This window comes from Podarcis bocagei, assembly GCF_964188305.1.
Source record: "Podarcis bocagei genome assembly, chromosome: 2".
NCBI lineage: Eukaryota > Metazoa > Chordata > Lepidosauria > Squamata > Lacertidae > Podarcis > Podarcis bocagei.
This window is the reverse complement of record NC_138126.1, coordinates 71,277,613-71,349,216: the sequence shown is the minus strand read 5'-3', so window position 1 is coordinate 71,349,216 and position 71,604 is coordinate 71,277,613. Positions and strand designations below refer to the sequence as shown.

At 44.4% G+C, this 71,604-nt stretch overlaps 2 protein-coding genes across 4 annotated transcripts; both read left to right on the top strand.

Annotated features, from left to right (window-relative positions):
* Positions 1-13,360: 13,360 nt before the first annotated feature.
* Positions 13,361-46,697, top strand: LOC308582482 (epididymal secretory protein 4-like). 3 transcript variants are annotated; one of them, XM_081185697.1, is made up of 7 exons: positions 13,361-13,447; positions 16,514-16,743; positions 35,078-35,214; positions 35,859-35,929; positions 38,335-38,424; positions 39,701-39,802; positions 46,441-46,697. In XM_081185697.1, exons 2-7 carry the CDS (start codon positions 16,645-16,647, stop codon positions 46,464-46,466), a joined length of 525 nt encoding a protein of 174 aa, XP_081041823.1. In that variant the 5' UTR covers positions 13,361-13,447; positions 16,514-16,644; the 3' UTR covers positions 46,467-46,697. The 3 variants fall into 3 exon arrangements, with proteins under 3 accessions (XP_081041823.1, XP_081041821.1, XP_081041822.1); XM_081185695.1 differs by lacking the exons at positions 13,361-13,447; positions 35,078-35,214; positions 35,859-35,929; ... (1 more) ...; positions 39,701-39,802; positions 46,441-46,697 and adding exons at positions 16,980-17,116; positions 18,219-18,289; positions 20,458-20,547; positions 21,853-21,954; positions 23,918-24,180 and having other exon boundaries at positions 16,551-16,743; XM_081185696.1 differs by lacking the exons at positions 13,361-13,447; positions 16,514-16,743 and adding an exon at positions 34,611-34,800.
* A 6,027-nt stretch (positions 46,698-52,724) lies between these two features.
* LOC308582483 (epididymal secretory protein 4-like) lies at positions 52,725-60,570 on the top strand. Its single transcript, XM_081185698.1, has 6 exons — positions 52,725-52,901; positions 53,179-53,315; positions 53,906-53,976; positions 56,372-56,461; positions 57,753-57,854; positions 60,313-60,570. The coding sequence occupies exons 1-6, from the start codon at positions 52,803-52,805 to the stop codon at positions 60,336-60,338; spliced, it is 525 nt and encodes a 174-aa protein (XP_081041824.1). The 5' UTR covers positions 52,725-52,802; the 3' UTR covers positions 60,339-60,570.
* Positions 60,571-71,604: the final 11,034 nt, after the last annotated feature.

Genomic DNA, 71,604 nt, shown 5'->3' with positions numbered 1-71,604 from the left:
CCTGGCTTCTTCACACTGCGATCCTTTAGCATTGCTGTGACATTGCTTTTCCATCAGTTGGGAATGGAATTAAGATGTCCAGCCACATGACACAGTATAGATCTTTATTTACATCAGTGCTCATCCCCAAAGGCCGGAATCCTTCTATAATATTTCCTGAGAAGTAAGTTGCATTCCTCAAAAGACTCCTCCAACTCTAATGGTGGTACCACTCACTGGGCACAGCCTTTCATGTTGCTCGGGATATCTTAAACTTATTTGCATTCATGGCACATAGCATATTTTCAAATGTTGACTTGTATAACAGGTGTGTCCACATTACATGCTGATCTTCTTTGAGTATACCAAAGTCTCCTACACAGTTTTAAAGTTGGGTGAATATTAGCAATGCAGCAATCCAAAAAACCAAGTCCTGAAAAATCATTTGGCTGAAGAATGTGATTCGTTCTTTCACATTATCTGAGCCTGGAAAATGAAGGTGGTGGGGGGGTGGAATTAAAGTCTAAAGCTAGCACATAAATGCTTTGAAGTGATTGTCAGAGGCTTATCTATCTATTCTGGGTCCAGTTAAGAATCAAAGCCACTAGTTTCAGAAGGAACTATGGACTATAATTGATTATCTAACCTGACAGATTCAAGAGGCATTCCAACAGTAAAATAAGGGAGCAAATACTGCTCTCTCACCTACTGCTGTAACAGCAAGTAGCTGCCAAACACAGGAGCATTGCCAGGCACAGCCTCAGTTGTTAGCTTTCTTCTAATGAAAAAAGATTAGGTGTTCTCATCTCATCAGACGTGATGATACAGGGAACCCTGCAGCCCTAGGCTTACCATGATGCAGACTTGGCAGAAACTGGACCAGGTGTCTGTCTTTCTTTTTTTTAAAGCCTCCTTCTGTACTCCTGATTACTGCAGAAAACAATCTCCATTTTGTTTGATTGTGCCAAAATGAACGCAAGCTTAAAGCAGATGCCACTAGGCATTCTGACAAGCTACACCTTCATATAAGAACATTAACTGTTGTGTGCAGCGTCTGATACAGTGAGTGCTACTGAGCTCAAATAAGACATGCCCAGTAGACCTTCTACAATCCCATCATCCTTTGTCATGCTGCATCTTGGAAAATTTCCTAGAATATAAATTAACAGAGAGCACCAGATTAGTGGCCGATGGCTGATAAAATATTAGCTGTGAACAGGGCTTTGTTTCAGCCGGAACTCACTGGAAATTAGTTCTGGCACCTCTCAGGTGGGCGCCATTGCCATTATAAGAGAGCAAGGGAGGTGTTCAAGGTGAGATTTGGCACCTCTTTTTTCTAGAAACATAGCAGTGATTGTGAGGGTATGTGACTGTATTACATGTTTTTAGATATTCTTCATTTCTAGGGTTTAAAAAAATGTTTTTAATTTTGGTATGGTTTTATCATTTTGGTATTTGCCACCCTGGACTCCTTTGGGAGGAAGGGCAAGATATAAATTTAATAAATTAATAGTAGTAGTAGTAGTAGTAGTAATGCTGAAATTTGATTTTCCTTAGCTGTGACTTTAACATTTCTTCCCTCCACCCCAGGATGCTACACAATTGAGTTTCCCGACAATTCTCTTAATAATGTCCAGCAAGTTCTTTGTGGCTTCAAGGCTTCTCTGTGTTGGGACTATGTAAAAAATGTAACTCAGGGATAAAATGAAGCCGCCTTTAAACATACTCACACCATAGCTTCCCTACACTTCTTCCCTGTGTAGGGAACAGCTTCCCTGTTTCTGCTCTTTCAATCAGTGTTAGGCTGGCATCTTGTTCAGTTCAAATGCTACAATAAATAGCCAATCCATCAAGAAATTAAATGATATGCCCTTTGTTAAAGTTAATTATGTGAGGATGGACATGTTCTGACTAAGCAGGACCTACTATATTTAAAAAAAAAATCTTTATGCCATTTCGCACCAAATGTTTTGGCAGCTTAATTACAGGCAGGTGGTGTAGCTGCTGTAATTACACAGAAGGCCTCCTATTTTGTCATCACACTTAATTAGAGCTGTCTGGCTATTGCTCCGGCCTGAAAAGGATGTTTCTTGGATCAGTTTCCATGTTTCTTTAAAAAGATGAAAATGTTAACAAGCTGAGTGAGTTGCCTGTTGAATCAAGCACCAATGCAGGTTTCCTGGAATTTGCTTCTCCTTCAACAGAGGAAAAATCATGACATTCATAGGACTGGACTTTGGCCTCTCTTTAGGAAGGCAAAACAAAGGCTGGGATCTCAGTCATGTTTAACTGCCTTAATGAAAAGGAATTGCACAACTAGAACTGAGATAAGTATCTAGAACACAAAATTGAAAGGCGCTACTGTAATCTTAAGGGACGCAGGTGGCGCTGTGGGTTAAAACCATAGAGCCTAGGGCTTGCTGATCAGAAGGTCGGCAGTTCGAATCCCCACGACAGGGTGAGCTCACATTGCTCGGTCCCTGCTCCTGCCAACCTAGCAGTTCGAAAGCACGTCAAAGTGTAAGTAGATAAATAGGTACCGCTCCGGCGGGAAGGCAAACGGCATTTCCGTTCACTGCTCTGGTGTGCCAAAAGCAGCTTAGTCATGCTGGCCACATGACCCGAAAGCTGTACACTGGCTCCCTCGGCCAATAAAGCGAGATGAGCACCGCAACCCCAAAGTCATCCGCAACTGGACCTGATGGTCAGGTGTCCCTTTACTTTACTGTAATCTTAGGCTCTAGAGTAAGGTTACCAGACGTCCCCGTTTCCTGGGGACAGTCCCCGGATTTACAAATCAGTCCCCTGACAAATTCCATCTATTTAGTAGGAAGTTGAAAAGTGTCACCGGGGTTTTGCCGTCTGGATGAAGTACAAGGACTTATTAGAAAGTAAGACCCCGAGGTGGTTATCACCTGTGGAAGCCAAGATTTCTAAAAAAAAGCCCAATATGGAGGCCTACTGGCCAAAATATTGGGAACTGATTGAAAGAGTTGGAGATAATTGGAAGCTCCAAAGCCAGGACAAATTAAAAGGTAAAGTGCGAGATTGGTTACATTATGCTCAAATTCAAGAGGTATTTAAAATGGACAAAAAAGTGGGTTTCCAGTTGGAGAAATCGAAACTGGAGACGGAGTTACTAGAACCAAAGACTAAGGTACTTTCAAGGATGTATGACTTGCTGCTTAAATGGAACACACAGGATGAGACAGTTAAATCTGCTATGATAAAATGGGCACAGGATGTAGGACACAACATTATGTCTGAGGACTGGGAAAGGTTATGGAACACCGGTATGAAATTCACGGCATGTAGTGCCTTGAAAGAGAACATTATGAAAATGGTATACCGGTGGTACATGACCCCAGTCAAGTTGGCTAAAATATATCATCTTTCTGATAATAAGTGTTGGAAATGTAAGGAGGCAGAAGGGACATTCTTTCTTTTTTTTTTTTTTTTAATAAATTTTTATTGGTTTTACAGCATTTTTTAAAAAGAACAAACAAACACAAAACAAAACAAACATACAAAATACTTTCAAAGATATTTTCATAAACCTTTTTTCTTGGACTTCCCCATACCCCCCCTCTCTGCATCCCAGTGTCCATATTTGAACTAGCAACTCCCAGTTGTTACTTTCTAATCTCTGTCATCTTAGTCCTCCTTTATTATCTAACCTTGTATCCCTGTACCCTGTTACTTCTAGCAACCACAACATTTTAACATTCGTTGAGTTTGTAGTAGTCCTTAAGATAGCTCTTAAATTTTTTCCATTCTTCTTCCACCATCTCTTTACGTTGGTCACGGATTCTGCCTGTCATCTCAGCCAGTGTCATATAGTCCATCACTTTCATCTGCCATTCTTCCAGAGTAGGTAAATCTTGTGTCTTCCAATACTTTGCGATGAGTATTCTTGCTGCTGTTGTGGCATACATAAAGAAATTTCTATCTTTCTTTGTCACCAATTGGCCGACAATGCCCAAGAGAAAGGCCTCTGGTTTTTTGGAAAATGTACATTTAAGTACCTTTTTCATTTCATTATAGATCATTTCCCAGAAGGCCTTTATCTTCGGGCATGTCCACCAAAGGTGGTAAAAAGTACCTTCAGTCTCTTTACATTTCCAACATTTATTATCGGGCAAATGATAGATTTTTGCCAGCTTGACTGGGGTCATGTACCACCTGTATACCATTTTCATAATGTTTTCCTTTAAGGCATTACATGCCGTAAATTTGATACCGGTGTTCCATAACCATTCCCAGTCATCTGACATAATGTTGTGTCCAACATCCTGCGCCCACTTAATCATAGCAGATTTAACTGTTTCATCCTGTGTGTTCCATTTCAACAGCAAGTTATACATTCTAGATAAATTCTTAGTATTGGGTTCTAGCAATTCGGTCTCTAGTTTTGATTTCTCCACTTGGAAACCGATTTTCCTATCCTGTTTAAAAATTTCCATTATTTGGCGATATTGAAACCAATTTTCTACTTTGTGCTTCAATTTCTCCTGACTTTGTAGTTTAACCTTGTCTCCATCCTGTTCTAAAATTTCCCAATACTTCGGCCATCCGACCTCCATATTGAGTTTCTTCACTGCTTTAGCCTCCACTGGTGACACCCATCTAGGGGTTTTATTTTCCAATAAGTCTTTGTATCTTATCCAGACATTAAATAATGCTTTTCTAACAATGTGATTTTTAAAGGTACTGTTAACCTTGTCATACCAAAGATATGCATGCCAACCAAAAGCATTATTGAAGCCTTCCAGATCCAAGATGTCTGTATTCTCGAGGAGCATCCATTCTTTCAGCCAGCAAAACACTGCTGCCTCATAGTACAATTTTAGGTCCGGCAGGGCAAAACCCCCTCTTTCTTTAGCGTCAGTCAGTATTTTGAATTTAATTCGGGGCTTTTTGCCCTGCCAGACAAATTTCGAAATGTCTTTGTGCCACCTCTTAAAACATTCCATCTTATCAAGAATCTGCAAGGTCTGAAACAAAAATAACATTCTAGGCAATACATTCATTTTAATTACTGCAATTCGGCCTAACATTGACAGTTTCAGATTTGACCATATTTCTAGATCTTTTAAAAAAAAAAAAAAAAAAAAAAAAGAAGGGACATTCTTTCACCTCTGGTGGACCTGTCCGAAAGTAAAGGCCTTTTGGGAAATGATACATAATGAGCTGAAAAAGGTATTCAGATATACCTTTTCTAAGAAACCAGAGGCCTTTCTTCTGGGCATGGTGGACCGGAAGGTGCCAAAGAAGGACAGAACCTTGTTTATGTATGCAACCACAGCAGCTAGGATTCTTATCGCAAAGTTCTGGAAGACACCAGATTTACCCACACTGGAGGACTGGCAGACGCAGCTGATGGACTACATGGAGTTGGCAGAAATGACCGGCAGAATTCGAGATCTGAGCGAAGAAACAATGGAGGAGGACTGGAAAAAATTTAAGGACTATTTGCAAAAACATTATAAGTTGTTTGAGTGTTAAGATTGTGCACGATTAAGAAACGTTATGCTTCTGCAATTTATTTTAAGTAAATGATAAAGTAAGTATTGATGGAAAAAAATGAGACAAACTAGAAACAAAATATTATGTTTATTAAGAGTGCTAAAATTAAATTACAAATTTTTGAAATTGGTAACATAATAAATACAAAGGTATAATAAGTTGGGAAATAAGATAATAAATTGCTGAACTGGTTGGAATGATGAATGCAATGCCGAGAGGATGTGAGGAGGTCCAAAAGATGTCGAAAAAATTCTATAATGACTTTTTCTTTTCTCTCTGTTTTTCTTTATATAAATATAGAAAATGTTTCTTGTGTGTTGCTGTTCAAACAATTCTGTTCACCTATGAAAAGAAACGCAATAAAAATTTTTTTTAAAAAAAAAAAAAGAAAAGTGTCACCAGGGTAAAAAAAAATATGGATGTACCGTGCTATATTAGAAGCAAAAAATTTGTTTTGATGAATTGGAAGAGCCCCAAAAAGATTCCATTGAGCACATGGATTGAGAATATGGACAGATTAGCTACATACGAACGAATTGCATGTCAATGCAAAATAAGAATGGATAAATATCAAGAAATCTGGAATTAATATTTAAGCGATAAGGTGGATAGTGGTGGGAAGTAAGGGGAGGAGAGAGAGGTGGGAAAATATTGTTAAAAAGGGGGTAGTCATTGAATACACATCAGTGTATTCAAATCTGAATTGTCAAATTGTGTTATTATTGTTATTATGGTTTTTGTTGTATGTGTCTTTTGCGGTTGATGTTTGTATCGAAAAAATGATTAAATAAATTTATTTTGAAAAGTGTCCCCGTATTTATTGAAAAAAAATCTGGCAACCTTTCTCTAGAGGGCACTGAGTTGAACTCCTGCTTTGTTGTTTTCCTGGGAGATCTGCTTCATCTTTATTTTATGCCTGTGTCTTAATTTACCCAAGAGAGAAGAAGTATTTTTGTCAGAGGGGTTGGTCTTTCAATTTAAAATGCATAAAGTGATGTCCTTCCTTAAACTGAGAATTCTCTGGCTTACCTATAGTGAATCTGAATAATGATGCTAATGGCTTTGAAGGCTTAACATAGGGCAAAAGGCCCTTTCCAGATTGAAGATAAGTCAACGAACAGATGAAGGAAAATGCATTAGAGGACAATCCTATACATGCCTATTCAGAAGTGAGCCCCACCTGACTTCAACAAATCTCTCTCCCAAGCAAATGCGTACAGGATTGCAGTCTTGGTGAAGTGGCAAATTGCAGGCCTTTAAGAGAGACTGAGAAATCTCCACTAGTGATTTGAAGCACAAAAGAAACACTGCTCCTGTTCCTGACAAATTTGAATGGGATTTCGTGCTTACATCAGAAATGTCTGGTTGTTGCTAGGGTGATCAGATGTACTATTTATCGAGGAAGGTCCTCTGTTTGAGGGGCTGTCAGACGGCAGAGCCCCCAAAGATGTTCATCAACAGCAAATTAGCACTTGGCAGACCGAGCAGGTGAATAGATTACCTAGTCATAGCCTTTCCTGCTGTGGTGAGAAGTATTGTACTTCTATTTAAATAAAGTGATTATTTCTAAATGTGCAGCTATACGTTAGTAGCATGGGCAAATATAGGGTTGCCATATTTCAAAGAGTGGAAATCCGGATACAGCTTTATGCCCAACATTGTTGAGCTTTTTTTTTTTTGCAAAATCACAAAAACATGGCAGTTTTGATCTATTTTTAAGGGAAATCGGCAAAAACTACACCAGCTACATGGATTGCCATATGGCCAGATTTTCCCAGACATTTTGCCAATTTCCACCCAGACACTGCTTCTGACTACAGAATTCTGGGTATGTCTGGGAAATTCCAGACGTATGGCAACCCTCTATGCAAATCTGTATCCTCTTTTGTCCAGTCGTTGTTGTTGTTGTTGTTGCTGCTGCTGCTGTTGTTCTCCTCCTTCTCCTTCTCCTGGTGATGGGTAAACAGCTACTCTCATTCCAGCATTAATAATATGTTGCTTGGGCATGAACCGGATGCTTCCAGGATCCATTCTGATGCTGCTATTAGGTTCAGCATGGCTTATCACAGGGCTGGGGAACCTATGGCTCTCCAGATGTTGTTGGACTCCAGCTTCCATCAACCCCAGCCAGAAATGATGGGAGCAGCATCCAGAGAGCCACAGCTTCCTTCCTCCATGTTGTGGTGGCCGGCAGCAGGGACTCCTCTTCCGTCTCCTACTCACAGCCAGCAAGGCAGCCACACCTGAGCCCCAGCCCCCACTAGGATGCCTCACTAGCTGGCTGCGGAGGATGGAGCTGAACTGCTTGTCTCTCAGAGGCAGCACTGATGCTGCCTGCTGCCTTTTTTCATTGACTTTGTGGGTGTCAGGCCCCCACAATTACCGTATATTATTGTGGGTGCCCAAGCACCCACAACCCCCCTGAGTTGGCTCCTATGCCCACATTACCTTTCCCGCCCTGACCTAGCCACAGTGATCCTCCATAATAATAATAATAATAATTTATTATTTATACCCCGCCCATCTGGCTGGGCCTCCCCAGCCACTCTGGGCGGCTTCCATAAAAACCAAAAATACAGTAAAATATCACACGTTAAAAACTTCCCTGAACAGGGCTGCCTTCAGATGTCTTCTGAATGTCAGGTAGTTGTTTATCGCTTTGACATCTGCTGGAAGGGCGTTCCACAGGGCGGGCGCCACTACCGAGAAGGCCCTCTGCCTGGTTCCCTGTAGCTTTGCTTCTCGCAATGAGGGAACCGCCAGAAGGCCCTCGGAGCTGGACCTCAGCGTCCGGGCAGAATGATGGGGGTGGAGACGCTCCTTCAGGTATACTGGACCGAGGCCGTTTAGGGCTTTAAAGGTCAGCACCAACACTTTGAATTGTGCTCGGAAACGTACTGGGAGCCAATGTAGGTCTTTCAAGACCGGTGTTATATGGTCTCGGCGGCCGCCCCCAGTCACCAGTCTAGCTGCCGCATTCTGGATTAGTTGTAGTTTCCGAGTCACCTTCAAAGGTAGCCCCACGTAGAGTGCATTGCAGTAGTCCAAGCGGGAGATAACCAGAGCATGCGCCACTCTGGCGAGACAGTCCGCAGGCAGATAGGGTCTCAGCCTACGTACCAGATGGAGCTGGTAAACAGCTGCCCTTGACACAGATTTGACCTGTGCCTCCATGGACAGCTGTGAGTCCAAAATGACTCCCAGGCTGCGCACCTGGTCCTTCAGGGGCACAGTTACCCCATTCAAGACCAGGGAATCCTCCACACCTGCCTGCCTCCTGTCCCCCAAAAACAGTACTTCTGTCTTGTCAGGATTCAACCTCAATCTGTTAGCCGCCATCCATCCTCCAACCGCCTCCAGACACTCACGCAGGACCTTCACCGTCTTCACTGGTTCTGATTTAAAAGAGAGGTAGAGCTGGGTATCATCATGACCATGCGACGGTCACCTCCAGGCTTGACTACTGTAATTCGCTCTACGCGGGGCTGCCCTTGAAGCTGTCCCAGAAACTCTAGCGGGTGAAGAATACTGCAGCGAGGCTCTGCACGGGGTCTCTGCCATGGGAGCATATTCACCCAGTGCTTTTCAAGCTGCACTGGCTCCCAGTGGAGTACAGGGTCAGATTTAAGGTGCTGCTTTTGATCTTTAAAGCCCTTCACGGCCTAGGACCCTCGTACCTACGGGACCCCACAGAGAGCCTCAAGGTCCATAAATAGCAACACCCTAGTGGTCCCGGGCCCTAAGGAAGTTAGATTGGCTTCAACCAGAGCCAGGGCCTTTTCAACACTGGCTCCGGCCTGGTGGAACTCTCTGCCTCATGAGACCAGGGCCCTGCAGGATCTGATTTCTTTCCGCAGGGCCTGTAAGACAGAGTTGTTCCGCCTGGCCTTTGGCTTGGAGCCAATTTGATTCCCTCCCTCTCTTTCTTTTTTCTTTTCCTTCTCCTCCTGCGATGAGGCTACATTTTAATATTTTAATGTTTCAATATTGTAATGTTGTATTTTAATTTTGTATTTAAGTTGTAATCATTCAACTTGTTTTTATTATTGCTTGTAAGCCGCTCTGAGCCCGGCCTTGGCTGGGGAGGGCGGGGTATAAATAAATTATTATTATTATTATTATTATTATTATTATTATTATTATTATTATTAAAGGTTAAATGCCAGGTGGTGTTATTTGACAACTTCTTAAAGCCCTGTCACCATCAAACTCTGCAAGAGAGTACAAATCATGTCCTAGCACAGCTGTTAACAACCCCTCCCCTCCCCTGCCTCCAATATGGAGTGTTCTGAGAAAGCAAATAGTTGCCAACTGGAAAACCTCCACTCCTGGTATGATTACTCTATGCCTGGTATGAAATATCTGCCTTATCATTTGCATGTGCCATTTTATCCTGGACAGTTTCCTTGTTGTGTTAAGTGAGTCAATACTCTGAATGGATAACATTGTCTCAGCTCTGAGGGGAGGAGATAAAAGCACACACACATTTCCAGTATGGACTGGTGCAAGTATATCCCTGCTTCTGGAGAAAAGTTATTTGTCCTGTGGAGGGAGGGTAATATAGGCAGTAATAAAACAGGCTCTCATGGCTGCATTTCTTTCAGAAATAAAATATTGGGAAATCCAAATACTGGGAAATCCAGTGGACCTTATCCAGACTGGCTGGATGAAGCCCATTGGAGTGCCTTCCCCTGCTGCCCTAAGGACAGCACTAGAATATTATTTCATTACTATGTTTTATTGTTCTACAGCAGTGTGAATACAGTGGTACCTCAGGTTAGGTACTTAATTAGTTCCAAAGGTCCGTTCTTAACCTGAAACTGTTCTTAACCTGAAGCACCACTTTAGCTAATGGGGCCTCCCGCTGCCGCCGCTGCACAATTTCTGTGCTCATCCTGAAGCAAAGTTCTTAACCCGAGATAATATTTCTGGGTTAGCAGAGTCTGTAACCTGAAGCGTATGTAACCTGAAGCGTATGTAACCCGAGGTACCACTGTACATACATTTAGTTCTGCCCCACCCCAGGATAGACATGAGAACTGCCCATAGACATCCACAGGGGAAACCCTGGATTTTAAGATACCTGCCTATCTCCCACCTCACTCAGCAGACCGCTCTTGGCAGAAGTCTGCACTGTTTGTGTGTAGAGGGCTTTTGAAAATGGGCCATGGGCTGCATAAAGTTTGTGGAAGGCCATAGAGTTGGAACTTGGGCCAAAAGTTGCCGACTACTGACCTAAGCAATGTGTATCACCCTCCCTGTGCACACGTGAAACTTGCAAAGGAAACTTGGAACCCTGTCTTACTGGGCACTTGCTTCTCCCTGTCTGTCCCCTGAACACAAGATAAAAATGGATAGTCTGACCATGTCTTCATCTTTGTTTTGCTGAAGGAAGTGCTGCTTATCTAGTTCGAAAACAAAAACCCCAGAGAAGGATGCTATGCTTTCTTGTGTAAGTTACTGAAAATAGTTTTGGGATCAATAGTGTATATAAGGGTACTAGTTAGAAAATTATCTGGACGGATCACATTATATCCCACACAGACAAGAAGGGCACTGCCAATGGGAGCTAGGCTGAAGCACACAGACTCGAAAAACAACTGTTCTTGCTTACTCAGCAACCCCTGCGTCTCAGAAATTCTCTTTTGAAATAACTACTCACTATGCGGGTGGCGCTGTGGGTAAAACCTCAGTGCCTAGGACGTGCCGATCGCATGGTCGGTGGTTCGAATCCCCGTGGCGGGGTGCGCTCCCGTCGTTCGGTCCCAGCGCCTGCCAACCTAGCAGTTCAAAAGCACCTCCAGGTGCAAGTAGATAAATAGGGACTGCTTACCAGCGGGAAGGTAAACGGCGTTCCGTGTGCTGCGCTGGCTCGCCAGATGCAGCTTGTCACGCTGGCCACGTGACCCGGAAGTGTCTGCGGACAGCGCTGGCTCCCGGCCTATAGAGTGAGATGAGCGCACAACCCTAGAGTCTGGCAAGACTGGCCCGTATGGGCAGGGGTACCTTTACCTTTACCTTTTACTCATTATCATGCCACATCTCTCTTGTCCTCTGCAGGCAACATGCCACCCACGCAACATCCAGCTTCAAGCCATACAGACTACATGTGAGGTCTAAAGTGGGATCTAAAGTCTTCCAACTACTAACCACTTGGAAGCCAGCTGCTCCTTTCTGGGCGTTGCCATTTTGATGCTCCGGGAGGGTTCCATTGCCTTTGCAGAGTGCATGACCGACAGGCCCAGAACAACTTGGGATGTGTAAATATGCCATGGTCTGTGGTTTGACAGTGGTTTCTGTCACCTTCTCATTTTTCTAGTCTTTAGTTTAGTTCTCCACATTTTCACATCAGGTTTGGAGGGTTTTTAAAAACAACAACAACACAAGAAATTGTGAAGCTGGCACTCATGAAGAACCTAGGTATGCAGGAATGCACCTAAGTCAAGGGTGCATCTTTCCTGCTGAGCAATTCAAGATTGGTCAATTGGCAAAGAAAAGAGAGAGAGAGAGAGAGAGAGAGAGAGAGAGAGAGAGAGAGAGAGAGAGTTATAGAGGAATCAGGCGTATCTATGCAAACCATTCCTAACGTTGCTGCCCTCCAGATGTTTTGGACTACAACTCCCATCAACCCCAAGCAGCATGGCCATGCTGCCTGGGAGTCTTGCACCCTAAAACATCTGGAGGGCGCCAGGTTTGGGGAGGCTCTTCTATGACTATTTCCAGCACTATGGAATATATTGGCTCATTATTTAGTATGCAACTATATCCATATTGTGATCTTCCCCCATTGAAATATTGTTTGGGATCTTCCAGTGTTGAAAATCAGAAACAAATTATGCTATGCTCTGAGTATCCCAGTTTTATTCACTGGCTGCCTGTTTGAAGGTTTAAAGGTGATAAAATTAATTACTCCTCTGGTTCATCTTGAGGCAGTAAACCCAATTAGTATGTGGCTAAACTTGGAAGACCAAAGGGAATTGGATTAGTACTGAGAAAGACAAAGAAGCAATTAAAGCACCGCTATTACGAGAGACACATTTAATTAACATGCACTGTTTTTATTTTCTTTCATGTTTGAAAAGCTAGGGAACTGACCTCCATTTTGTGTCTGGAGACTGCAAGAACCCACTCATTGTGCTGACTATGAACAAGACAGATGGAAAAGGCCTTCAACAGAACTAGGCATGAGGACTCTCTGAAAACAACAGCACTCCTTTCGGGTGATTTTGGCTAAAGGCTCATGAAAGGATTTGCATTAAGGGATGATAAAGAATATTGCAATGTCTCTTTGTGGCAAAATCTGGACCCATAAACTCCATTACGCTTCAAGAGTAATGCATGCTCCTTCCTAAGCACCCCAGAATTTCTCAATTAAAACCTGTCTGGAGGAAGATTGATAAATCCTAATGATTAACATCAATGTAGCCATAATGTGTCAGCCATCCCAGCCCCACTTTCCCTACAGGTATTTACAGACTGCCTGACAAATGTGACCTGGCATATAATTGGCTAGAAGGTGCCAGCTACCACTAAAATGCTTTTAAAAAGGACTAGGAAAATGGTCCTTTTCATCAGAAAACCCTGCAACTGGCCAGCTATGCTGTGTTACTCATGAGGAGACCAGAAGCCTGTTTGTCAGTAACTTGTTCAGACCATTCTTAGTTGGTGGAGCAATTTGTCTTGTTCAGGATAAGATAGAGTTAGAGAGTTCCTTTTGCTTTCAGTATTTTGCTTTCTCCCTTTGTTCTCTCCCTTGCCTTTTTCATTCCTAAGAAACATTATGTAATTTGACAAGTTGGGTCTTGAGTTCACAGCTGCCAACTCACAGGCTTGGTAGAAAAAACCCCGTGTGCCTAAGGCACCTTGTTCATGCTACAGAGCTATAGGAACTGGGGCTGACAGAGAAAAGCAGGCTGCTCTGTTCACTGGGACAGGCAGAGAGGTGGGCACCAGCTCTGCTTGCCTTGTAAATGGAGAGGAATCTTGGTGGTGGTGGTGAAACAATTTTATTTTACCTCAGGGAGTGTCAAGTAAACTGGATGCTTTCTCTAAGAGTTTCTGGAAAGTCCCAGAATTCCCTCTCATTTGGGGCCTGGAGGAGAGTGATTACCAGGCAGCTTGGCACATGCCTGGCCTACTTCACAAGGCAATTGTGTATGGAAGGGCATAATTAGGCTTTCCTAGTCCCCCTTCCCTTCCCTTTACAATCTTGGCATCATGAACCCAGCCAGATCTATGGTGATTTGACTGAGACCAAACTCTTCCCAGTACACTCACGCTGAATAAAAGATGAAAAGGGAGGATATGTTGGCCTGTTATTGTATAAATTGGGCCCATGCTCGGTGCCTTGCCCACCATACATTCATTACCTGCTGGCAAAGTGTAGACCCAGTTCCCTACAGTAGTTTAATACACTCTTTGTAACCCCACCCCCCATCCCTGTGGGATTGCTAGCTGGGAATGGGTAATATAAATATGTCATGTCAGTGCTTCATCATCTTCATTGGTTTTCTGTCCACTGGCCTTGGGTCTAATTCTAAATGCTGGTCTTGACCTTCACTGCATAGGGCCAGGGAACCTGATGGACCACCTCTTCCAATATACCTTGCCTAGACCCATTTGGAGTGCCTTTGTTAGCTGCCCCATCAAATGAAAAACACAGGTGGCTATTAGTGAAAAGGACTTCTCAGTGGTGGCATTTCAGTTCTGAGACACCCTCTGCAGCAGAGCTAGCCTAGTGTCACCAGTTTTCCCTTTTCGGCATCAAACAAAGCCTCCCCCCCTCCCCGGGGCCTCTTAATACTTTCTGTATAGATTGTAACACTGTTCTAGATTTCTTGAGTCATCCCTTGTGCCATGAGATTTAGGCTGCATTATTTTTGTATTGTTCACTTTCATTTTGCTATCAATGAATTTTAATTTGCTTTATTCTGTGGTTGGAAAGCTGCCGGGAAAACAGCCTGTTATGGGGAAACTTATAATTATACATAATGAAATATCAAAGTGCTTCATTTTGGGCTAGATGATGTTTGTGAAGTGTAAACCCCCCCCCCCAATTACTCGTTTGCAAAACTATCATGAAAGAAAATAATGAGTTTACAAAGTGTTCTGAATAGTCCAGGGAACAAAAGGAACAGTGCTGAGGCAAAAACATCCCCCTCACCTTCGATTTCCCCATACAATGGTGATAAGCTCCTGTTATGAGAATCTGGCTAAAGCAATGCCTAGGAAATGAAACTGACAGCGCAATCCTACATGTTTCTACTCAAAATAATAGCCTGCAGGTCTAGAGATCTGTGGGGTTTCCAGTCATTGAGGATGGAGCAGGCTAGGAATGGGGATTTAGGGGCAGAGACAAGACCAGCACACACAGCCTACTCCTGTTGTGATTTCCAATTCAGATATAGCACCAAAACATGGCTCTTTTGAGCTTACTTGAAGGAAAGATGCTTCTGAATACAAGTTTTTGGAAACTGCAAGAGAGGAGAGTGCCATTGCACAGGTTATGCCTGTGTGCATCTCACAGGTATCAGGTTGGCCACTGTGAGAACAGGATGTGGGGTAGTTGAACTCACCCATTGCTACAACGCCTTCTGTTCTGGATTCTTCCTTGATTTCATACTTCAGCTCAAAATATACCTGAGTGTTTTGATCAGGGGGGACAATAGCACATCCCCGGTACTGAATTACTGTATAATTCTGTGGAGAAGTTTGCCCTTTTGGGGATTTCTAGCTTGCTGGACTCAGTGTTGTCTTTGATACACAGAGTGGCAGAATCTCTGGTACATCCCACTCTTTCCTACAGAGTTTATATCCAGAAATAACTCTGTCCCACAGGTTCTCTGTGTTCCACCAGATTTCTGTTATGCTAACTATATCAATGCTGTCTCCACCCAGAGTGCTACTTAACAGGCCTATTTTTTTAAAAGGGAATTGGTTTATTTGTGGGGTGGGTGGAACAAGGTACATTGCAGCCCATTCCCTGAGCAACTAAGAGGAGTGACCTTCAATGGCAGCCTATAGAGGAATAACATCACTACTTTTGATTTTCTTCCTTCCCACCTCTCACATACAAAGATGTGGCTGGAGATTCGTCTTGCCCAAGTGGCCATTTGGCATTTGATCGAAGCCTGTGGAGACTCCTTTGTGCTTCAGAAGAAGGGAACAAACATGCTTGTTCTCTTGGGATGTTGAGGGGGATGTTTCTGAAGACTGGCACATTCCATTCCCGGGTGGGGGCAAAGATAACATGATCTCTGAGGCATTGCCTTCCTCCCCTCACCCAAGTTTGCCCAGAGCTTAAAGACTTACATCTGCCACCATCCCTTGCCCCACAAAAGAGGTAGAAGCCTTTTCACAGAATTAACTGCTTAGGGTGGATTTTTCCCACAATACTAGATGGCCATCTCCCCATCGCTCATCAGATCTATTTGGGGAGCAGGGTGGGTGGCAAGGGATGATCTATATTTCCATTTTGGCACTGGGCTGGGTGTACTAGTTTCAACCCATGGTTAGGATAATTGTTCCGCACCTGCTGGTCTTCTGCACATTCCCCTACCTGTGGCAGTGCTGCCACCAGGGAAAGTTTGGTGGGCCTGATCAGGTCCTTGAGGTGGCAGTTCCCACCACCAGCCCCTGGGATGTGTGGTCCAGTGATCTAATATCCTGGATAAGCTTAAGTATTTCATTCTGTGATAGGTCTTCTACTCCTTTTGCTGAAAAGACCACAAGTCATTAAGGGCTAGGCCAGCTTGTGGAGATGGGGTGGGGCGGGGGGAGGAGATGCCATGGAGCACCTGTGACCTCTGTACTTGCCCAGGAAGGGAATGTGCCAGCCTTGAACACCCCCCTCAAGAACATCCCCCTCAACAACCCAAGAGAACAAGCATGTTTGTTCCCTTCTTCTGAAGCACAAAGGAGAATCCACCTTGTTCCACACCACAAATAAAACTAATTCCCTTCAAAAATAACCCTGTTGCTCCCACTCTGTTCTTCCCTTTTGCATAAGTTGCTGAGTGGGATGTGCTTTGAAGACATTTGGAGGCAGATATTTAAACTGGGCTGCTGCAACCCTGGACCATCATTCTCTCCCCCTGCACACGGTGTTCACGGTAAGAGCAGGAGAGAACCAGCTCCAGGATGATTGCTGTGCTGCTGCTGGTGTTTGGACTGACCCCTGCCTGCATATTTCCTGTCAGTGCTGACATCCCTGTGTACCCAAACTTTGACCCCCAAAAGGTAAGACGTTTACAGATGGGACTTTCAGACACATTAACAGGATGGGGAAGCCTTACCTAGATAGGATACCAATAGAGCAGCTTTGCTCTCCCCCAGACCCACAAGCTTGGTGATCAGCAAGCTGCCTGATTTTGATACATGCTCTTAGCTCTGGTAGGAAAATGCTAGAGATGAGTTGGGTTGCTTGTCAACTTTCTCTGCCCTATAAAATGTCAATCAAAATTCTTCTATTTTAGACTGTCGGGAAGTGGCACCCCATCGGGATAGCTTCCAAGGTGCCTGGGTTGACTGAGTATGATCAGAAAATATCACCGATGGACCACACGGTGGAGGTTTCGGATGGCGATATGACACTCACCGCTAATTATATGTCGTTAGTACCTTACAACTGATACCTCTCCTCCCATCATGCATAGGCTGGGGATTGAACCGGGGTCCTTGTGCATGCAAAGCAGGTGCTCTGCCACTGAGCCACAGCCCTGATTTCCCCTGAAATTGTTTTGAGATGCTTTGGAAAGGGCATAAAGTTTCTGGCACTGCCAGTCAGTGTAGACAATATTGAGCTGGATGCAGCAATGTCCAGATTTTGTATAGAGCTGCTGCTTAGGGAAGACCACATGTTTCCCATCCCACATTATCTCTCTCTCTCTCTCTCTCTCTTTTGGTCTTGTTTTATCTTAATATATCATAACGAGCCACTTAGGTTGGGCATAGTGATATAAATAAAACATATCTGGAATGCCAATGGAGACACTGAGTAATCCTGTGGAAACCATTTGATAATGTAGAGGCCTCCAAAAAGGCCTGTTCATTTGAAGGCATTGATAGCAACAGGGTGCCATTCCTCTTGACACTCTGGCTATCCTTCCCTCTGGTAAAGTCTAAGGCAGTGTTTCCCAACCACTGTTCCGCGGCACACTAGTGTGCCGCGAGATGTTGCCTGGAGGGAGGCGGGCGAGTCGGGCGGCGAGAGGCGGGGCGGCGGCGGCGAGGAGGAGAGGCCGCCCAGCGCGGGGCTCTCGCCATCTGCCTGCCTGGCTGGCTGCGAGCTCGGCGGGCAGCGCCTCCGTCCGCAGCGCCCGCCTCACGGCTCTCATTCCCTGCTCACCCAGCCAAGCCGCGCTCTCCTTCCTGCCTCGCTTTGCTGACTCCTCCCCCCCACCCCCAAAGCTTGGAGGTTCCCCGGCAAGGGGGAGGGAAAAAAATTGAAACTTACACTTTTGTGCGTCCCTCCCGGCGTGACGCTGCGCGCTGACGTCACGGGGCTGTAATGGTGGTGTGCCTCGAGATTTTTTCATCAAATAAGTGTGCCTTTGCCCAAAAAAGGTTGGGAAACACTGGTCTAAGGCATCTTACTGGTAATGTATTCTTCCATCAGTGGCTCTGACACCCTAAAAAATACACATGGGGGAAGCAAGGCAGAAGCAGGCTGGGTATCTGGTTTTGAAGTGCTTTCACTTAGCTCTCTTTTCCAGGGATGGTGTCTGCAAACAATCAGCTCTTGTGTTAAAGCACACTGACAAACCTGGTGTATTCGAATTTCCTGGTAAATATGACTACCATGAGCCACCCTATTACCTGATGAAAAAGTATGTTTTGTGATCGGAAGATCCAGATGCTGTGATTTGGGCAAATGTTCAAACATCTGTTCTTTTCCCCATTTACTTTTCCCATTTCTTTTGAGTGCAAAATCGAGTTATGAGGGGGAGAGCAGTGCAATCACTCACCCACCAATAAGGTTGTTTATTTTAGGAAATACATAACTTGCCTAGAAAAAGTGCTTTTTTCTGGGGGGGCACAGGGGTACACATACCCTTAAACATTTTGTCAATCTAAGTTTGGCCTCACTGAGGGGGCAGTATTTCAATATGAGTAGGAATATGAGAGGACCCCTAAACCTTTTTTTTTTGAAAGAAAGCACTGGGTCTTGCTAAACCTCGGTAGCCTAGAGAAAACAAAGGCAGCCATGCTTGCTCCAGAGTTCTTTTGGAAGATCGTTCCAAGCTGACCTCTCATCTTGAGATTCAAGAGAGAAGTGAGAGGAGGAGGAGGAGGTTGTAAAGAGGATGCAGCATAAGACTATCAGTCTAAATAACAAAGAGATAGGAAGGGCAAATGAGGAGTTAAAGGTACGTAACAGTCTGGTTATGTGGAAGTCCTTTACCTCGTGCAAACCCTTCTTTTGCAAGCTGATTTTCCCTCAGTTCAAACAAAACATATAAATATTTTTAAATCTCCTCCTGCGTTTTGTGATCTGAGAGCAAAAGAGCAGTATATGAAGGTTGGTAAAAGAGACATCATAATACAGTGGTGCCTTGGGTTAAGAACTTAATTCGTTCGAGAGGTCTGTTCTTAACCTGAAACTGTTCTTAACCTGAGGTACCACCTTAGCTAATGGGGTCTCCTGCTCCCGTTGCACCGCTGCCACGTGATTTCTGTTCTCATCCTGAAGCAAAGTTCTTGACCCGGTGTACTATTTCCACTTAGGAGGATATGATTTGCCTTGTTGCCATCCAAAATTAATCTTGGGCTTTTCACAATGGAAGAATCCTGCTTTCTGCTTTGATCTCTCCTCTGCTTAACCAGGAGGAACTTGAGTGTTTCACTCAAGGCTGCACAAGGGAGTTCTGGTTACAGCTGGGATCTATGTTCTCAGACCTGGGGAGCAGTCTTTGCTTCTTTATCACAGAATCCCTGGCAGCCAGACAACTGATGTTCATAGTACTGGGAAGAGACTCTGTCACCCTACAATCTTTATCTTGCAGCTGATCCTTTAAACTGATCCTTAAACAACAATTTTGTTACTTATATCCCATCCATCTGACCGTGTTACCCCAGCCACTGTGGGCGGCTCTCAACAAAGTTAAGGAGGAGCAGAAGGGGTGGTGAGTTCTCACTGTCTGGAGCCTCTCTGCCACCTGCTTGCTCTTCTAGTCTCCAAACAGGGTCTCAGGTCCCCCCTCCTCCCTGCCACTTACAGTGGTAACTCTAGTTGTGGACACAATATGTTCTGGGGTGCCGTTTGCACCCCTAAAAGTCCGCAACTAGAGTGCTGCTTCTGTGCAAGCCTGGAGTGCACACGGCCATTCTGCGCATGTGCGAAGCGTGCAGAATGCATCTGCAACATGAAGCGAACGCAACATGAAGTGAACGCAACTAGAGGTATGACTGTATTGAGAAAGAGGCAGGGGGGTGTCCTTCCTCAAAGCAAGGCCTTCTGGGGCAGGGGTTGAGAGAGTGTCCACATAATCATACATTTCCTATGTAACTAGTCAACATTTACATTTAACTTTATATTTTCAGCATAGTACTTGCAGCCTTGGCCACACAAACACCTTCCTTTTAGGAAGGACGCCCTTTTCTCTGACTGAAGAGCTGGAGGAGTCTGCCATGCCTAACACCATGGCTAAAAGAGGGGGAAAGTAAGACAGGCAGCAAGATGAAATGTGTGGGGGTGAAGGAATGCTGGTCCCCACTGCCTGCTTTAGGGAGGGCAATCTGTGGCAGTGGACCTGGGCAGGACACTTATTAAGTCCTGGAGATTCACCTCCCTTGAAACTCTGAAGACATATTAATGAGGAGGTGGGAGAAAGAATGATTAATTAAGGTGACTAAGAGTGGCTGATCCCCATTTTCCTGCCCCCCCTCCACTAACAGCCAAGAAATGAGGAACCCGCTTCCTTCAGTTGATATCTTGTGTTGCTTCCTGTATAGATGGTATTGCCCACATGATGGATATTGATTATGAAAAGTATATCATTATGGACAAGAAGAAATTAGAACATGAAACTATGTATCTGTCTGGTATGTGTTATGGCAATGAATTTTATTTTTATTTATTAAATACAGCTTTTCACCCATAGATCTCAGAGCAGTTCGCAACATAAAAGAAACAAACCAATACCCCTCACCCCTGTGGCATATCTGTGGTTCAGCAAAATGGACGCTTATTAGTTAGTTAGTGTTGCTCTTTTCCAACTCACTCTTCAGCCACAAAGAAGTTACAAATCTCTCTCTCTCTCTCTCTCTCTCTCTCTCTCTCTCTCACACACACACACACACACACACACACACACACACACACAGCCTAAAAGTCACAAAAGGAGAATGGGTTGGGAGGAGAGGAAAGAAGCAAACTCAGTTTCAAGTTCTGAGTTTCAAGTTTTTCTGTGGACCAGCCAGAGCAGGAAAAGTTCAAAGGAAGGAGACGGAGCCAGTGCTGCTCCTCACTCTGCTGTGCTGAAGGAGTTGGCCCTGCCCTGCCTTTTCCATCTGTAGTATAGTTTGGTGGCTGGTGGAAGGTTTTGCCTAAAACATCTGGACGGATACCCTAAGTTTATGGGAGGATACCCTAAGTTCTGTTCAATCCAATTACGGCTCTAGTTAACATACAAAAATAGAATACAAAATTATTGAATATCTTTATCTATACTTATCTGGCTAATATACACCCCCCTCTTTTTTGCTGTCACAGTCACCTATACTGTACAGAGTTAAAAAGAAGGAGGAAAACCTATTTAAAATCTTGACTACAATAATCTTCTAGAATAAAAAGTGGAGAATGGAATAATCAGCCCTTCCCGGGATGAAGGAATATCTTTTTTGGAAAAGGGGGTTGAACCCAAAAGAATGGCCACTTTAGCACTTCACATGAAGATAACAGGTGTCCCCAAAATAAAAGGAAACAGGGGGCTGCAATATTAACAATGATCCAGCAGAAAGAGCAGCTACCATAAAGCCTCCCACTAGCAAATAGGCACAGTCAGCACCTGTGTAGGCTTTCAGTTCCTTTAAGATCAGGCATGGACAAACTTGGCCCTCCAGATGTTTTGGGACTACAACTCCCATCATCCCTAGCTAGCAGGACCAGTGGTCATGGATGATGGGAATTGTAGCCCCAAAACCTCTAGAGGGCCAAGTTTGGCCAAGCCTGCTTAGATCCTCTTCTCTGGTTTCATGAAATGTGTGGGGGTTCTGTTCCTGACTGTCTAATGGACAATCCAGAGAAGATGGCAGGAAGAAGAGACTTTGGGTGCTCTATAGACATAAAACAGTTATTTCAGCCTTTCTGGGAACAACAATTTACTCAACCTTTGCTTGTGTTTAAAGCTAGGGGATCGGAAGTGGGAGATGACATCAAAGAAAAATTCAAGAAATTAGCCTTGGAGCAAAACTATCCTGAGGCACACATCAAATACTTTGGGAACGTTGGTAAGGGAACCTGATCTCAATATTTTTTTATTGTAGGTGTGTATAAATGTCTCTGTGTGAAACAGAATCTGAGGAGCTATATTTAGTCTCAGAGAGATTCACAAATCTGGATCACCACTACAGTTTGAGTACAGTGGTACCTCATTTGCTGAATGCTTCAGAAGTTGAACATTTTGGTTTTTGCCGAAAACCTGGAAATAAATGCTTCTGATTTGAATGCACCTCGGAAGTCGAACGGCTACTGAAGCTCATTTCTCAATTGTCTCAAATGAATTTGCTGACTGCCCATTGTGCCTTGGTTGTCGAGCGCTTCAGAAGTCGAATAGTCTTCTGGAACAGATTATGTTTGACAACCGAGGTACCACTGTAGTTAAATCACTGAAATTAACTGAGGTCTGATTTCCATGCTTAATCATAATTAAAGCACCTGAAGCTATCAGGAATTGAGTGGGGGGTTGATTTGCTAAGGGCAGCAGACAATTTGGACCTAGCTGTGGGAATGGATAGGAAGGAGTTTGTTCTACATCCCTCAGCTGGGGTGGTGTGTGTGGTGGGACTCCAGCAATTCTGGCTCCTGGGTAGGGTCTGTCTAGAGACCAGCTGAGGGACGTGGGTGGCGCTGTGGTCTAAACTGCTGAGCCTCTTGGGCTTGCCAATCAGAACGCTGGCAGTTGGAATCCCTGCAACTGGGTGAGCTCCTGTTGTTCTGTCCAAGCTCCTGCCAATCTAGCATTTCGAAAGCACGCCAGTTCAAATAGATAAATAGGAACCGCTGCGGTGGGAATGTGAATGGCATTTCCATGATCTCTGCCTTCATCATTGTGTTCCGTTGCAGCAAAAGCTGAAGGCAGCCCTGTTTAGGGAAGGTTTTAATGTTTAATAGACTATTGTATTTTAATATTCTGTTGGAAGCCGCCCAGAGTGGCTGGGAAAACCCAGCCAGATGGGTGAGGTATAAATAATAAATTATGATTAATATTATTATTATTATGTCATGCTGGCCACATGACCCGGAAAGCTGTCTGTGGACAAATGCCGGCTCCCTCGGCCTGAAACAAGATGAGCACCCCAACCCCACAGTCACCATTGACTGGATTTAACTGTCCAGGGGTCCTTTACCCTTACCTTTCTACCTAGTTCCCAGCTCTAGATGATGGCCTGGTTAGGACTAGCAACTCTGTCTTCGGCTGCCTTATGGAACTCAGATTCCAGTTAATTAGAATTAAAGTAGCTTCAGTCCAAGCTGCAAGGAAGCAGCTTCCACTTGGCTGGAGACTGGGGAAAAATCCCAGCCCAAAAGTTACGCATGGGATGCTGGCCTAGGTGGCTATCGTATTTGAAGGTTCATATTCCCCCCAAGACCTTAATGAGGACTCGTCCTTCCTGGCCACATATCAAAACCTTTTCTTGCTGCTGTCAGTATACTTGGCTGCTTCTGCTCTTTGTTTTTTACACCTCTGTATTGTCTATTTTATCTGCTCTTCTTTCATTGGCATAAATTTTAATAGGCTCTGTTTCACACCCCCAAAATTTCTGCATTTATTAACTGTGTTGAGTGGCTCAGTTTTGAACTAGAATGGTGAGATACACATGTTCCTCACAGTGGCTGACCCATTAAGGCAAATAGGACACGCTCCCACCAGCCTTAGTCTGCCCCTAGGGAGTCTTCACATGCCCACCTTCTTACTGACCACCAGCCAAGGAGTGGAACTCCTTGAGAGCTTCCTCCTTCATCTCAGTGTTGCCCCTGCAGAACTCAGTAGGCGGGGGCCTCTCATTGGCTGTAGTTGCAGCTGTCATTTGCTCTGGCTCCATCTGCTGTTGGCCTCCCTGCCTCCCATGCCACCAATCCCAATGGGCATTATCTGCCACTGATTCCAAATAAAGAAATACATATGAGTTGCTCACATTTTCTTCCTCCTTACCACTTTCCCTGACACTCTTTTCTTCCTTTATCCCACAGAACAATGCACTCCAAAAGCTGCTTAATAACCAGATACAGCATTTCTCCATATATATTTGCAGCATTGGTTAATAATCAGAAACACCCAATAATCATTGCTCTTTCTGGATGGTGGAGATGATGATGACTACGGATCAATGCCTCTGTCCACTCACCACATTTCTGGCTTGTAGAAATTGATGCAAGTAGAACAACAACGTCTTTGGGTTCCTCTCTCTCCTGAAACTATTTTTAAAATAAATACATTGCTTAGATCTTGCAAACTTTGTCAGAAGCATTATTGGAAGGCAAAATGGTAGAAGATAAACATATATGAATCTATCAAGCAGCCAAAGCACCTGCTCAGTGAGTGCTCAGCTGTAGAGGTCGCCAATATGGTTCTCCAACTTTGGCCATCCATGCCCATTGGCCAGGCTGACTGGGACTGATAGCACTGATGGATGGGGTTCAACAACCTATGAAGCTCACCATGTTGGCCACCCCTTGTCTACTCTGCATTGGGAGTAGCTCTCCAGAATCTTGGAATGAGAAAGGCTTTGCCCATGACATGCTCTTCCTTTAATTGGAGGTGCCAGAGAGAGGCACCTCCTGCATGTGAGCCAGTGCTCCACCCATTCCGAAAAGCCTTGGAATGAGAACTGTGTAAAGGGAAATGGGTACAGAAGGGCGAGAGAATATAAGTGAGTGGCTGGTTGTAATTCAAAAAAGAAAGACTGATGGAGAAAGGTGAGAAGAGAAACTGAGAGGGACAAAATAGCAGGGCAGAGAAGAAAAAGGGGAAGAGGAAATAGAATAATAACAGAATAATGTAATGCTCAACTGCCTAAGGCCTGGACAAATATAGATGTTTCAACCCCAATTCCTCGAGAGAGAAGGTTTTGGCAAATGACATAGCCAATTGCCTGTGTTGTAACCCTCCATACCTGACTGGCTGCAGAAGCATTACAATTAAATAATTTAAAGTGGATTGGTTACATCTTACTATGAATGCCAATTTCACCATTCCTTTCATTTGGTGCAGGGATTTTATTTTAAGTAGAAACAGGAGTCGGCTTTTGCACCTACACATAAAAACACACCACTTTTATTTGTTCTCCAAAACATGGAGGGGAGGAAGAAGGAAAAGTGAGACATTCTGCGATAAAATCAGAAATGGCTCCTGTAATTCCAGGACTGTCCCTGGAAAATTGGGACATGTTGAAAGTATGCCATAATGGGCAGTTTTTACTTTGAGTAAAGATTTATGCCCCTTCATGGATCTCTGCCTTGTCATGGTGAAGGGGCTTGAATAACTCAAAGAAGCTATGAGCTTTGCCATGTAGGGCCACCCAAGACAGATAGGTCATAGGGGAAAGTTTTGACTAAACGTGATCCACCTGGAGCAGGAACTGGCAAGCCACTCCAGTATCCCTGCAAAAAAAACCTCCATGGGCAATAACAACACGCATATAAAAGTTATGATGCTGGAAGACGAGCCCTTCAGGTCAGAAGGCGTCCAACATGCTACTGAGGAAGAGCGGAGGACAAGTACAAGTAGATTCAGAGCTGATGAAGCTGCTGGGTCAAAGCCAAAATGTCGCTCAGTTGCGGATATGCCTGGAAGTGAAAGGAAAGTCCAATGCTGTAAAGAAAAATATTGTATAGGAACCTGGAATGTAAGATCCATGAATCATGGTAAGCTGGATGTGGTCAAGCCTGAGATGGCAAGAAAAAATATTGTCATCTTGGGCATCAGTGAACTAAAATGGAAGGGAATGGGCAAATTCAGTTCAGATGATCATCATATCTACTACTGTGGGCAAAAATCCTGTAGAAGAAATGGAGTAGCCCTCGTAGTCAACAAAAGAGTGGCAAAAGCTGTACTGGGACACAATCTAAAAAATGATAGCATGACCTCGATAAAAATCCAAGGCAGACCTTGTAACATCACAGTAATACATGTTTATGCACCAACTACCAATGCTGAAGAAAATAGATCAGTTCTATGAACACTTAGAACACCTCCTAGAACTAACACCAAAGAAAGACGTTCTTCTCATTATAGGGGATTGGAATGCTAAAGTAGGGAATCAAGAGATGAAAGGAACAACTGGCCAGTTTGGCCTTGGAGTTCAAAACGAAGCAGGGCAAAGACCAATAGAGTTCTGTCAAGAGAACAAGCTGGTCATCACAAACACTCTTTTCCAACAACGCAAGAGACAACTCTACACATGGACATCACCAGATGGGCAGCATCGAAATCAGATTGATTATATTCTCTGCAGCCAAAGAATGAGAAGCTCTATACAGTCAGCAAAAACTATATCTGGAGCTGACTGTGGCTCAGATCATCAGTTTCTTATAGCAAAATTCAAGCTTAAACTGAAGAAAGTAAGGAAAACCACTGGGCTAGTAAGATACAATCTAAATCAAATCCCTTATGAATACACAGTGGAAGTGAGGAACAGATTTAAGGATTTATATTTGGTGGACAGAGTGCCTGAAGAACTATGGATGGAAGCTCGTAATATCATATAGGAGGCAGCAATGAAAACCATCCCAATGAAAAGGAAATGCAAGAAAGCAAAGTAGCTGTCCTGTGAGGCCTTACAAATCGCAGCGGAGGGAAGGCAAGCAAAATACAAGGGAGATCGTGAAGAATACAGGAAATTGAATGCAGACTTCCAAAGAATAGCAGGGAGAGACAAGAGGGCTTTCTTAAATGAGCAGTGCAAAGAAATAGCGAGAAACAATAGAATGGGAAAAACCAGAGATCTGTTCAAGAAATTGGAGATATGAAAGGAACATCTCATGCAAAGATTACCATAATAAAGGACAAAAGTGGTAAGGACCTAACAGAAGCAGAAGACATCAAGAAGAGGTGGCAAGAATACACAGAGGAATTATACCAGAAAGATATGGATGTCTCGTACACCCCAGGTAGTATGGTTGCTGACCTTGAGGCAGACATCCTGGAGAGTGAAGTCAAATGGGCCTTAGAAAGCACTGCTAATAACAAGGCCAGTGGAAGTGATGGTATTCCAGCTGAACTATTTAAAATCTTAAAAGATGCTGCTGTTAAGGTGCTACACTCAGTATGCCAGCAAGTTTGGAAAACTCAGCAGTGGCCAGAGGACTGGAGAAGACCAGTCTACATCCGAATCCCAAAGAAGGGCAGTGCCAAAGAATGCTCCAACCACCACACAATTGCACTCCTTTCACACGCTAGAAAAGTTATGCTTAAAATTCTACAAGGCAGGCTTAAGCAGTATGTGGACCAAGAACTCCCAGAAGTGCAAGCTGGATTTTGAAGGGGCAGAGGAACCAGAGATCAAATTGCAAACATGCGCTGGTTTATGGGGAAAGCTAGAGAGTTCCAGAAAGACATCTACTTCTGCTTCATTGACTATACAAAAGTCTTTGACTGTGTCGACCATTGCAAACTATGGCAAGTTCTGAAAGAAATGGGAGTGCCTTGGCATTCTTTATTTTGCGCTTAACAAGATCAGTTTCTATTCTCATATACTGTGATACCTTCTGTCTCTTTTGTAAAACTAAATACTGCTTGAGCTCATTCACGAATATTGTTGCACGCCACCCCAGTCTCCGAGCGGTGTGAGATGCCAGGAGTTCCACGTGCTCATCCAGGGTTCAAATTTCCTTGGAATGAGATACAGAGGAGACTGTGGTGTCTTTAGGATGTATGGTTTATTTATACATATATACAACCTGAGCCTACGATCGAGGGGCTCACCGCATTATCACCCCAAGAGGGTTTTGCTTCACCCATAGCCACAAGTCTTGGATTCAAGCAAACTTCAAGGATGTTTCTCCCTCACAGGCTTCAGCCCACTTCTTCCTCCAGCTTCTAGCTTGCACACACCAAAAAAACCCAACACCCTCACCTCTGTCCCTTTTCTAAGTATTAGCGAGTTGAGGGATGGCCCCCCACTCATTTGTCACCTGGCACACAACCACTTCCTTTGTCACCTTAACAACCCATATTTAGAGTGCCAATATCAAGAAACTGATGTGGCTATTCCAACAATTTGAATCCTTCCTTAGATTATTGCTGGATCTAGAAATTAGAAGGGTCTTGGCATGCAGCCCCCTCCCTCCAATAATAATAATATATTTAAATGTAGCATTCTGCTACAGTATTTAGCTCAATCCAAATAAAACAGAGACACTGCTGTGTTCTTCATCCAAACATGTGGGCAACATGTCTGGATCAAGTCACAATGAGACATCAATTTGGCAGCGTACGGGTATTTCTGAATCGATCATTGCTGCTGGAGATACAAATAGTCTCCATGACATGGAGTGCTTTCCACCAGCTTTGGCTGGTGGCTCACCTGCTGACCCTACTTAGATAGGAACAGCTATGCTTTGTTAGCTGCCTCATCAAATGAAAAACACAGGTGGCTATTAGTGAAAAGGAGTTGTCAGTGGTGGCATTTCAGTTCTGGGACACCCTCTGCAGCAGAGCTAGCCTAGTGCTTGCAGTTTTCACTTTTGGCCTGAAGCAAAGCCAGGTCTCTTAGAACTTTCTGTATAGATTGTAACACTGTTCTAGATTTCTTGAGTCATACCTTGTGCCATAATAATAATAATAATAATAATAATAATAATAATAATAATAATAATAATAATTTATTATTTATACCCCACCCATCTGGCTGGGCTTCCCCAGCCACTCTGGGCGGCTTCCAAAAAAATATTAAAATACTGTGACACATCAAACATTAAAAGCTTCCCTAAACAGGGCTGCCTTCAGATGTCTCCTAAAAGTGTGGTAGTTGTTGTTCTCTTTGACATCTGATAGGAGGGCGTTCCACAGGGAGGGCGCCACTACCGAGAAGGCCCTCTGCTAGTTCCCTGTAACGTGGCTTCTCGCAGTGAGGGAACTGCCAGAAGGCCCTCGGTGCTGGACCTCAGTGTCCAGGTAGAACAATGGGGGTGGAGACGCTCCTTCAGATATAGTGGACCGAGGCCATTTAGGACTTTAAAGGCCAGCATCAACACTTTGAATTGTGCTTGGAAACGTACTGGGAGCCAATGTAGGTCTTTCAAGACCGGTGTTATATTGTCTCAGCGGCCACTCCCAGTCACCAGTCTAGCTGCCGCATTCTGGATTAGTTGATGTTTCTGGGTCACCTTCAAAGGTAGCCCCACGTAGAGCGCATTGCAATAGTCCAAGCGGGAGATAACCAGAGCATGCACCACTCTTGCGAGGCAGTCCGCAGGCAGATAGGGTGTCAGCCTGCGTACCAGATGGAGCTGGTAAACAGCTGCCCTGGACACCGATTTGACCTGTGCCTCCATGGACAGCTGTGAGTCCAAAATGACTCCCAGGCTGCGCACCTGGTCCTTCAGGGGCACAGTTACCCCATTCAGGACCAGGGAATCCTCCACACCTGCCCGCCTCCTGTCCCCCCAAAACAGCACTTCTGTCTTGTCAGGATTCAACCTCAATCTGTTAGCCGCCATCCATCCTCCAACCGCCTCCAGACACTCACACAGGACCTTCACCGCCTTCACTGGTTCTGATTTAAAAGAGAGGTAGAGCTGGGTATCATCCGCATACTGATGGACACCCAGGCCAAACCCCCTGATGATCTCTCCCAGCAGCTGCATATAGATGTTTAAAAGCATGGGGGAGAGGACAGAACCTTGAGGCACCCCAGAAGTGAGAGCCCAGGGGTCTGAACACTCATTCCCCCCACCACTTTCTAAACAGGGCCCAGGATGAAGGAGCGGAACCACTGTATAACCGTGCCCCCAGCTCCCAGCCCCTCAAGACGGTCCAGAAGGATGCTATGGTCGATGGTATCAAACGCCGCTGAGAGATCCAGCAGAACTAGGAAACAGCTCTCACCTTTGTCCCTAGCCCGCCGGAGATCATCAACCAGTGCGACCAAGGCAGTTTCAGTCCCATGATGAGGCCTGAATCCTGACTGGAAGGGACCCAAATGGCCTGCTTCTTCCAGGCGTGCCTGGAGTTGTTCAGCAACCACTCGCTCAATCACCTTGCCCAAGAATGGAAGATTTGAGACTGGCCGATAGTTGGCCATCGTGGCCGCATCTAAGATGGTTTTTTAAGAAGTGGTTTAATAACCGCCTCTTTCAGCGGGTCTGGGAAGGCTCCCTCATGGAGGGAAGTATTCACCACCCCACAAAGCCCATCACCCAGCCCTTCCCGGCTAGCTTTTATAAGCCAGGATGGGCAAGGATCAAGGAGACAGGTGGTTGGTTTCACTGTCCACATCCTCAGAGGTAACAGATTGGAACTGATCCCACGCAACTTGACTAGACAGGACTCTAGCACTCTCCCGCCCTCGCCCTGCTCCCACGGTGGAGTCTACCTCTTTCCGAATCTGAGCGACTTTATGTGCAAAAAAACTTTGCAAAATGATTGCATGAGTTTTAGGCTGTATTATTTTTGTATTGTTCACTTTTATTTTGCCATCAATGAATTTTAATTTGCTTTATTCTGTGGTTGGAAAGCTGCCTGGAAAACATCCTGTTATGGGGCAACTTATAAATATTATAAATAATGAAATATCAATGTGCTTCATTTTGGACTGGACAATGTTTGTGAAGTGTAAAGCCCCTGCCCCCGCCACCCACTACTTGTTTGCAAAACTATCATGAAAGAAAATAGCGAGGGTAGTTGAACTCATCCATTGCTACAATGCCTTCTATTTAGGATTCTTCCCTTTCACCCATTCCCACAACCCTTCTGAGTAATACCCTTCCCCACCCTCTCACTATATATAAAGGTCTGGTGACTTCTTTTTCAGTGTATCTGAAGAAGCGTGCATGCACACAAAAGCTCATACCAAGAACAAATTTAGTTGGTCTCTAAGGTGCTACTGGACTATATCTATCTATCTATCTATCTGTCTATCTATCTATCTATCTATCTATCTATCTATCTATCTATCTATCATCTATATCTATCTATCTATCATCTATCTATCTATCTATCTATCTATCTATCTATCTATCTATCTATCTATCATCTATCTATCTATCTATCTATCTATCTATCTATCTATCTATCTCTATCCTCTATCTATCTATCATCTATCTAATCTATCTATCTATCTATCTATCTATCATCTATCTATCTATCTATCATCTATCTATCTATCTATCATCTATCTATCTATCTATCTATCATCTATCTATCTATCTATCTATCTATCATCTATCTATCTATCTATATCTATCATCTATCTATCTATCATCTATCATCTATCTATCTATCTATCATCTATCTATCTATCATCTATCTATCTATCTATCTATCTATCTATCTATCTATCTATCTATCATCTATCTATCTATCTATCATCTATCATCTATCATCTATCTATCTATCTATCTATCATCTATCTATCTATCTATCTATCTATCTATCTATCTATCATCTATCTATCTATCTATCTATCTATCTATCATCTATCTATCATCTGTCTATCTATCATCTATCTATCTATCTATCTATCTATCTATCTATCTATCTATCTATCTATCATCTATCTATCTATCTATCTATCATCTATCTATCTATCTATCTATCTATCTATCTATCTATCTATATCTATCATCTGTCTATCTATCTATCATCTATCTATCTATCTATCTATCTATCTATCTATCTATCTATCATCTGTCAGGGGTTCAGGGACAGAGGCACAGGTGAGGGGGGAGACGGAGAGCGATGGGGAAGAAACCCAAGACAGTGAGGAAGAGGATGACAATGACTTGAGGTCTTCCATGAGTCTCTCAAGTGAATCGGAGGATTCCCAGAAGGGGGCGCCCCTGGTCAAGCCAAGGGGGGGTCACAGGGGGGACCGGCCAGGAGCAGGGAAGCAGCAGGGAGACCCCGAGTGGGAGTGGGAGATCGGGGTCGGCTTCCCAGGAGGAACGGAGTGAGAAGGGTGGAGTTCCCAGTGTGACAGACGGAGCAGAGCAGGAAGGAGACAGGGGAAGGAGATCGGGGCAGGACGTCCTGCCGGAAGGGGCGGAGAGTAGTACAGGGAGTAGTGTAGCTGTCAAAAGGAAGGTCAGGGGTAGCGAACGCCCGCCAAGTTCAAATGTGGAGGCGCGCGGAAATGCAGAGAGCCCGGAGGAGGAGCATGGCCCCAAAGCACGAAGGAGGGGGGAGCAGGCATCTGAGGGATCCGCGTCAGGGGAAAGCAGGAGGGAAGGAACCCAGGGGGGCAGGAAGACCCTGCGGAAAAGAAAGGACAGGAAGAGGTGGTCTAGCACAAGCCTCTTAAGCTGGTGTAGAGGCGGGACCGACTCAGAGGGGACTTCAAATGTCTAGGCTAAAAGACGCGGGGCTGCACGCCTCGGTTGTGGAACCAATAATGAACTGCAATAAACATCCTTGTATATAAGAAGAGCTTGGCGTTGGTCTTTTGTGAGCTGAGACCTGAGGCAGCCCCTGACACTATCTATCATCTATCTATCTATCTATCTATCTATCATCTATCTATCTATCTATCTATCTATCTATCTATCTATCATCTATCATCTATCTATCTATCTATCTATCTATCTATCTATCTATCTATCTATCTATATCTATCCATCTATTTCTACTGCATCAGACCAACACGGCTACCTACCTGAATCTGTGTCACACAGGTTCTCTGTGTTCCACCAGATTTCTGTTATGCCAACTATATCAATGCTGTCTCCACACAGATGCTACTTAACAGGCCTATCTTTTTAAAGAGAATGGGTTTATTTGTGGGGTGGGTGGAACAAGGTACATTGCAGCAACTAAGAGGAGTGACCTTCAATGGCAGCCTATAGAGGAATAACATCACTACTTTTGATTTCCTTCCTTCCCACCTCTCACGTACAAAGATGTGGCTGGAGATTCGTCTTGCCCAAGTGGCCATTTGGCATCTGATCGAAGCCTGTGCAGACTCCTTTGTGCTTCAGAAGAAGGGAACAAACATGCTTGTTCTCTTGGGATGTTGAGGGGATGTTTCTGAAGACTGGCACATTCCATTCCCGGGTGGGTGCAGAGATAACATGATCTCTGAGGCATTGCCTTCCTCCTGTCACCGAAGTTTGCCCAGAGCTTAAAGACTTACATCCGCCACCGTCCCTTGCCCCACAAAAGAGGTAGAAGTCTTTTCACAGAGTGAACTGCTTAGGGTGGATTTCTCCCACAATACTAGATGACCACCTCCCCATTGCTCATCAGATCTATTTTGGGAGCAGGGTGGGTGGCAAGGGATGATCTATATTTCCATTTTGGCACTGGGCTGGGTGTACTAGTTTCAACCCACGGTTAGGATAATTGTTCCGCACCTGCTGGTCTTCTGCACATTCCCCTACCTGTGGCAGTGCTGCCACCAGGGAAAGTTTGGTGGGCCTGATCAGGTCCTTGAGGTGGCAGTTCCCACCACCAGCCCCTGGGATGTGTGGTCGAGTGATCTAATATCCTGGATAAGCTTAAGTATTTCATTCTGTGATAGGTCTTCTACTCCTTTTGCTGAAAAGACCACAAGTCATTAAGGGCTGGGCCAGCTTGTGGAGATGGGGTGGGGCGGGAGGAGGAGATGCCATGGAGCACTTGTGATCTCTGTACTTGCCCAGGAAGGGAATGTGCCAGCCTTGAACACCCCCCTCAAGAACATCCCCCTCAACAACCCAAGAGAACAAGCATGTTTGTTCCCTTCTTCTGAAGCACAAAGGAGACTCCACCTTGTTCCACACCACAAATAATGACCGCTCCCCGCTTAAAATGGGGGGCGCCCTTTGCGTGGACGCGTACAGCCCCTAGATCTGGAGCGGCTCCAACAGCATAGGCTTGGCTTTGCCTTCCCTCAGGTGGGATACCTGGAGGTCTCCACCTACCTCAGTCAGTTGTCCAATCCCACCTGGGGGAAGCGTTGCCAAGGAGACCACGCCAGGTAGGGGAGGGATTACCTGCCCACACAATAGAGGGAGGATCTTACCTAGGAATCCTCACTTGGCTCCAGAGCTTCTCCCACCCTACCCACCCTCAGTTAAGGTCTTATTTTGCAGGTTAACTTTTCTTCACAGGTTTTGCAGGTTAACTTTTCTTCACAGGTATGCGGGCGCTGCTACGTTAAGGTCGCTGTTAAAGGGCCTGAAAGGAATTTCCCTGAATTGGCAGGTTTCGCCTTTCCCGTAGCAAAACGTCACAACTTTGGCGGTATCAGGCCTTGGGCGGAATCCTTTTGTCCATCTTCCTCTTGCGGCGGCGATACCAGGGTTCCCTGTTAAAGGGGTTTTCTGAAGGGAGGCTTTGGCCGTACACCGAAAGGTCATCATTGCTCCCTCCTGCGGCGGCGGCGTTACGGGGGCGGCCATCTCTGCTTGAACATATGTTCTCCAGAGCCGGCCCATCCCCCCACACACACTGGATAACCCTGATGCTCCCTAGGTCCCCGGCTGGGGACCGGGGAGGGAGAACGCCCAATGCCTGAGCCAAGGTCTACCCACATTTGAAATTTAATAAAGTTGTGGCCAATTTAATCCCATAGCACGTTGTCTTGAGTCGTTATTCACATGACGGGGGGACCGTGCAGGATCTGGGGACTCTGCCTGTCCACGCAAAACTAATTCCCTTCAAAAATAACCCTGTTGCTCCCACTCTGTTCTTCCCTTTTGCATAAGTTGCTGAGTGGGATGTGCTTTGAATACATTTGGAGGCAGATATTTAAACTGGGCTGCTGCAACCCTGGACCATCATTCTCTCCCCCTGCACACGGTGTTCACGGTAAGAGCAGGAGAGAACCAGCTCCAGGATGATTGCTGTGCTGCTGCTGGTGTTTGGACTGACCCCTGCCTGCATATTTTCTGTCAGTGCTGACATCCCTGTGTACCCAAACTTTGACCCCCAAAAGGTAAGACGTTTACAGATGGGACTTTCAGCCACATTAACAGGATGGGGAAGCCTTACCTAGATAGGATACCAATAGAGCAGCTTTGCTCTTGAGTAAAGGCCCTGTTGCTTTTGTGTCCCCCTTCTCCTCTCCCCCAGACCCACAAGCTTGGTGATCAGCAAGCTGCCTGATTTTGATACATGCTCCTAGCTCTGGTAGGAAAATTCTAGAGATGAAGTGGGTTGCTTGTCAACTTTCTCTGCCCTATAAAATGTCAATCAAAATTCTTCTATTTTAGACTGTCGGGAAGTGGCACCCCATCGGGATGGCTTCCAAGTTGCCTGAGTTGACTGAGTATCAGCAGAAAATATCACCAATGGACCACATGGTGGAGGTTTCGGATGGCGATATGACACTCACCGCTAATTATATGTCGTTAGTACCTTACAACTGATACCTCTCCTCCCATCATGCATAGGCTGGGAATTGAACCGGGGTCCTTATGCATGCAAAGCAGGTGCTCTGCCACTGAGCCACAGCCCTGATTTCCCCTGAAATCGTTTTGAGATGCTTTGGAAAGGGCATAAAGTTTCTGGAATTGCCAGACAATATTGAGCTGGATGGAGCAATGTCCATATTTTTTATAGAGCTGCTGCTTAGGGAAGACCACATGTTTCCCATCCCCTATTGTCTTTTTTGGGCGGTCTTGTTTTATCTTAATATATCATAAAGAGCCACTTAGGTTGGGCATAGCGATATAAATAAAAGATTGCTGGAATGCTAATGGAGATATTGAGTAATCCTGCGGAAACCTTTCCTGTAGCTATTGAAAGGGCCACTTAATAATATTGAGGCCTCCAAAAAGGACTGTTCATTTTGAAGGCATTGACAGCAACAGGGTGCTATTCCTCTTGACACTCTGGCTATCCTTCCCTCTGGTAAACACTAAGGCATCTTACTGGTACTGTATTCTTCCATCAGTGGCTCTGACACCCTAAAAAATACAAGAAGAGGAGGCAAGGCAGGAAGCAGGCTGGGTATCTGGTTTTGAAGTGCTTTCATTTAGCTCTCTTTTCCAGGGATGGTGTCTGCAAACAATCAGCTATTATGTTAAATCACACTGACAAACCTGGTGTATTCAAAATTCCCAGTAAGTACGAGTGCCATGAGCCACCCTATTACCTGATGACAAAGTATGTTTTGTGATCGGAAGATCCAGATGCTGTGATTTGGGCAAATGTTCAAACATCTGTTCTTTTTCCCATTTACTTTTCCCATTTCTTTTGAGTGCAAAATCGAGTTATGAGGGGGAGAGCAGTGCAATCACTCACCCACCAATAAGGTTGTTTATTTTAGGAAATACATAACTTGCCTAGAAAAAGGTTACTAGGTCTACCCAGTGCTTTTTTTCTGGGGGGACACAGGGGTACACATACCCTTAAACATTTTGTCAATCTAAGTTTGGCCTCACTGAGGGGGCAGTATTTCAATATGAGTAGGAATATGAGAGGACCCCTAAACTTTTTTTTTGAAAGAAAGCACTGGGTCTCACTAAACATAAGTAGCCTAGAGAAAACAAAGGCAGCTATGCTTGCTCCAGAGGTCTTTCGGAAGATCGTTCCAAGCTGACCTCTCATCTTGAGATTCAAGAGAGAAGTGAGAGGAGGAGGAGGCGGTTGTAAAGAAGATGCAGCATAAGACTATCAGTCTAAATAACAAAGAGATAGGAAGGGCAAATGAGGAGTTAAAGGTACGTAACAGTCTGGTTATGTGGAAGTCCTTTGCCCATCTTTACCTCATGCAAGCCCTTCTTTTGCAAGCTGATTTTCCCTCAGTTCAAACAAAACATATAAATATTTTTAAATCTCCACCTGCGTTTTGTGATCTGAGAGCAAAAGAGCAGTATATGAAGGTTGGTAAAAGAGACATCACAGCACAGTGGTACCTCGGGTTAAGAACTTACCGGTAATTCGTTCGGGAGGTCTGTTCTTAACCTGAAACTGTTCTTAACCTGAGGTACCACCTTAGCTAATGGGGTCTCCTGCTCCCGTCGCATCGCTGCCACGTGATTTCTGTTCTCATCCTGAAGCAAAGTTCTTGACCCGATGTACTATTTCTGTGTTAGTGGAGTCTGTAACCTGAAGCATCTGTAACCTGAGGTACCGCTGTAACAGGAAACTGCCAAAAACTATTTGTCCGTTTGCCTGAGTTTGACCCACTCAGACTGACGGTGGCGCTTTCCATCCCAGTGTCAGAAGTCTCTTTCCATCCCAGTGACAGGATCCTTTTAAGTTGTACAACATCAGGAATTGAACCAGGGACATTCCACATGCAAAGGAAGTGATTTACCCCCTGAGTTATGGTTCATGGCAGATGGTTAAACCAATGCCTCCACTTCCCTACTTAGGAGGATATGATTTGCCTTGTTGCCATCCAAAATTAATCTTGGGCTTTTCAAAATGGAGGACTCCTGCTTTCTCTTTTGATCTCCCCTCTGTTTAACCAGGAGGAACTTGAGTGTTTCACTCAAGGCTGCACAAGGGAGTTCTGGGTTACAGCTGGGATCTATGTTCTCAGACCTGGGGAGCAGTCTTTGCTTCTTTATCACAGAATCCCCGGCAGCCAGACAACTGATCTGTATAGTACTGGGAAGGGACTCTGTCACCCTACAATCTTTATCTTGCAACTGATCCTTTAAGCTGCCCTCATATATATCATCATATATATCATGCCCTCATATATATCATCCCAGTCTGATTGGTTTTTTTGGTGGGTGGGTGAATTAATCATTATTTTGGTAATATTGTGCTCGATAAAGAGTGCTGGAGAGCTTAAAAGTTGGCCAGTCTTTCCTGACACTAGGATTGGCTGAAATAAATGTAATGCTCACCTAGAGGGTTTTATTATTTTTGAAATGGACCAACACAGCTAGTTTTTGCTTTTCTAGTGAGGTTCTCCAAAGCCCTTGGGATGCCGCAGGAAAAGTTCTAGTTTAACAGAGCCAGGCAAACAACAACAACAATTTTGTTACTTATATCCCATCCATCTGACCGGGTTACCCCAGCCACTGTGGGCGGCTCTCAACAAAGTTAAGGAGGAGCAGAAGGGGTGGTGAGTTCTCACTGTCTAGAGCCTCTCTGCAACCTGCTTGCTCTGCTAGTCTCCAAACAAGACTTCTGTAGGGTCTAAGGTCCCCCCTCCTCGCTGCCACATACAGTGGTATCTCTAGTTGTGGACACAATATGTTCCGGGGTGCCATTTGCACCCCGAAAAGTCCGCAACTAGAGCGCTGCTTCTGCGCAAGCCTGGAGTGCACACGGCCATTCTGCGCATGTGCGAAGCGTGCAGAATGCATCTGCAACATGAAGCAAATGCAACATGAGGCGAACGCAACTAGAGGTATGACGCAACTAGAGGTATAATTAACGCAACTAGAGGTATAATTAAGGTGACTAAGAGTGGCTGATCCCCATTTGCCTGCCCCCCCTCCACTAACAGCCAAGAAATGAGGAACCCGCTTCCTTCAGTTGATATCTTGTGTTGTTTCCTGTATAGATGGTATTGCCCACATGATGGATATTGATTATCAAAAGTATGTCATTATGCACGTGAAGAAATTAGAACATGAAGCTATGTTTCTGTCTGGTATGTGTTATGCCAATGGATTTTATTTTTATTTATTAAATACAGCTCTTCACCCTTAGATCTCAGAGCAGTTCACAACATAAAACAAACAAACCAATACCCCTCACTCCACCCTGTGGCATATCTGTGGTTCAGCGAAAAGGATGCTAGTTAGTTAGTTAGTTAGTTAGTGTTGCTCTTTTTCAACTCGCTCCTCAGCCACAAAGAAGTTACAAATCTCTCTCTCCCTCTCTCTCTCTCTCTCTCTCTCTCTCTCTCTCTCTCTCTCTCTCTCACACACACACACACACACACACACACGGCCTAAAAGTCACAAAAGGAAAATGGGTTGGGAGGAGAGGAAAGAAGCAAGCTCAGTTTCAAGTTCTGAGCTGCAAGTTTTTCTGTGGACCAGCCAGAGCAGGAAAAGTTCAAAGGAAGGAGACGGAGCCAGTGCTGCTCCTCACTCTGCAGTGCTGAAGGAGTTGGCCCTGCCCTGCCTTTTCCATCTGTAGTATAGTTTGGTGGCTGGTGGAAGGTTTTGCCTAAAACATCTGGACGGATACCCTAAGTTTATGGAAGGATACCCTAAGTTCTGTTCAATCCAATTATGGCTCTAGTTAACATACAAAAATATAATATAAAATCATTGAATATCTTTATCTATACTTATTTGGCTAATATACACCCCCCTTTTTTCTTTTTTGCTGTCAACAGTTATCTGTACTGTACAGAGTTAAAAAGAAGGAGGAAAACCTATTTAAAATCTTGACTACAATAATCTTCTAGAATAAAAAGTGGCTAATGGAATAATCAGCCCTTCCCATGGTGAAAGAATATCTTTTTTGGAAAAGGGAGCTGAACCCTAAATAATGGCCACTTTAGCACTTCACAATGATGCAGCAGAAAGAGTAGCTACCATAAAGCCTCCCACTAGCAAATAGGCACAGTCAGCACCTGTGTAGGCTTTCAGTTCCTTTAAGATCAGGCATGGACAAACTCGGCCCTCCAGATGTTTTGGGACTACAACTCCCATCATCCCTAGCTAGCAGGACCAGTGGTCATGGATGATGGGAATTGTAGCCCCAAAACCTCTAGAGGGCCAAGTTTGGCCAAGCCTGCTTAGATCCTCTTCCCTGGTTTCATGAAATGTGTGGGGGTTCTGTCCCTGAAAGTCTAATGGACAATCCAGAGAAGATGGCAGGAAGAAGAGACTTTGGGTGCTCTATAGACATAAAACAGATATTTCAGCCTTTCTGGGAACAACAATTTACTCAACCTTTGCTTGTGTTTAAAGCTAGGGGATCGGAAGTGGGAGATGACATCAAAGAAAAATTCAAGAAATTAGCCTTGGAGCAAAACTTTCCTGCGGCACACATCAAATACTTTGAGAACGTTGGTAAGGCAACCTGATCTCAATATTTTTTTATTGTAGGTGTGTATGAATGTCCCTGTGTGAAACAGAATCTGAGGAGCTATATTTAGTCTCAGAGAGATTCACAAATCTGGATCACAACTACAGTTTGAGTACAGTGGTACCTCGTTTGCTGAATGCTTCAGTTGAACATTTTGGTTTTCACCGAAAACCTGGAAATAAATGCTTCCGATTTGAATGCACCTCGGAAGTCGAACGGCCACTGAAGCTCATTTCTCAATTGTCTCAGTTGAATTTGCTGACTGCCCATTGCGCCTTGGTTGTCGAACGTTTCAGAAGTCGAATGGTCTTCTGGAACAGATTATGTTCGAAAACCAAGGTACCACTGTAGTTAAATCACTGAAATTAACTGAGGTCTGATTTCCATGCTTAATCATAATTAAAGCACCTGAAGCTATCAGGAATTGAGTGGGGGGTTGATTTGCTAAGGGCAGCAGACAATTTGGACCTAGCTGTGGGGATGGATAGGAAGGAGTTTGTTCTACATCCCTCAGCTGGGGTGGTGTGTGTGGTGGGACTCCGGCAATTCTGGCTCCTGGGCAGGGTCTGTCTAGAGACCAGCTGAGGGACGTGGGTGGCGCTGTGGTCTAAACTGCTGAGCCTCTTGGGCTTGCCAATCAGAATGCTGGCAGTTGGAATCCCTGCAACTGGGTGAGCTCCTGTTGTTCTGTCCAAGCTCCTGCCAATCTAGCATTTCGAAAGCACGCCAGTTCAATTAGATAAATAGGTACTGCTGCGGTGGGAAAGTGAATGGCATTTCCATGTGCTCTGCCTTCATCATTGTTTTCCATTGCAGCAGAAGCTGAAGGCAGCCCTGTTTAGGGAAGCTTTTAATGTTTAATAGACTATTGCATTTTGATATTCTGTTGGAAGCCACCCAGAGTGGCTGGGGAAACCCAGCCAGATGGGTGAGGTATAAATAATAAATTATGACTAATATTATTATTATTTAGTCATGCTGGCCACATGACCTGGAAAGCTGTCTGTGGGTAAATACCGGCTCCCTCAGCCTGAAGCAAGATGAGCACCACAACCCCACAGTCACCTTTTACTGGATTTAACTGCCCAGGGGTCCTTTACCTACCTTTTTACCTAGTTCCCAGCTCTAGATAATGGCCTAGTTGGGTCTATCAACTCTGTCTTCGGCTGCCTTATGGGGCTCAGATTCCAATTAATTAGAATTAAAGTAGCTTCAGTCCCAGCTGCAAGGAGGCAGCTTCCACTTGGCTGGAGACTGGGGGGAAACCCAGCCCAAAAGTTATGCATATCTTAAAGGAAGATATAGACTTCAGGATTGTCTCGGCATATAGACTGGGAAGATTGGTAAGGAAAGACAGATCCAGAGACTGTTTGATAATTTTAAGATCAAAGGAAGAGAGAGACAAGATCCTAGGTCTTCACTTCAAAAAAGCAATTGAAATACAAGACAAAAGGGTGGAAATTTATAGAGATATTCCGAGACAGTTGCTGGACCTCAGAGCCACCTATACAGAACTAGCAAAATTGCTGAGACACAACGCAATTCCCTATAGGTGGGAGTTCCCACAAGGATTATCCTTCACCTACAAAGAAAGGAAGGTTAAAATCAGAACACCTGAAGATAACCAAAAGTTCCTTCACGACCACGGAGAAGATCTCCAAAAAGGAGTAGATTGGCTTCCAGTCTTACCAGCACCAATACTGCCTGGAAGCGGGCCAACGCCTGCACCCTCGGGATCTGAGCAAAAGGAAGGCACCTCATCCTAAGAACATCTTAAATAGAACAGGATGTCTCTGCAGCTACTTAGTTGGAATATAAATGGCGGGAATTCTCCGGAAAAAAGAAGGAGGATATTTCATATCCTAAAAAAAGAACAATTGGATGTAATATGCCTTCAAGAAACACATGTGACTAGGCTCCACAGGAAAGTATTAATCAATAAAAGACTTGGCCAAGAATTTATCTCATCAGACAAAGTTAAAAAAAGAGGCGTTGTAATTTATGCAAAGGAGAACCTGTCACCAAAATTTCTATTCAAAGATGATCATGGAAGAATTCTCGCAATTGAAATTCAAACACAAGGGGAAAAGATTTTGATATTAGGAGTTTATGCGCCAAATGATGGAAAATCAGAATTCTATAAGAAGCTGCATGAGACAATGATGGACTATTTGGACTATTCTAACATTATTGTGATGGGAGATATGAATGGGGTGGTGTCAACAAATATGGACAAATCCCAAAATCAAAACTTAACAACAGACGGCAGACTCCCTAAAACCTTTTTTGAAATGACAGACAATATGGACTTGATTGATATCTGGAGGACAAGGAACCCCTTGGGTAAAGAAGGAACCTTCTTCTCTGAGGCCCACTTGTCATGGACACGAATTGACCAAATTTGGATCTCTAGAGGGCTGGCCCCAAAAACAAGAAAAGTGGAAATCTGCCCAAAAACCTGCTCCGACCATAATGCCTTAAAAATGGAATTGAGACTTTTCCCAACTGGATCCTTCAGATGGAGGATGAATGACACCTTGTTAAGAGATCAAGAGATTGTTAAGAAGGCCCAAAAAACGCTAAAGGACTATTTTGAAATAAACTTGAACACTACGGTGGAGAAAAGAACAATCTGGGATGCAAGTAAAGCTGTAATGAGAGGGTTTCTGATACAACAGAATACAATAAAGAGAAAATTTTGGAATGGAAAAAAGGAAAAATTTTTAGAGAAAATAAGTGAAGGAGAGAAAAAGTTGAGAACCAAACCGAAGTCAAAAGAGGTGCTAAGAGAGATCAAATTCCATCAAGCACAATATTCGAAATTGATCAATCAAGAGATTGAGTGGAAAATTAAACAAATGAAGCAGAGATCGTTTGAATCAGCAAATAAATGTGGAAAGTTGTTAGCTTGGCAGTTGAAAAAAAGACAAAAGTTAAATACGGTCACAAACTTGGAGATTCAAGGAAAAATAGTTCAGAAACCAGAAGAAATAAGAAAGTGCTTTCACAGATACTTCAAAGAGCTTTACGCACAGGGGCCTCAGAAAGAATCGGAAATAGATCAATTTTTGAGGACAAATGGATTATCTAAAATAAGTCAAGATAAAAGATCAATTCTTAACAGCAAAATAACTCAACAGGAAATTGAAGGTGCAATCCAAAATATGCAGCTGGGCAAATCTCCAGGCCCGGATGGACTCACCTCCAAATATTATAAGACTTTGAAGGACTTCTTGATACAACCGTTGTTGGAGGTTTGTAACCAGATCATGGAGGGGAGGAAGGCACCGGAAACGTGGAAAGAAGCATTCATCACATTGATTCCCAAGTCAGAAAGGGAAAAGACCCAGCTTAAGAACTACCGTCCCATCTCACTCCTGAATGTGGATTACAAAATATTTGCAGACATTTTAGCAAATAGACTTAAAAATGTACTAAATGAAGTAATTCACAAGGACCAAGCAGGCTTTCTCCCTGGTAGACACATGTCTGACAACACCAGGAACATTATCGATATATTGGAGCTGTTGCGAATTAGAAACACAAGGGCTGCTTTAATCTTTATTGATGCGGAGAAAGCATTTGACAACATTTCTTGGATGTTTATGAAGAAAAACTTGAAAGGGATGGGAGTGGGACGGGGGTTTGAAAATGGATTAGAAGCAATCTATTCAGAACAAAAAGCTAAACTGATAGTGAACAATGTGGTATCGGAGGAACTCCAAATTGAAAAAGGGACACGACAGGGGTGCCCTCTATCCCCTCTGTTATTTATTTCTGTTCTGGAGGTATTGCTGAATATGATCAGGGAGGACCAGTTGGTGCAGGGTATAGTGGTCGGAGCGAAACAATACAAACTGAAAGCTTTTGCAGATGACCTAGTCTTGACAGTACAGGAGCCAGAATCTAGCACAAAAAGAGTTCTTGAACTTATCTTGGAGTTTGGTCGGGTGGCGGGATTCAAGCTAAACAAACAGAAAACTAAGGTTTTGGCCAAAAATTTGACGCCTACAGAGATAGAGGGGTACCAGAAAGAGACAGAGCTAAGTGTGGTTAAAAAAGTGAAATACCTGGGGGTATCTTTGTCCACCAAAAACTTAAATCTATTTAAAGATAATTATGAAAAATGTTGGCTGGAAATTAAAAAAGACTTGGATATTTGGTCAAGATTGAAACTTACCTTGTCAGGCCGAATCGCAGCTATAAAGATGTGTGTTTTGCCAAAAATGTTATTTTTATTTCAAACCCTCCAGGTCGTGGACAGAATGGAATGTTTTGGAAAATGGCAGAAGGATATTTCTAAGTTTGTCTGGCAGGGCAAAAAGCCCCGAATTAAATTCAAAATACTAACTGACTCAAAAGAAAGAGGGGGGTTTGCCCTGCCGGATTTAAGGTTATACTACGAAGCTGCAGCCTTCTGCTGGCTGAAGGATTGGTTTCTGTTGGAAAACACCGATGTCCTAGATCTGGAAGGGTTTGACAATGTTTATGGTTGGCATGCATACTTGTGGTATGACAAGGCGAAGGTTCATAAACTGTTTAAAAACCATATTGTCAGAAAATCAATTTTTGCCGTCTGGATGAAGTATAAGGACTTACTAGAAAGTAAGACCCCGAGGTGGTTATCACCAGTGGAAGCCAAGATTTCTAAAAAAAGGCCCAATATGGAGGCCTACTGGCCAAAATATTGGGAATTAATTGAAAGAGTCGGAGACAACTGGAAGCTCCAAAGCCAGGACAAATTAAAAAGTAAGGTGCGAGATTGGTTACATTACGCTCAAATTCAAGAGGTATTTAAAATGGATAAAAAAGTGGGTTTCCAGACGGAGAAATCGAAACTGGAGACGGAGTTATTAGAACCAAAGACTAAGGTACTTTCGAGAATGTATGACTTGCTGCTTAAATGGAACACACAGGATGAGACAGTTAAATCTGCTATGATAAAATGGGCACAGGATGTAGGACACAATATTATGTCTGAGGACTGGGAAAGGTTATGGAACACCGGTATGAAATTCACGGCATGTAGTGCCTTGAAAGAGAACATTATGAAAATGGTATACCGGTGGTACATGACCCCAGTCAAGTTGGCTAAAATATATCATCTGTCTGATAATAAGTGTTGGAAATGCAAGGAGGCAGAAGGGACATTCTTTCACCTCTGGTGGACCTGCCCGAAAGTAAAGGCCTTCTGGGAAATGATATATAATGAGTTGAAAAAGGTATTTAAATATACCTTTTCTAAGAAACCAGAGGCCTTTCTCCGGGGCATGGTGGACCGGAAGGTGCCAAAGAAGGACAGAACCTTGTTTATGTATGCAACCACAGCAGCTAGGATTCTTATTGCAAAGTTCTGGAAGACACCAGATTTACCCACACTGGAGGACTGGCAGACGCAGCTGATGGACTATATGGAGTTGGCAGAAATGACTGGCAGAATTCGAGATCTGAGCGAAGAAACAATGGAGGAGGACTGGAAAAAATTTAAGGACTATTTGCAAAAATATTATAAGTTGTTTGAATGTTAAGATTGTGCACGATTAAGAAACGTTATGCTTCTGCAATTTATCTAAGTAAATGATAAAGTAAGTATTGATGAAAAAAACGAGACAAATTAGAAACAAAATATTATGTTTATTAAGAGTGTTAAAACTAAATTACAAATTTCCGAAATTGGTAACATAATAAATTCAAAGGTATAATAAGATGGGAAACAAGATAACAAATTGCTGAACTGGCTAGAATAATGAATGCAATGCTGAGAGGATGTGAGGAGGTCCAAAAAGAAAGCGAACTGTTGAAGGACGTTGTGAAAGTTACTTAACTTTTTCTTCTTTTTCTTATTTTTCTTCATATATAAAAAATGTTTCTTGCATGTTGCTATGTAAACAAATCTGTTAACCTATGGAAAGAAACGCAATAAAATTTTTTATAAAAAAACAAAAAAAAAACACAAAAGTTATGCATGGAATGCTGGCCTAGGTGGCTATCGTATTTGAAGGTTCATATTCCCCCAAAGACCTTAGTGAGGACCCGTCCTTCCTGGCCACATATCAAAACCTTTTCTTGCTGCTGTCAATATACTTGGCTGCTTCAGCTCTTTGGTTTTTACACCTCTGTGTTGTTTATTTTATCTGCTCTTCTTTCATTGGCATAAATTTTTATATGCTCTGTTTCCCACCCCCAAAATTTCTGCATTTGTTAACTGTGTTGAGTGGCTCAGTTTTGAACTAGAATGGTGAGATACACATGTTCCTCAAAGTGGCTGACCCATTGAGGCAAATAGGACACGGTCCCACCAGCTTTAGTCTGCCCCTAGGGAGTCTTCACATGCCCACCTTCTTACTGACCACCAGCCAAGGAGTGGAACTCCTTGAGAACTTCCTCCTTCATCTCAGTGTTGCCCCTGTAGAGCTCAGTAGGCGAGGGCCTCTCATTGGCTGTGGTTGCAGCTGTCATTTGCTCTGGCTCCATCTGCTGTTGGCCTCCCTGCCTCCCATGCCACCAATCCCAATGGGCATCATCTGCCACTGATTCCAAATAAAGAAATACATATGAGTTGCTCACATTTTCTTCCTCCTTACCAGTTTCCCTGACACTCTTATCTTCCTTTCTCCCACAGAACAATGCACTCCAAAAGCTGCTTAATAACCAGATATGGCATTTCTCCAGATATATTGCAGCATTGGTTAATAATCAGAAACACCCAATAATCATTGCTCTTTCTGGATGGTGGAGATGATGATGACTACAGATCCATGCCTCTGTCCACTCACCACATTTCTAGCTGTAGAAATTGATGCAAGTAGAACAACAACATCTTTGGGTTCCTCCCTCTCCTGAAACTATTTTTAAAATGAATACATTGCTTAGATCTTGCACACATTGTCAGAAGCATTATTGGAAGTCAAAATGGGAGAAGATAAACATATACGAACCTATCAAGCAGCCAAAGCACCTGCTCAGTGAGTGCTCAGCTGTAGAGGTCGCCAATATGGTTCTCCAACTTTGGCCATCCATGCCCATTGGCCAGGCTGACTGGGACTGATAGCACTGATGGATGGGGTTCAACAACCTATGAAGATCACCATGTTGGCCACCCCTTGTCTACTCTGCATTGGGAGTAGCTCTCCAGAATCTTGGAATGAGAAAGGCTTTGCCCATGACACGCTCTTCCTTTAATTGGAGGTGCCAGAGAGAGGCACCTCCTGCATGTAAGCCAGTGCTCCACCGATTCCGAAAAGCCTTGGAATGAGAACTGTGGAAAGGGGAATGGGTACAGAAGGGCGAGAGAATATAAGTGAGTGGCTGGTTGTAATTCAAAAAAGAAAGACTGGTGGAGAAAGGTGAGAAGAGAAACTGAGAGGGACAAAATAGCAGGGCAGAGAAGAAGAAGGGGAAGAGGAAATAGAATAATAAAAGAACAATGTAATGCTCAACTGCCTAAGGCCTGGACAAATATAGATGTTTCAACCCCAATTCTTCGAGAGAGAAGGTTTTGGCAAATGACATAGCCAATTGCCTGTGTTGCAACCCTCCATACCTGACTGGCTGCAGAAGCATTGCAATTAAATAATTTAAAGTGGATTGGTTACATCTTACTATGAATGCCAATTTTACCATTCCTTTCATTTGGTGCAGGGATTTTATTTTAAGTAGAAACAGGAGTCAGCTTTTGCACCTACACATAAAAACACACCACTTTTATTTGTTCTCCAAAACATGGAGGGGAGGAAGAAGGAAAAGTGGGACATTCTGGGATAAAATCAGAAATGGCTTCTGTAATTCCAGGACTGTCCCTGGAAAATTGGGACATGTGGAGAGTATGCCATAATGGGCAGTTTTTACTTTGAGTAAAGATTTATGCCCCTTCATGGATCTCTGCCTTGTCATGGTGAAGGGGCTTGAATAACTCAGAGAAGCTATGAGCTTTGCCATGTAGGGCCACCCAAGACAGATAGGTCATAGGGAAATGTTTTGACTAAACGTGATCCACCTGGAGCAGGAACTGGTAAGCCATTCCAGCATCCCTGCCAAGAAAACTCCATGGACAAAGACAACAGGCATATAAAAGTTATGATGCTGGAAGATGAGCCCTTCAGGTCGGAAGGCGTCCAACATGCTACTGAGGAAGAGCGGAGGACAAGTACAAGTAGATTCAGAGCTGATGAAGCTGCTGGGTCAAAGCCAAAATGTCGCTGAGTTGCGCATATGCCTGGAAGTGAAAGGAAAGTCCAATACTGTAAAGAAAAATATTGCATAGGAACCTGGAATGTAAGATCCATGAATCATGGTAAGCTGGATGTGGTCAAGCATGAGATGGCAAGAATAAATATTGTCATCTTGGGCATCAGTGAACTAAAATGGAAGGGAATGGGCAAATTCAGTTCGGATGATCATCCTATCTAGTACTGTGGGCAAAAATCCTGTAGAAGAAATGGAGTAGCCCTCATAGTCAACAAAAGAGTGGCAAAAGCTGTACTGGGATACAATCTAAAAAATGATAGGATGACCTTGATACAAATCCAAGGCAGACCTTGTAACATCACAGTAATCCAGGTTTATGCACCAACTACCAATGCTGAAGAAACTGAAATTGACCAGTTCTATGAAGACTTACAACACCTCCTAGAACTAACAACAAAGAAAGATATTCTTCTCATTATAGGGGATTGGAATGCTAAAGTAGGGAATGAAGAGATAAAAGGAACTATTGGCCAGTTTGGCCTTGGAGTTTAAAACGAAGCAGGGCAAAGGCCAATAGAGTTCTGTCAAGAGAACAAGCTGGTCATTACAAACACTCTTTTCCAACAACACAAGAGACAACTTTACACATGGACATATACCCCGCCCATCTGGCTGGGCTTCCCCAGCCACTATGGGCGGCTTCCAAACAAATATTAAAATACTGTGACACATCAAACATTAAAAGCTTCCCTAAACAGGGCTGTCTTCAGATGTCTCCTAAAAGTGTGGTAGTTGTTGTTCTCTTTGACATCTGATAGGAGGGCGTTCCACAGGGAGGGCGCCACTACCAAGAAGGCCCTCTGCCTGGTTCCCTGTAACTTGGCTTCTCGCAGTGAGGGAACTGCCAGAAGGCCCTCGGTGCTGGACCTCAGTGTCCCGGTAGAACAATGGGGGTGGAGACGCTCCTTCAGATATACTGGACCGAGGCCGTTTAGGGCTTTAAAGGCCAGCACCAACACTTTGAATTGTGCTCGGAAACGTACTGGGAGCCAATGTAGGTCTTTCAAGACCGGTGTTATTGTTACGATATTGAAGCAATGCAGCCGTGAGCTGCTGGTAGCTTGAAAGCAAAAAATAATGGGAATGTTGGGACTATTCCTTGGGAAACAGAGGGACAGTCAATTCACAGTGCAGAGGGCACCGGAATTAGCTCAGAGTGTAATATGAGCTGGACAGGAAGTGTTTGTTGTCTCTCGACTGCCGGAGTTTGAAGAGAGCAGTCATGTTTTCTGTAACGCTGCAAAGACAGAAATAAAGGCATGTAAATACGTTTCTGTCTATCTCTTTCCCCTGCCCGGGCAGGGGGCAGGAAAGAGGGGTGTGTTCTTCTCACGCTGAGAAGGATCGCCTATCACGACCTCTGCCTGGATCTTGCCGGGAAAGCAGACAGGGAGGTCAACAGGAGACCAAGCCGGGTGCCTGGGAGAGTTGCCAGTTTCTCCTGATAAAGGCTTGATTTCCGACAGTTATATGGTCTCGGCGGCCACTCCCAGTCACCAGTCTAGCTGCCGCATTCTGGATTAGTTGAAGTTTCCGGGTCACCTTCAAAGGTAGCCCCACGTAGAGTGCATTGCAATAGTCCAAGCGGGAGATAACCAGAGCATGCACCACTCTTGCAAGGCAGTCCGCAGGCAGATAGGGTCTCAGCCTGCGTACCAGATGGAGCTGGTAAACAGCTGCCCTGGACACAGATTTGACCTGTGCCTCCATGGACAGCTGTGTGTCCAAAATGACTCCCAGGCTGTGCACCTGGTCCTTCAGGGGCACAGTTACCCCATTCAGGACCAGGGAATCCTCCACACCTGCCGGCCTCCTGTCCCCCCAAAACAGTACTTCTGTCTTGTCAGGATTCAACCTCAATCTGTTAGCCGCCATCCATCCTCCAACTGCCTCCAGACACTCACACAGGACCTTCACCGCCTTCACTGGTTCTGATTTAAAAGAGAGGTAGAGCTGGGTATCATCCGCATACTGATGGACACCCAGGCCAAATCCCCTGATGATCTTTCTGAGCGGCTGCATATTGAGGTTAAAAAGCATGGGGGAGAGGACAGAACCCTGAGGCATCCCACAAGTGAGAGCCCAGGGGTCTGAACACTCATCCCCCCCCCACTTTCTGAACACGGCCCAGGAGGAAGGAGCGGAACCACTGTATAACCGTGCCCCCAGCTCCCAGCCCCTCAAGACGGTCCAGAAGGATGCTATGGTCGATGGTATCAAACGGCGCTGAGAGATCCAGCAGAACTAGGAAACAGCTCTCACCTTTGTCCCTAGCCCGCCAGAGATCATCAACCAGTGCGACCAAGTCAGTTTCAGTCCCATGATGAGGCCTGAATCCTGACTGGAAGGGACCCAAATGGCCTGCTTCTTCCAGGCGTGCCTGGAGTTGTTCAGCAACCACTCGCTCAATCACCTTGCCCAGGAATGGAAGATTTGAGACTGGGCGATAGTTGGCTATCGTGGCCGCATCTAAAGATGGTCTTTTAAGAAGCGGTTTAATAACCGCCTCTTTCAGTGGGTCTGGGAAGGCTCCCTCACGGAGGGAAGCATTCACCACCCCACGAAGCCCATCACCCAGCCCTTCCCGGCTAGCTTTTATAAGCCAGGATGGGCAAGGATCAAGGAGACAGGTGGTTGGTTTCACTCGTCCAAGCAGCCTGTCCACATCCTCGGAGGTAACAGATTGGAATTGATCCCACGCAACTTGACTAGACAGGACTCTAGCACTCTCCCGCCTCGGTCCTGCTCCCACAGTGGAGTCTACCTCTTTCCGAATCTGAGCGACTTTATCTGCAAAAAAACTTTGCAAAATCATTGCATGAGTTTTAGGCTGTATTATTTTTGTATTGTTCACTTTTATTTTGCCATCAATGAATTTTAATTTGCTTTATTCTGTGGTTGGAAAGCTGCCTGGAAAACATTCTGTTATGGGGCAACTTATCAATATTATAAATAATGAAATATCAATGTGCTTCATTTTGGGATAGACAATGTTTGTGAAGTGTAAAGCCCCCGCCCCGCCACCATTACTTGTTTGCAAAACTATCATGAAAGAAAATAATGAGGGTAGTTGAACTCATCCATTGCTACAATGCCTTCTGTTTTGGATTCTTCCCTTTCACCCATTCCCACAACCCTTCTGAGTAATACCCTTCCCCACCCTCTCACTATATATAAAGGTCTGGTGACTTCTTTTTCAGTGTATCTGAAGAAGCATGCATGCACACATAAGCTCATTCCAAGAACAAATTTAGTTGGTCTCTAAGGTGCTACTGGACTATATCTATCTATCATCTATAATCTATCTATCTAAATATCTATCTATCATCTATCATCTATCTATCTATCATCTATCTATCTATCTATCTATCTATCTATCTATCTATCTATCTATCTATCATATATCTATTTCTACTGCATCAGACCAACACGGCTACCTACCTGAATCTGTGTCACACAGGTTCTCTGTGTTCCACCGGATTTCTGTTATGCCAACTATATCAATGCTGTCTCCACACAGATGCTACTTAACAGGCCTATTTTTTAAAAAGGGAATTGGTTTATTTGTGGGGTGGGTGGAACAAGGTACATTGCAGCAACTAAGAGGAGTGACCTTCAATGGCAGCCTATAGAGGAATAACATCACTACTTTTGATTTCCTTCCTTCCCACCTCTCACGTACAAAGATGTGGCAGGAGATTTGTCTTGCCCAAGTGGCCATTTGGCATCTGATCGAAGCCTGTGGAGACTCCTTTGTGCTTCAGAAGAAGGGAACAAACATGCTTGTTCTCTTGGGATGTTGAGGGGATGTTTCTGAAGACTGGCACACTGGTGGGTGCAGAGATAACATGATCTCTGAGGCATTGCCTTCCTCCCCTCACCCAAGTTTGCCCAGAGCTTAAAGACTTACATCTGCCACCGTCCCTTGCCCCACAAAAGAGGTAGAAGGCTTTTCACAGAATGAACTGCTGAGGGTGGATTTCTCCCACAATACTAGATGACCACCTCCCCATCGCTCATCAGATCTATTTGGGGAGCAGGGTGGGTGGCAAGGGATGATCTATATTTCCATTTTGGCACTGGGCTGGGTGTACTAGTTGCAACCCATGGTTAGGATAATTGTTCCACACCTGCTGGTCTTCTGCACATTCCCCTCCTGTGGCAGTGCTGCCACCAGGGAAAGTTTGGTGGGCCTGGTCAGGTCCTTGAGGTGGCAGTTCCCACCCCCAGCCCCTGGGATGTGTGGTCCAGTGATCTAATATCCTGGATAAGCTTAAGTATTTCATTCTGTGATAGGTCTTCTACTCCTTTTGCTGAAAAGACCACAAGTCATTAAGGGCTGGGCTAGCTTATGGAGGTGGGGTGGTGCGGGGGGAGGAGATGCCATGGAGCACCTGTGACCTCTGTACTTGCCCAGGAAGGGAATGTGCCAGCCTTGAACACCCCCCTCAAGAAGATCCCCCTCAACAACCCAAGAGAACAAGCATGTTTGTTCCCTTCTTCTGAAGCACAAAGGAGACTCCACCTTATTCCACACCACAAATAAAACTAATTCCCTTCAAAAATAACCCTGTTGCTCCCACTCTGTTCTTCCCTTTTGCATAAGTTGCTGAGTGGGATGTGCTTTGAAGACCTTTGGAGGCAGATATTTAAACTGGGCTGCTGCAACCCTGGACCATCATTCTCTCCCCCTGCACACGGTGTTCACGGTAAGAGCAGGAGAGAACCAGCTCCAGGATGATTGCTGTGCTGCTGCTGGTGTTTGGACTGACCCCTGCCTGCATATTTCCTGTCAGTGCTGACATCCCTGTGTACCCAAACTTTGACCCTGTAAAGGTAAGACGTTTACAGATGGGACTTTCAGACACATTAACAGGATGGGGAAGCCTTACCTAGATAGGATACCAATAGAGCAGCTTTGCTCTTGAGTAAAGGCCTTGTTGCTTTTGTGTCCCCCTTCTCCTCTCCCCCAGACCCACAAGCTTGGTGATCAGCAAGCTGCCTGATTTTGATACATGCTCCTAGCTCTGGTAGGAAACTGCTAGAGATGAAGTGGGTTGCTTGTCAACTTTCGCTGCCCCCTAAAATGTCAATCAAAATTCTTCTGTTTTAGGCTATCGGGAAGTGGCACCCCATCGGGATAGCTTCCAAGTTGCCTGAGTTGAATGAGCATGATCAGAAAATATCACCAATGGACCAGACAGTGGAGGTTTCGGATGGAGATGTGACAGTCACCGCTAATTATATGTCGTTAGTACCTTACAACTGATACCTCTCCTCCCATCATGCATAGGCTGGGAATTGAACCGGGGTCCTTGATTTCCCCTGAAATCGTTTTGAGATGCTTTGGAAAGGGCATAAAGTTTCTGGCACTGCCAGTCAGTGTAGACAATATTGAGCTGGATGCAGCAATGTCCAGATTTTGTACAGAGCTGCTGCTTAGGGAAGACCACATGTTTCCCATCCCGTATTACCTCTCTTTTTTGTGTGTCTTGTTTTATCTTAATATATCATAATGAGCCACTTAGGTTGGGCATTGTGATATAAATAAAACATAGCTGGAATGCCAATGGAGACATTGAGTAATCCTGTGGAAACCATTTGATAATGTAGAGGCCTCCCAAAAGGCCTGTTCATTTTGAAGGCATTGATAGCAACAGGGTGCCGTTCCTCTTGACACTCTGGCTATCCTTCCCTCTGGCAAAGTCTAAGGCATCTTACTGGTAATGTATTCTTCCATCAGTGGCTCTGACACCCTAAAAAATACACATGGGGGAAGCAAGGCAGAAGCAGGCTGGGTATCTGGTTTTGAAGTGCTTTCACTTAGCTCTCTTTTCCAGGGATGGTGTCTGCAAACAAGCAGCTATTGTGTTTAAGCACACTGACAAACCTGGTGTATTCGAATTTCCTGGTAAATATGACTACCATGAGCCACCCTTTTACCTGATGAAAAAGTATGTTTTGTGATCGGAAGACCCAGATGCTGTGATTTGGGCATATGTTCAAACATTGTTCTTCTTCCCATTTACTTTTCCCATTTCTTTTGAGTGCAAAATCGAGTTATGAGGGGGAGAGCAGTGCAATCACTCACCCACCAATAAGGTTGTTTATTTTATGAAATACATAATTTGGCTATAAAAAGGTTACTAGGTCTACCCAGTGCTTTTTTCTGGGGGGACACAGGGGTACACATACCCTTAAACATGTTGTCAATCTAAGTTTGGCCTCACTGAGGGGGCAGTATTTCAATATGAGTAGGAATATGAGAGGACCCCTAAACTTTTTTTTTTGAAAGAAAGCACTGGGTCTCACTAAACCTAAGTAGCCTAGAGAAAACAAAGGCAGCTATGCTTGCTCCATAGTTCTTTCGGAAGAACGTTCCAAGCTGACCTCTCATCTTGAGATTCAAGAGAGAAGTGAGAGGAGGAGGAGGAGGAGGAGGTTGTAAAGAAGATGCAGCATAAGACTATCAGTCTAAATAACAAAGAGATAGGAAGGGCAAATGAGGAGTTAAAGGTACATAACAGTCTGGTTATGTGGAAGTCCTTTGCCCATCTTTACCTCATGCAAGCCCTTCTTTTGCAAGCTGATTTTCCCTCAGTTCAGACAAAACATATAAATATTTTTAAATCTCCACCTGTGTTTTGTGATCTGGGAGCAAAAGAGCAGTATATGAAGGTTGGTAAAAGAGACATCACAGTACAGTGGTACTTCGGGTTAAGAACTTAATTCGTTCGGGAGGTCTGTTCTTAACCTGAAACTGTTCTTAACCTGAGGTACCACCTTAGCTAATGGGGTCTCCTGCTCCCGTCACATTGCTGCCACGTGATTTATGTTCTCATCCTGAAGCAAAGTTCTTGACCCGATGTACTATTTCTGTCTTAGTGGAGTCTGTAACCTGAAGCATCTGTAACCTGAGGTACCGCTGTAACAGGAAACTGCCAAAAACTATTTGTCCGTTTGCCTGAGTTTGACCCACTCAGACTGATGGTGGCTCTTTCCATCCCAGTGTCAGAAGTCTCTTTCCATCCCAGTGACAGGATCCTTTCAAGTTGCACAACATCAGGAATTGAACCAGGGACATTCCACATGCAAAGGAAGTGATTTACCCCCTGAGTTATGGTTCATGGCAGATGGTTAAACCAATGCCTCCACTTCCCAACTTAGGAGGATATGATTTGCCTTGTTGCCATCCAAAATTAATCTTGGGCTTTTCAAAATGGAAGACTCCAGCTTTCTCTTTTGATCTCCCCTCTGCCTAACCAGGAGGAACTTGAGTGTTTCACTCAAGGCTGCACAAGGGAGTTCTGGGTTACAGCTGGGATCTAGGTTCTCAGACCTGGGGAGCAGTCTTTGCTTCTTTATCACAGAATCCCCGGCAGCCAGACAACTGATCTGTATAGTACTGGGAAGGGACTCTGTCACCCTACAATCCTTATATTGCAACTGATCCTTTAAGCTGCCCTCATATATATCATCATATATATCATGCCCTCATATATATCATCCCAGTCTGATTGGTTTTTTTGGTGGGTGGGTGAATTAATCAATATTTTGGTAATATTGTGCTCGATGAAGAGTGCTGGAGAGCTTAAAAGTTGGCCAGTCTTTCCTGACACTAGGATTGGCTGAAATAAATGTAATACTCACCTAGAGGGTTTTATTATTTTTGGAATGGACCAACACAGCTAGTTTTTGCTTTTCTAGTGAGGTTCTCCAAAGCCCTTGGGATGCCGCAGGAAAAGTTCTAGTTTAACAGAGCCAGGCAAACAACAACAACAATTTTGTTACTTATATCCCATCCATCTGACCGAGTTACCCCAGCCACTGTGGGCGGCTCTCAACAAAGTTAAGGAGGAGCAGAAGGGGTGGTGAGTTCTCACTGTCTGGAGCCTCTCTGCAACCTGCTTGCTCTGCTAGTCTCCAAACAGGGTCTAAGTCCCCCCCTCCTCCCTGCCACATACAGTGGTATCTCTAGTTGTGGACACAATATGTTCTGAGGTGCCATTTGCACCCCGAAAAGTCCGCAACTAGAGCGCTGCTTCTGCGCAAGCATGGAGTGCACACGGCCATTCTGCGCATGTGCGAAGCGTGCAGACTGCATCTGCAACATGAAGCAAATGCAACATGAAGCGAACACAACTAGAGGTATGACGCAACTAGAGGTATAATTAACACAAATAGAGGTATAATTAAGGTGACTAAGAGTGGCTGATCGCAATTTGCCTGCCCCCCCCCTCCACTAACAGCCAAGAAATGAGGAACCCGCTTCCTTCAGTTGATATCTTGTGTTGTTTCCTGTATAGGTGGTATTGCCCACATGATGGATATTGATTATGAAAAGTATATCATTATGCACAAGAAGAAATTAGAACATGAAGCTATCTATCTGTCTGGTATGTGTTATGGCAATGGATTTTATTTTTATTTATTAAATACAGCTCTTCACCCATAGATCTCAGAGCAGTTCACAACATAAAACAAACAAACCAATAACCCTCACTCCACCCTGTGGCATATCTGTGGTTTAGCAAAAAGGATGCTTATTAGTTAGTTAGTTAGTTAGTTAGTTAGTTAGTTAGTTAGTTAGTTAGTGTTGCTGTTTTTCAACTAACTCTTCAGCCACAAAGAAGTTACAAATCTCTCTCTCTCTCTCTCTCTCTCTCTCTCTCTCTCTCTCTCTCTCTCTCTCACACACACACACACACACACACACACACGGCCTAAAAGTCACAAAAGGAGAATGGGTTGGGAGGAGAGGAAAGAAGCAAGCTCAGTTTCAAGTTCTGAGCTGCAAGTTTTTCTGTGGACCAGCCAGAGCAGGAAAAGTTCAAAGGAAGGAGGCAGAGCCAGTGCTGCTCCTCACTCTGCAGTGCTGAAGGAGTTGGCCCTGCCCTGCCTTTTCCATCTGTAGCATAGTTTGGTGGCTGGTGGAAGGTTTTGCCTAAAACATCTGGACGGATACCCTAAGTTTATGGAAGGATACCCTAAGTTCTGTTCAATCCAATTATGGCTCTAGTTAACATACAAAAATATAATATAAAATCATTGAATATCTTTATCTATACTTATTTGGCTAATATACACCCCCCTTTTTTCTTTTTTGCTGTCAACAGTTATCTGTACTGTACAGAGTTAAAAAGAAGGAGGAAAACCTATTTAAAATCTTGACTACAATAATCTTCTAGAATAAAAAGTGGCTAATGGAATAATCAGCCCTTCCCATGGTGAAAGAATATCTTTTTTGGAAAAGGGAGCTGAACCCTAAATAATGGCCACTTTAGCACTTCACAATGATGCAGCAGAAAGAGTAGCTACCATAAAGCCTCCCACTAGCAAATAGGCACAGTCAGCACCTGTGTAGGCTTTCAGTTCCTTTAAGATCAGGCATGGACAAACTTGGCCCTCCAGATGTTTTGGGACTACAACTCCCATCATCCCTAGCTAGCAGGACCAGTGGTCATGGATGATGGGAATTGTAGCCACAAAACCTCTAGAGGGCCAAGTTTGGCCAAGCCTGCTTAGATCCTCTTCTCTGGTTTCATGGGGGTTCTGTTCCCGACTGTCTAATGGACAATCCAGAGAAGATGTCAGGAAGAAGAGACTTTGGGTGCTCTATAGACATAAAACAGATATTTCAGCCTTTCTGGGAACAACAATTTACTCAACCTTTGCTTGTGTTTAAAGCTAGGGGATTGGAAGTGGGAGATGACATCAAAGAAAAATTCAAGAAATTAGTTTTGGAGCAAAACTTTCCTGAGGCACACATCAAATACTTTGAGAACGTCGGTAAGGCAATCTGATCTCAATATTTTTTTATTGTAGGTGTGTATGAATGTCTCTGTGTGAAACAGAATCTGAGGAGCTATATTTAGTCTCAGAGAGATTCACAAATCTGGATCACCACTACAGTTTGAGTACAGTGGTACCTCGTTTGCTGAATGCTTCAGTTGAACATTTTGGTTTTCACCGAAAACCTGGAAATAAATGCTTCCGATTTGAATGCACCTCGGAAGTCGAACGGCTACTGAAGCTCATTTCTCAATTGTCTCAGTTGAATTTGCTGACTGCTCATTGCGCCTTGGTTGTCGAACGTTTCAGAAGTCGAATGGTCTTCTGGAACAGATTATGTTCGATAACCCAGGTACCACTGTAGTTAAATCACTGAAATTAACTGAGGTCTGATTTCCATGCTTAATCATAATTAAAGCACCTGAAGCTATCAGGAATTGAGTGGGGGGTTGATTTGCTAAGGGCAGCAGACAATTTGGACCTAGCTGTGGGGATGGATAGGAAGGAGTTTGTTCTACATCCCTCAGCTGGGGTGGTGTGTGTGGTGGGACTCCGGCAATTCTGGCTCCTGGGCAGGGTCTGTCTAGAGCAGTGTTTCCCAAACGTTTTTGGGCAACGGCACACCTGCTTACCGGAAAAAAATCTCGCGGCACACCACCATTAAAGCCCCGCCCCGTGACGTCAGCGCGCAGCGTCACGCCGGGAGGGACGCACAAAAGGGAACGTTTTTTCCCTCCCCCTTGCCGGGGTGGGAGGAGGCAGCAGAGCGAGGGCAGCTGAGGCGGCGGCGGCAGCTGAGGCGGCGGCGGCTGCGATAGCGGGCGGAGGAGGAGCCGTCGCCGGGAGTTGCTGCTGCTGCTGTTGCTGCTGCTGCCCGGACATGCCGGCCTCCTCCTCCTCCGCTGTCTCGCGCGCCTCCCTTTTGCGCGCGCTGCCCCGCCGCTCGGCACGACCACCGCGGAGCCGCCCCGGCTCGACGCGGATCCTCGCCGCCGCCGCCTCTCGCCCGCCTCCCTCCCACGGCACACCAGCCGGTGTCTCACGGCACAGTAGTGTGCCGCGGAACACCGGTTGGGAAACACTGGTCTAGAGACCAGCTGAGGGACGCGGGTGGCGCTGTGGTCTAAACTGCTGAGCCTCTTGGGCTTGCCAATCAGAATGCTGGCAGTTGGAATCCCTGCAACTGGGTGAGCTCCTGTTGTTCTGTCTAAGCTCCTGCCAATCTAGCATTTCGAAAGCACGCTAGTTCAATTAGATAAATAGGTACTGCTGCGGTGAGAAGGTGAATGGCATTTCCATGTGCTCTGCCTTCATCATTGTTTTCCATTGCAGCAGAAGCTGAAGGCAGCCCTGTTTAGGGAAGCTTTTAATGTTTAATAGACTATTGCATTTTGATATTCTGTTGGAAGCCACCCAGAGTGGCTGGGGAAACCCAGCCAGATGGGTGAGGTATACATAATAAATTATGACTAATATTATTATTATTTAGTCATGCTGGCCACATGACCTGGAAAGCTTTCTGTGGATAAATACCGGCTCCCTCAGCCTGAAGCAAGATGAGCACCACAACCCCACAGTCACCTTTGACTGGATTTAACTGCCCAGGGGTCCTTTACCTACCTTTTTACCTAGTTCCCAGCTCTAGATAATGGCCTGGTTAGGACTAGCAACTCTGTCTTCGGCTGCCTTATGGGGCTCAGATTCCAATTAATTAGAATTAAAGTAGCTTCAGTCCCAGATGCAAGGAGGCAGCTTCCACGTGGCTGGAGACTGGGGGGAAACCCAGCCCAAAAGTGGGTTGGAATGCTGGCCTAGGTGGCTATTGTATTTGAAGGTTCATATTCCCCCAAAGACCTTAGTGAGGACCCGTCCTTCCTGGCCACATATCAAAACCTTTTCTTGCTGCTGTCAATATACTTGGCTGCTTCAGCTCTTTGGTTTTTACACCTCTGTGTTGTTTATTTTATCTGCTCTTCTTTCATTGGCATAAATTTTTATATGCTCTGTTTCCCACCCCCAAAATTTCTGCATTTGTTAACTGTGTTGAGTGGCTCAGTTTTGAACTAGAATGGTGAGATACACATGTTCCTCACAGTGGCTGACCCATTGAGGCAAATAGGACACGGTCCCACCAGCCTTAGTCTGCCCCCAGGGAGTCTTCACATGCCCACCTTCTTACTGACCACCAGCCAAGGAGTGGAACTCCTTGAGAGCTTCCTCCTTCATCTCAGTGTTGCCCCTGTAGAGCTCAGTAGGCGAGGGCCTCTCATTGGCTGTGGTTGCAGCTGTCATTTGCTCTGGCTCCATCTGCTGTTGGCCTCCCTGCCTCCCATGCCACCAATCCCAATGGGCATCATCTGCCACTGATTCCAAATAAAGAAATACATATGAGTTGCTCACATTTTCTTCCTCCTTACCAGTTTCCCTGACACTCTTATCTTCCTTTCTCCCACAGAACAATGCACTCCAAAAGCTGCTTAATACCCAGATATGGCATTTCTCCAGATATATTGCAGCATTGGTTAATAATCAGAAGCACCCAATAATCATTGCTCTTTCTGGATGGTGGAGATGATGATGACTACAGATCAATGCCTCTGTCCACTCACCACATTTCTAGCTTGTAGAAATTGATGGAAGTAGAACAACAACATCTTTGGGTTCCTCCATCTCCTGAAACTATTTTTAAAATAAATACATTGCTTAGATCTTGCACACATTGTCAGAAGCATTATTGGAAGTCAAAATGGGAGAAGATAAACATATATGAACCTATCAAGCAGCCAAAGCCTCTGCCCAGTGGGTGCTCAGCTTTAGAGGTTGCCAATATGGTTCTCCAACTTCAGCCATCCATGCCCATTGGCCAGGCTGACTGGGACTGATAGCACTGATGGATGGGGTTCAACAACCTATGAAGCTCACCATGTTGGCCACCCCTTGTCTACTCTGCATTGGGAGTAGCTCTCCAGAATCTTGGAATGAGAAAGGCTTTGCCCATGACATGCTCTTCCTTTAATTGGAGGTGCCAGAGAGAGGCACCTCCTGCATGTAAGCCAGTGCTCCACCGATTCCGAAAAGCCTTGGAATGAGAACTGTGGAAAGGGGAATGGGTACAGAAGGGTGAGAGAATATAAGTGAGTGGCTGGTTGTAATTCAAAAAAGAAAGACTGGTGGAGAAAGGTGAGAAGAGAAACTGAGAGGGACAAAATAGCAGGGCAGAGAAGAAGAAGGGGAAGAGGAAATAGAATAATAAAAGAATAATGTAATGCTCAACTGCCTAAGGCCTGGACAAATATAGATGTTTCAACCCCAATTCCTTGAGAGAGAAGGTTTTGGCAAATGACATAGCCAATTGCCTGTGTTGCAACCCTCCATACCTGACTGGCTGCAGAAGCATTGCAATTAAATAATTTAAAGTGGATTGGTTACATCTTAGTATGAATGCCAATTTTACCATTCCTTTCATTTGGTGCAGGGATTTTATTTTAAGTAGAAACAGGAGTCGGCTTTTGCACCTACACATAAAAACACACCACTTTTATTTGTTCTCCAAAACATGGAGGGGAGGAAGAAGGAAAAGTGGGACATTCTGGAATAAAATCAGAAATGGCTTCTGTAATTCCAGGACTGTCCCTGGAAAATTGGGACATGTGGAGAGTATGCCATAATGGGCAGTTTTTACTTTGAGTAAAGATTTATGCCCCTTCATGGATCTCTGCCTTGTCATGGTGAAGGGGCTTGAATAACTCAGAGAAGCTATGAGCTTTGCCATGTAGGGCCACCTAAGACAGATAGGTCATAGGGGAAAGTTTTGACTTAATGTGATCCACCTGGAGCAGGAACTGGTAAGCCATTCCAGCATCCCTGCCAAGAAAACTCCATGGACAAAGACAACAGAAGATGAGCCCTTCAGGTCGGAAGGCGTCCAACATGCTACTGAGGAAGAGCGGAGGACAAGTACAAGTAGATTCAGAGCTGATGAAGCTGCTGGGCCAAAGCCAAAATGTCACTCAGTTGCGGATATGCCTGGAAGTGAAAGTTAAGTCCAATGCTGTAAAGAAAAATATTGCATAGGAACCTGGAATGTAAGATCCATGAATCATGGTAAGCTGGATGTGGTCAAGCATGAGATGGCAAGAATAAATATTGTCATCTTGGGCATCAGTGAACTAAAATGGAAGGGAATGGGCAAATTCAGTTTGGATGATCATCATATCTACTACTGTGGGCAAAAATCCTGTAGAAGAAATGGAGTAGCCCTCATAGTCAACAAAAGAGTGGCAAAAGCTGTACTGGGATACAATCTAAAAAATGATAGGATGACCTTGATACAAATCCAAGGCAGACCTTGTAACATCACAGTAATCCAGGTTTATGCACCAACTACCAATGCTGAAGAAACTGAAATTGACCAGTTCTATGAAGACTTACAACACCTCCTAGAACTAACACCAAAGAAAGGTGTTCTTCTCATTATAGGGGATTGGAATGCTAAAGTAGGGAATGAAGAGATAAAAGGAACTATTGGCCAGTTTGGCCTTGGAGTTTAAAACGAAGCAGGGCAAAGGCCAATAGAGTTCTGTCAAGAGAATAAGCTGGTCATTACAAACACTCTTTTCCAACAACACAAGAGACAACTCTACACATGGACATCACCAAAAATCAAAATCAAATATCTTTAATACGGTCAGTGACCAGGAAGCAATTTATAAAATATGACATTAAGAGTAGTATTGTGCTACAAGTAGCAGTAAAAATATGGCCAATTCTCAGAATTGGTGCTTATATTTATGACCAGGTTTTGAGTTTTAAGTTTTTAAAATTCAATTCAGGAGTTGCTACTGTTTATTATTGTTCCTTCGATGTTTACAGTTTGAGCTCCTTTGTAGACATCATTGCTCGTCTTATTCTTGTTGCAATGTAACAGTACTTTGCCACGGACCTGTTAATTTCGGGCTCTGTCAGGTAAGAGGTGTCTGATATAGGTGTCGTCTGTACTACGAGGTATTTTCCTCAGAATCGGTTCGATCAGCTCTTTTGTTGAGTCTCGATATAATGGGCAGTATAAGATGACATGCCCAATGGTTTCGATTTCATTGCTGTTACAGGGACATAGTCTTTGTTCGATCGGTATTTTATTGTATCTTCCCTCTAGAAGAGCTGAAGGGAGAGCGTTAAAGTGGGCCCTGGAAAATGCCCATTGGTGTTTAGCGTTGTCTAGAACTTTGAGATAGTTTGCTAGATGGGGCCTTTGGGAATTGTATAGAAGTTTATAAGTTATCGGAAGTTGGTTAAAGTCATTTTGGGTTTCAATGTCCCTGAGTCTTTCTTTGATTATGTTCTTGGCCCTTCCCCTTTCTAAACTTAATAAATACTCTGGGGAGAGACCAAATGTGGCCAGTTTTCTGAGAATGCCCTTCAACCAGCTAGATTGGAATTTGTCAAGAAGCATCAGGGAAAGTAGTCCAACCGGCGAGTTGTTGAGTCTTAGCCAAGTGCATAAGGTTCTTATCCATACTTTGGCTTTAATGCTGTATAAGCCCGCTTCCAGTCATAGTGCGGCGTTTGGGACGCATTTAGGTGTTTGCAGGAGTGATCTAAGGAAACCTGATTGTATCTTCTCATATGGGTCTAGATTAGAGAGGGAGACGAGTGGTGCACCGTATAAGATTTGTGCTGTTGGTTTTGCAATGAATAGTTTAATTGTAGCCGGAATGAAATTTCCTCCCGTTGTACGATGGAATCTTAGGATTGATGTTGTACTTTTTTGTGTTGTAAAGGAGCTGTAGTTTATGTGGGCAGTCTTCTTCCTTGATGCTTGGAATATCACTCCTAGATATTTAAAGCATGTCACTTGTTCAATCTCCTGATTGTCTAAATTCCATCTGTATATTTTCCTTTTGTTAGAGAAAACTATGATTTTTGTTTTTTGGTAGTTCACTGCTAGTTTCTCTTCTCTACAATATTGGGATAAGCTGTTAAGAGCTCTTTTGAGGCCCATGTGAGTCTGGGACAATATAACCGCATCGTCTGCATAGAGTAGGATAGGCAGTTTTTTGTCTGCTAATTTTGGGGCGTGTGTATCCGCTCCTTGTAGGTGGTCTATTAGGGAGTTTATATAGATGTTAAACAAAAAGGGGGCCAGAATGCATCCTTGTTTAACTCCCTTTGTTGTTCTAATGAAATTAGAGAGTTGACCTTCTTGGCTGCATCTTATACGAAGTCGGGTGTTGTTGTACAGTTTGTATATTAGTAGCAGCAGACGTCGGTCTATGGATGATTTATTGAGCTTGTCCCAGAGTCGAGTTCTTGGGATGGAGTCAAAGGCTGCTTTAAAATCTACAAATGCTGCGAATAGGTGGTGATTGTGGTGTATTTCTCAGCTAAGTGCTGTAAGATCAGGCAGTGATCCATTGTGGATCTCCCTTGTCTAAATCCTGCCTGTGCATCATCAAGAATCTTCGCTCTTTCTATCCATTCGCACAGTTTCTCGCTGAGGTGTTTAGCGTATAATTTACTTATTATATTCAGGAGGCTTATAGGTCTATAGTTGGAGGGATCGTCCCTCGAGCCTTTTTTGTAAATGGGAATAATGATGGAAGTCCCCCAGTCGTATGGGATCTGTGCAGTTCTATCTATATATGTGAACAGAGAGGCTAGCAAGGGGGCCCACCAGTTCGCATTGGTTTTGAATAGTTCCGCTGGTATACAGTCAATTCCAGGGGCTTTCCCGTTCTTTAGTTGGTCAATCAGCAGATGGGTCTCTGTTAATGAGACTGCTGGCCATGGCTGTATCTGATCATCCGGTATGTCTAATGCATAGGACTCATCGCTGGATTCCTCGTAAAGATTATGGAAGTGTGTTTCCCAGGCTTTCATTGATATGCAGCAGGATAGTTGTGATAGGCCCCTATCCGGCTGTACAGCTACGATTCTCCAGAATAATGATGGGTTACTTGATTTGGAGGCCTCTATCAGTTGCTGCCATAATAACTTCATTGCGTATCTTTTCTTTTGTGTCAGAAGTTTTTTGTAACTTCTTTTGGCTTCAAGCAAATTTTGTCTGTTATCCTCTGTTGGATTATCATGGACATCACCAGATGGGCAGCATCGAAATCAGATTGATTATATTGTCTGCAGCCAAAGATGGAGAAGCTCTATACAGTCAGCAAAAACTAGATCTGGAGCTGACTGTGACTCAGATCATCAGTTTCTTATAGCAAAATTCAAGCTTAAACTGAAGAAAGTAAGGGAAACCACTGGGCTAGTAAGATACAATCTAAATCAAATCCCTTATGAATACACTGTGGAAGTGAGGAACAGATTTAAGGATTTAGATTTGGTGGGCAGAGTGCCTGAAGAACTATGGATGGAGGCTCGTAATATCATACAGGAGGCAGCAACGAAAACCATCCCAATGAAAAGGAAATGCAAAAAAAAAAAAAAAAGCAAAGTAGCTGTCCTGTGAGGCCTTACAAATCGCAGCAGAGGGAAGGCAAGCAAAATACAAGGGAGATTGTGAAGAATACAGGAAATTGAATGCAGACTTCCAAAGAATAGCAAGGAAAGACAAGAGGGCCTTCCTAAGTGAGCAGTGCAAAGAAATAGCAAGAAACAATAGAATGGGAAAAACCAGAGATCTGTTCAAGAAATTGGAGATATGAAAGGAACATCTCATGCAAAGATTACCATAATAAAGGACAAAAGTGGTAAGGACCTAACAGAAGCAGAAGACATGGCAGAAGAGGTGGCAAGAATACACAGAGGAATTATACCAGAAACATATGGATGTCTCGTACACCCCAGGTAGTGTGGTTGCTGACCTTGAGGCAGACATCCTGGAGAGTGAAGTGAATTGGGCCTTAGAAAGCACTGCTAATAACAAGGCCAGTGGAAGTGATGGTATTCCAGCTGAACTATTTAAAATCTTAAAAGATGCTGCTGTTAAGGTGCTACACTCAGTATGCCAGCAAGTTTGGAAAACTCAGCAGTGGCCAGAGGACTGGAGAAGACCAGTCTACATCCGAATCCCAAAGAAGGGCAGTGCCAAAGAATGCTCCAACCACCACACAATTGCACTCATTTCACACGTGTAATGGGTTTAGGGGTTGCTCGTGCGTAAGTTGCCGCCACTCCTGGCTAGGTTACCTGGTTGGACCCTTTCTGACTGAACAGCTTCTAGCATTGTGACGGTCTCAATCACTGGCAGAATCCGTCAGTGGGTGTTTCTTAAACTTTTTCCAGCACAAAAGCTCTTTGACGCCTAGTCTCTGCCTCGTCTCCCTGCGCGGAAGCCTTCTGCGCAGGGAGGGTGTGGGCAGCGGAGGACCCGTACTCTCTCTGCTGGTCTCTGGCGAGGAGTCTTAGAGCCTCCTCTCCGATTCCCCCATCTACCCCCTGCTCTACTTGTGTTACGCTGATTTCCTTCCCCAGCGGACGGGCTGCCTCTCTCCCTACTGGGACCCTCTCCGGCATCCCTCTGGAGCCTTCCCTCCGCCTCTAGCTCCGATGGCAGTTCCCTGACAACACGCTAGAAAGGTTATGCTTAAAATTCTACAAGGCAGGCTTAAGCAGTATGTGGACTGAGAACTCCCAGAAGTGCAAGCTGGATTTTGAAGGGGCAGAGGAACCAGAGACCAAATTGCAAACATGCGCTGGTTTATGGAGAAAGCTAGAGAGTTCCAGAAAAACATCTACTTCTGCTTCATTGACTATGCAAAAGTCTTTGACTGTGTCGACCACAGCAAACAATGGCAAGTTCTGAAAGAAATGGGAGTGCCTTGGCATTCTTTATTTTGCGCTTAACAAGATCAGTTTCTATTCTCATATACTGTGATACCTTCTGCCTCTTTTGTAAAACTAAATACTGCTTGAGCTCATTCACGAATATTGTTGCACGCCACCCCAGTCTCCGAGCGGTGTGAGATTCCAGGAGTTCCAGGTGCTCATCCAGGGTTCATAGTTCCTTGGAATGAGACACAGAGGAGACTGTGGTGTCTTTAGGATGTATGGTTTATTTATACATATATACAACCTGAGCCTACGATGGAGGGGCTCACCGCATTATCACCCCAAGAGGGTCTTGCTTCACCCATAGCCACAAGTCTTGGATTCAAGCAAACTTTAAGCATGTTTCTCCCTCACAGGCTTCAGCCCGCTTCTTCCTCCAGCTTCTAGCTTGCACACACCAAAAAAACCAACACCCTCACCTCTGGCCCTTTTCTAAGTATTAGCGAGTTGAGGGATGGCCCCCCACTCATTTGTCACACAACCACTTCCTTTGTCACCTTAACAACCCATATTTAGAGTGCCAGTATCAAGAAACTGATGTGGCTATTCCAACAATTTGAATCCTTCCTTAGATTATTGCTGGATCTAGAAATTAGAAGGGTCTTGGCATACAGCCCATTCCCTCCAATAATAATACTATATTTAAATGTAGCATTCTGCTACAGTATTTAGCTCAATCCAAATAAAACAGACACTGGTGTGTTCTTCATCCAAACATGTGGGCACCATGTCTGGATCAAGTCACAATGACACATCAGTTTGGCAGCTTACAGGTATTTCTGAATCGATCACTGCTGCTGGAGATACAAATAGTCTCCATGGCATGGAGTGCTTTCCATCAGCTTTGGCTGGTGGCTCACCTGCTGACCCTACTTGGATAGGAACAGCTACGCTTTGTGAGCTGCCTCATCAAATGAAAAACACAGGTGGCTATTAGTGAAAAGGAGTTGTCAGTGGCGGCATTTCAGTTCTGGGACACCCTCTCCAGCAGAGCTAGCCTAGTGCTTGCAGTTTTCACTTTTGGCATCAAGCAAAGCCAGGTCTCTTAGTACTTTCTGTATAGATTGTAACACTGTTCTAGATTTCTTGAGTCATACCTTGTGCCATAATAATAATAATAATAATAATAATAATAATAATAATAATAATAATTTATTTATACCCCACCCATCTGGCTGGGCTTCCCCAGCCACTCTGGGCGGCTTCCAAAAAATATTAAAATACTGTGACACATCAAACATTAAAAGCTTCCCTAAACAGGGCTGCCTTCAGATGTCTCCTAAAAGTGTGGTAGTTGTTGTTCTCTTTGACATCTGATAGGAGGGCGTTCCACAGGGAGGGCGCCACTACCAAGAAGGCCCTCTGCCTGGTTCCCTGTAACTTGGCTTCTCGCAGTGAGGGAACTGCCAGAAGGCCCTCGGTGCTGGACCTCAGTGTTCGGGTAGAAGGATGGGGGTGGAGACGCTCCTTCAGATATACTGGACCGAGGCCGTTTAGGGCTTTAAAGGCCAGCACCAACACTTTGAATTGTGCTCGGAAACGTACTGGGAGCCAATGTAGGTCTTTCAAGACCGGTGTTATTGTTACGATATTGAAGCAATGCAGCCGCAAGCTGCTGGTAGCCTGAAAGCAAAACATAATGGGAATGTTGGGACTGTTCCGTGGGAAACAGAGGGACAGTCAATTCACAGTGCAGAGGGCACCGGAATTAGCTCAGAGTGTAATATGAGCTGGACAGGAAGTGTTTGTTGTCTCTCGACTGCCGGAGTTTGAAGAGAGCAGTCATGTTTTCTGTAACGCTGCAAAGACAGAAATAAAGGCATGTAAATACGTTTCTGTCTATCTCTTTCCCCTGCCCGGGCAGGGGGCAAGAAAGAGGGGTGTGTTCTTCTCACGCTGAGAAGGATCTCCTATCGCGACCTCTGCCTGGATCTTGCCGGGAAAGCAGACAGGGAGGTCAACAGGAGACCAAGCCGGGTGCCTGGGAGAGTTGCCAGTTTCTCCTGATAAAGGCTTGATTTCCGACATCTGGTCGCACGGAGCCGATGGTTTTGATCCATGAAAGCAGCAAGAGAAGTTGATGGATCGTACTTCATCCTCTGCAAGGAGATAAAGCAAGAATGTGGTAGCGGGAAGATGGAAGCTACAAGGACGGCTGAGCACCGTAGGTGTTTTTGCTGAGCAACAGATGAACAAGGTATGCTGATTTTATGGCTGTGAGAGTGAACGCGAATTGAAGCATTCTTCGGTTCACTGAGTGTCTGCTTTTGGATGAAACCTGCACTCAAAGAGAGCCACATTCCTCGCATTCCTGAGTCTTGATAAGGCTAGTCCAGTTGCTAAGCAACGAAACGTCAGTAAAGTGGAAAGTTTCTAGCCAACGGAAGAGGGTCTGGGACTGTGAGAGGCTGGAAAAACACTGTGAAAACAGCGTTTGTTTTCTCTATTATCTCACTGCTCTTGGAGGGACTTTCAAAACAGCCTGCATTTAGCTGCCAAGTGTGAGGCAGTAAACAGCCAATAGACTCTTGGATTACAAGCTCACTGCTGAAAGCTGAGGCTTGAGATTGAGATGGCTTTGTTCTCTCAGAAGCTCCGAAAAGCTTGTGAAGCTGGAGTAAGAAGCAAGAGCCGAAAGTTGACTACCCCAGAAGGGGAGAGCCAAGATGGCGCTGGCCAAATTCCTAAAAGCTCATCGAAAGCTGAGGAGAGCTTTGACCCCAAAAGGGGGAGTGAAGGAACTGTTGCTGTTGATGTTCCTATTCTTGCTGCAACGGATGTTGCTGACAGGGGGAGTGAGGCTCAGAGTTGTAGCGCCCCCACTACTATTGGACGTGAAGAACAGGCTGTTGCTTTGAACGTTGTCTGTTGTCGCAGTTGTGGCCAACCTGGGCATCTTCAGCGGAACTGTAAGAGGCCACGTCAGCAGAAAGGAGCTAGGGGAAGCTCTGCAAAGCCTGAGGCGTCAGGTAAAAGTCGTACCAAGTCCCAAGTGGAACCAGCTATGGCTTTGATGTCACTAAAAGCCACACCAGAAGTGGAAAACGTTTTTATTTTGGACACTGGAGCGACGCAACACATGACGCCACGCCGAGAACTGTTTTCAACGTTTAAGAAGCAAAGCTTCACTGTGAAACAGGCCAATGGCCAGGAGCTGGAAGCGACCGGGTTTGGAACTGTGTATCTTGAGAGTCTGGACTTGACTATTAACAATGTGTATTTGGTTCCTGATTTAAAGTTCAATCTGCTGAGTGTTTCGCAGATCACAAAGAAAGGACTGACTTTGTCCTATGATAGAGAAAGCTGCAAAATCTTCAAAGATGGAGAGCTGTATCTTTCTGCCAGAGAGAAAGATGGACTGTATTTGTTGACTTTTGATCAAAGTGATTGCGTAAATTGTAATGCATCTGAATCTAACATGATTTCTCTTGCAGGTATGACGAAGGACGTCAAGAAGGCGACCAAGATCGACAGGGCATTTCAGCGAGTGTATGCTGATGTGATTGGTCCTCTAGCACCATCTAGAGGCAATGCAAGATATTATCTTGTGTGTGTGGATTATTTCTCTCATTATGTGTGGGTATATATATTGCAGAAACCACAAGAAGCCTTAGAAAGGTTTAAAGAGTTTTGTGACAAGGTTAAGAATGTTCATGATGCTAACATTGATTGTCTTTTCACAGATGAAAAGCCAGTTTTTCTTTCACAGGATTTTCAGGATTTCCTGGATAAGAAAGGGATAAGGCACAAGACTGCTGTTTCTGCAGAAGCATGGAACAGAAGTATCTGTGTGCAAGTGAACAAAGAATTGCAAAATGGCATGAAGGCACAATTGCTGAGTTCACATTTGCCACATGAGTATTGGGCGGAGTCGTTAATGTGTTTTTGTTACTCTTGGATGAGAAAGGTTTCAAAAGATTGGGGAAGTTCTCCTTTTGAGAAGCTGTTCCATAGAAAACCTTCTGTTGCCCATTTTAAGGTTTTTGGGTCTCATGTGAAGACAGAAGCTCCAGGTGGAGTAAAGAATGCTAGAGGCATTTTTGTGGGTTATGAAAAGGGTCTCTACAGAGTAATTTTGTCTGAATCTGGTCAAGTGATTCTCACAAGATTTCTAGAGAATGCTCCTGAACAGGAGAGAGTAATTGTTCACACATTTCCCACTGAGGACAATTCAGATGATGATGATGATTTTACTGATTACAGTGGTACTGAGAGTGACAGTGATAGCTCAAAGAGCTCAGTTGACACAGTCATTGAGAGGAAATCTCACACAATGGATAGACCTTTACAGGTGAAGGATGAACCACTGTTTACTATTGGAGCTGGTTCCCCTAAGAGTCCTGAGACTGAACCAGTGAGCAGAGAGGATCAGCACCTCATACGTAGGTCTGAGAGAGTTACAAAGGGTGTACCACCCAAGAGGTATTCAAAAGAGTTTGCTAACTCAGCTGTAGCTTGTGTTACTATTGTTGACAACTCAAGACAGGTTGAAGCTGTGTCTAAGTCAGAGACAAAGACACAACAGAGAGTTGCTAAGCGTAACACTACATTTCCTAGCCAAGGTAATGCAGATGCACTCATTCCTTGGAAGTCAGACAACCAGAGAGGTACACTGGGGAAACCAGTGGCGGGTAGTTCCAAGGGTGGAACTGAAACAACAGGTGAGTGTTATATGTATAACAACTGTTTGTTTTCTTCTCTGGATCACGCTTTGCTCACAGCACACATTGATTCATATGGGGGAGTATGTTACGATATTGAAGCAATGCAGCCGCGAGCTGCTGGTAGCTTGAAAGCAAAACATAATGGGAATGTTGGGACTGTTCTGTGGGAAACAGAGGGACAGTCAATTTACAGTGCAGAGGGCACCGGAATTAGCTCAGAGTGTAATATGAGCTGGACAGGAAGTGTTTGTTGTCTCTCAACTGCCGGAGTTTGAAGAGAGCAGTCATGTTTT

Coding starts and splice junctions, on each gene's coding strand:
- LOC308582482 (XM_081185697.1), top strand. CDS start 16,645: ATGATTGCTGTGCTGCTGCTGGTGTTTGGACTGACCCCTGCCTGCATA. Junction 16,744..35,077: donor CAAACTTTGACCCCCAAAAG/GTAAGACGTTTA, acceptor CTTCTATTTTAG/ACTGTCGGGAAGTGGCACCC. Junction 38,425..39,700: donor TGAAGCTATGTTTCTGTCTG/GTATGTGTTATG, acceptor TTGTGTTTAAAG/CTAGGGGATCGGAAGTGGGA.
- LOC308582483 (XM_081185698.1), top strand. CDS start 52,803: ATGATTGCTGTGCTGCTGCTGGTGTTTGGACTGACCCCTGCCTGCATA. Junction 53,977..56,371: donor TGGTGTATTCGAATTTCCTG/GTAAATATGACT, acceptor TTTCCTGTATAG/GTGGTATTGCCCACATGATG. Junction 56,462..57,752: donor TGAAGCTATCTATCTGTCTG/GTATGTGTTATG, acceptor TTGTGTTTAAAG/CTAGGGGATTGGAAGTGGGA.